The sequence below is a fragment of the Mustela putorius genome, unplaced genomic scaffold (genome assembly GCF_011764305.1).
Source record: "Mustela putorius furo isolate JIRA1106 unplaced genomic scaffold, ASM1176430v1.1 tig00003962_pilon_pilon_pilon, whole genome shotgun sequence".
Taxonomy (NCBI): domain Eukaryota; kingdom Metazoa; phylum Chordata; class Mammalia; order Carnivora; family Mustelidae; genus Mustela; species Mustela putorius.
In genome coordinates, this window is record NW_025422106.1 from 3,267,220 (window position 1) to 3,321,667 (window position 54,448).

General features: G+C 50.2%; 1 protein-coding gene and 1 pseudogene across 2 annotated transcripts; one reads left to right on the forward strand and one right to left on the reverse strand.

The window, feature by feature from the left end:
• Positions 1-228: 228 nt before the first annotated feature.
• Positions 229-49,283, forward strand: IGF2BP1 (insulin like growth factor 2 mRNA binding protein 1). 2 transcript variants are annotated; one of them, XM_045070166.1, is made up of 15 exons: positions 229-755; positions 1,967-2,027; positions 25,428-25,476; positions 26,013-26,064; positions 29,569-29,632; positions 31,707-31,988; positions 33,038-33,172; positions 34,634-34,756; positions 35,513-35,648; positions 37,180-37,302; positions 37,629-37,745; positions 38,578-38,652; positions 40,629-40,760; positions 41,015-41,128; positions 42,603-49,283. In XM_045070166.1, the coding sequence occupies exons 1-15, from the start codon at positions 581-583 to the stop codon at positions 42,693-42,695; spliced, it is 1,731 nt and encodes a 576-aa protein (XP_044926101.1). In that variant the 5' UTR covers positions 229-580; the 3' UTR covers positions 42,696-49,283. The 2 variants fall into 2 exon arrangements, with proteins under 2 accessions (XP_044926101.1, XP_044926100.1); XM_045070165.1 differs by having other exon boundaries at positions 230-755; positions 37,626-37,745.
• On the reverse strand, positions 33,579-34,083 carry LOC123389165 (annotated as a pseudogene).
• Positions 49,284-54,448: the final 5,165 nt, after the last annotated feature.

Below are 54,448 nucleotides of genomic sequence, written 5' to 3' on the forward strand. Positions count from 1 at the left end.
GGGGGCAAGGAGAGCTTCGGGAACGCATCCCCCCCACCGCGCTGTCCACCCCCCCGCCCCCGGGGGTGAGTTGAATGTCTTTCCCCCCAACACCCCCAGGCTGGAGACTGGTGGGCTTGGCCGGGCCGGAGGGCCGATGGGCCCAGAGGCGTCGGGGGTCTTCCCGAGCAGGGTGGGTGGGGGCTTTCACCACGTGGCTTCGCCTTTTTTTTTTTTTTTTCCGCTCCATTTTTTTTCAAGTCGATTTTATTTAGAGGCGGCGCCAGGGCGGCCGCGGAGAAACGTGACACACCAGCCCGCTCGGAGGGGTTTCGGACAGAAGGGAAGGAGCCGCGCCGCGTCGTCCGCCTCCCAGCGCGCCGCGGGCACTTCTCCCGGGCCTCCCCGAACTCTCCCGCGACCTCTGCGCGCCCTCAGGCCGCCCTCCCCGCCGCGGGCTCCGGACAACTTCAGGGGTGGGGTGCGAAGAAAGTTTGCGGCTGCTGCCTCCGGCCTCCCGCCTCTCGGCCTAGGAGGCTCGCCGCCCGCGCCCGCCTGCTCGGCCTTGCCAGGGACCGCGTCCCGCCCCGAGACCGCCACCATGAACAAGCTGTACATCGGCAACCTCAACGAGAGCGTGACCCCCGCGGACTTGGAGAAAGTGTTTGCGGAGCACAAGATCTCCTACAGCGGCCAGTTCTTGGTCAAATCCGGCTATGCCTTCGTGGACTGCCCCGACGAGCACTGGGCGATGAAGGCCATCGAAACTTTCTCCGGTAAGAGTGCACCCACCCCCCGGAAAAGCCACAACGAAATCCCCGAACAACGGAGACCCGCTCCTCTTCTCTCCTTGCCCGCCAACTCGTCGCGCTCCGGCCTGCGGGGCTTTTGGCCTCGGCATCGACCCTCCGCCCACCTCCTTCGACGCCCCCTCCGTTCCCCCCCACTCGTCCCTCGCGCGGAAATATCCCGGATCCCCTCACCCCTTCCTCCCAGCCCCAGAGCAGAAGCTGGAGGCTTTAGTAAGGTCGCCCCTACCCCCCACCGACGGGGCGGGGGCCCCATTGGCAGTGTGTGTGTGGGTCCCCACTCAGGCGGCGCCCCGTCTGGGGCCTTATTTCCACGCCCGCCCCTCCCTATCCGAGGCTGGACCCCCTCTTCCTGGGACCCCTTGCCCCCCAGCGCCAGCACCCCCGGCTCCCCTTCCTCCGCCCTAGGCCTTTCCTGGCGGGGAAGAGGTCCCCCCGCTCCGTCCCCGATGTCCCGGGTGCCCAGGGGGAACTGCAGCCTTCGGGCAGGGCTGGAGAGGAAGGGGGTCCCGCCTCCCGCCCAGGGCCTGGGCTTGAGCCATTTTGATTTGAAAGTGGGGCGTGAGCGGGGTGGCGCGGCGGCGGCGGCGGCGCCGGGTCGCCATGCTGCTTCCCGAGACGCCCAGGCTGGGCCGAGAGGCGCGCGCCGCGGCCGCCGGGGACCCTCCCCGCGGGGCCCGGCTCCGCTCCCCCAGGGCCTCTGCTCGCCACCGGCCCCGACAGGTGAGCGCCCCGCCGCCCCGAGCCCTGCTCTGCGGCTCGGCAGAAAACTAAAGTTTCATCTTGCACCCCTCCCCCGCAACACACTTTGGGAGCAACGGGGAGCCCTTTCTCTCCCGGCCCCAGCTCCCCACCTCTGGGAGCCGAGTAGGCAGCCCATACACCAGAAGCTCTGGTCGCCCCATTCCCAGATCGGGCTCCCGGAGCGATCCACTACACCACTACCCTCAGTGAGAGAACGGAACAAAACGAAAATTAACAAAACACAATAACGAATTTATAGATTCCACCATTCCCAGAGCGACCGTTTCGCGTCTGGCCACGGAACCCACTGCCTGGATTCCTAGGCAGATCTCCGATCCCAGTAACTCCTGAATTGCCCTCTTCGCCCTTTTCCTACCCCACACTCGTTCCAGTTCTTACATTGCCTCTTTCTTTTCTTTTTTTTTAATCTTTAGGGAAAGTCGAATTGCAAGGAAAACGCCTAGAGATTGAACACTCGGTCCCCAAAAAACAAAGGTAGGAAAGGGCTCTTTGAGAAGGGAGGCAACCTGGGGGCGCTTAGAGGCTGTGTGAAGGGGTCCATAGTGTCTCCAGTGGAAGAAACCCATTACTGGCCTTCCCACCCCCAACTCCGGATGTTGGGGGCAGGGAGGGAAGATTGGCTAAGATCTTGTAATGGGTGGTTTACAGCTTGTAAAAAATAAGCCGGGGCTGGGGTGGGCTGAGAGATGGTATTTGGAGAAGGAAAAGGGAAAAATCAATAGAAGAGAAACCTTGTGGAGTTTGTTCAAGGTGTGTGTGGGGCCGTTTTTGTGGGGAAGCTAAAATCTTTGAAGAGTTCCAACTCCTGGACATTTCTACAACTTCTAGCAGGGCTCCTTTTCTCCCCCCACCCATTCTTTAGCATAATTCTTAAGTGGATTGGGGGGGGGTGTCCCCTTCGACTTCCTTGGGGAAGTGGAATGAGTTCCTGCCTCCAAAAGAATTCCCTTAGGGTTGTGCTTTATGGATATTTCTGCAACAGGCAAGGGCATTTTTCCCCCCAGATCCCTACCTCTAGTCCCGTACATTACAGTTTTCCCTTCCCAACTGGATTTTGCAAAGAATATGTTTTGGCTGTGCTATCCTTTCCAGCACCCCCCCCCCCCACCCTCACTCCTTCGGTCCATTGTTACAAGGGGACCATCTGGGGTGAGAGCTTTGTGTTCAGGCTGTGAGCTGGGGCTCTTTGGAGGGTCTAGAACTCCCTGGATGAATAGTGAGAGAGAGAGAGAGAAAGTGTGTGTGTGTGTGTGTGTGTGTCCCCCAATACCTTTCTATTCTTAATTAAGCAAAGTGGGGTACCTCTATCATGTTATCCCCAAATCTGATTTATGGTGGATTTCAGATCTTTCATTGATCTCTGGCTGGGAAGTATAGGGGCAGAGCCTTTTTGCTTTCTCAAATCTGACTTGAACCATATTGACAGTGTAGAATTTTCCCTCCTGTTGCAGCCCCCAGGAACTCTTTGATCTTCTTGTTCCTCCCTCCCCTCCCTAGGTGTGTTCTCCCCCTCATCTCAACTGGAAACTTGCTGCATTTAGAATAATCCTGGCCTTTTCTGGGTAGGAAGGTGGAGGTGGGTGGCTCTGTATGGTTATTTTATTTTATTTTGTTGAGCCTGTGAAGTTTTAACTATAAAGTTTAAATGAGATAAAAATCTGTTCAGTGGGTTCAGCTTAAGATATTTTAAGTAACTGAGAACTGTTGTATCTATAGATGATCAATATGGCTTGTAACTATGTTTATAGAGGCTGTGATTTAACGTCAAGTACTTCAAATACTCTTATTGGAAAGTCAATTAGAGTTAGGAGTAAAGAGGCAATAAAATCGGAGGGAAGAAAAAAAGTCTTATTTATTATTTGGAAACATTTCCTGGAGATGGGACTCGTGAAACATACTGAAACCAGTAGATTTATTGAGGAGATTGTGGATATTTGAACTGAAAGCTGAGTGTTTGAAACATGTTGCTGAGAAATGTCCAGAATAACTGGAATTCTGACATCTGTGGCGTTTTTTTTTTCCCCTTTTGCTCTTATGGATGGTTTAAATTTTAAAGGGAATGAAGTGAAAGCAAGAGAAATAGCAAAATGTGATGAAATGGGACCCAAAACATTTATATTTTAATTTCCATGGTGTTCTGTATTTATGGATCTTTCCCCCTAAGCCATCTGCTTGCTTTCAAGTCATTTTCAGGCTCCTTCTTGTTCCCTCCAAAATGCATTACTTAGGGCGCTTTTGAGTTGGGGAGGGGGTGGGATATGTGAGAAGAGGGGGGTACAAAATCTTCCTTTCCACATCCATATTAAATTCCACCTTTTATGTGCGCTCCCCCTCCCTAAAATTTTTTTGCGTACACTGAGTCAGTTGTGTGTGTGTGTGGGGTGGTTAAGAAGGCACTTCATTTTTCTAGACTGAATCAATTTTTGAAGTTTTAGGATTTAAAAAAAGAGTTTGTTTTCATGAAGTAAGTTTGCTCTATCATTTTGTGCTCTTTGAAGGAAGCATTTTTGTGGTATGTGTTTTTAGTCTGTCTGAAAACTATTTTTTCACTTGGTCTGTTACTGGCTTTTTCAATCTCATGGATGTATAGAACAGGAACTAGTTAATTAACTATGACTGATATATTTTGAGCAAAATGAACGACTGTGCATATGTATTTTGTATATATATACCCTTGTTTTCACTGTTTAAAAAAATAGAAAAGAAGTAACTTATTGATACACTCAGTTCCACATGAGTTATGACTTTAAACATTTCTAAGAGATTCATAAAAATCTAACAACCTAAGTGTTCCTGTTTTTTGTTTGGTTGTATTTTAGAGGGGGGAGGCAAACAAAAGGTAATATTAACAGTGGTTACCTTGGCATCCTCTGATTTTGAAGTATTCATTTATTTTGTTCTAACTTTGTATCTCTTTGATATAATTTGTACCTTTTTAAGAATCCAAGAGACTGAGCATTATGCATTTAAGCTGAAAACATTAATTTGAAATTTTAAAAGGTATGATACTAAATTTCTCCCACCTTCCCAAACCCTCTCTTAGACAGTGTTGGAATTTGGGCCAGCATTTTGGCTTTTTATTGAGAACTTAACATATATTCACTGTCAATATTAGGACAATGGAGAAAAGCCAAAAGCCTTCTTTAAAACAGTTGTGGAAGGGGTTTGTACTTGTGTTTTATTTTGAGAGGCATAAGAGTAGTTAAGGTAAGGGGGGGTCCCATTTTAGACTTGTTTATTTTAAGAATTGACTTGCTTTTTAAAGGAATTAAACTTTTGTTTCATTTGCCACTGTGTGCACCTTTTTCTAGAGGAATGTGACCTAAAGATAGCATACCTACTGTCAACTGCTGTCATCAAAGTAAAAGGTGTTGCTGTTAAGAAAAAAATGCAAGAGATGTACTGCATTTCTGTGCATGAAATGTGTTTGACTTAAAAGACTGATTTTCTTAGGCAGGTTAATGGTGGTTCTTTTCTCTAAGCTAACTTAAAACGAGGTGGACTAAACACTTTACCTTAAGTTTTCCAAGTATTTAAAAAAAAAAATTGGTGTCAGAGCCATAGAAGAGTGAGAACTCTCCAAGTGTTTAAGTTTATTCTGATTATACAGTTTTAATTTCCTAAAGTTAACAACTTTGAAAATCTGTGTGAAGGGATGTATTGTAAGTGGCAAAAATATTATTTTTAATTTTAAGTGATTTGCTCTGAAGTAATTGGATCACTAAATGTTTTCAAAACAAGCAAAAAGATTCTGCCTTCAGAAATGGACTTGTCTTTAATGAAAACTGTTCCTAGGGGCTGAAAATGAATTATAAGAAGGGGGGTTAAGAAGCAAGGGAATGTCTTAAAAATAAAACAACAAAGGAGTAAAAAATACTAGAGTGGGAGAATTTTTAGGCACTTTTTCTTTAGTGATTGTAGTTGAAAGATACATCTGACCTGTAAAGTCAGTAAGAGTAAAGTAGAAACAGTTTAATGACACTTTGAGTAAAAGTTTTTGTATTAGGTTAGTTTTTTTTGCCTTTCAATAAAAAAAATAGTTGATTCTTATATTTTTCTGCACTGTTTGGAAGGAAGGTGGAAATCAGTTCACTCATCTTCATTTCCACCTAGAAAGTAGATCCTACAAATTCATAAATTTATGTTTTCTTCACTGCTAGCAAATCCCTTAACTTGTTTTCATTAAGTGCACAGTATTTCAAGATGCTTTCCTAAAGGACAGTGGTATTTTGACATCCATTGGAAGAGTGGTAGGTTTCTAGAACCCTTTATTTTCTGACCCAAAGTAGAAAGAGGAAAATTTTACCCTAATGCTTTCTCAGATGGAAAACTTTGGGGGAGAGAAGGGGAAGAAATCTATCCATCACTAATTCATTCAAAGTATAATTAACTGTTCCAAATGTAAAGTTTTAATGGTACAGCTTTTGGTGGAAAAGGAGCAAAACATCATTATGTTTTAGAAATAAAATCCATGACATTAGTCTTTGAAAGAATGTTGATTCAAGGGTTCTGAAGCTTCTAATCTTTTAAAATTACCTTAATGTATGTCATTTGAATCTATTTTATGGGTTTGGCTACTTTTAAGGCTTATTTTTTTTAAGGGTTTTGTCTAAACTTCAGTGTGTAATAGCGAGTTGAGACCACTGAGATAGGCGAGTAAATATACGACTTTAAAATATTTTTTAAGATTTCAGATCTGGTTTAGTTGAGTGAAAGGGGGAAGACCAGCAAGTGCTGTGTGAGACTTGGGGATGTTTTTGCTGAAGATAGACATTGGTTATCTCTCTGTTGGTGGTGACGGCAGTGGTGGTGGTGTTGTCATTAGAGTAAATGTATGAACCAAAGGCGTTTGAAGAACAGACATTTTGCCAGCTGTTAGGGTTTGAATTCCGTCTTGTTCGCTCTCCATCCTCTTGAAAGATTCTTAAAATGTAGCTTTTAATGCCTTCCAGAAAGTGCAGCTTAGAATTTGGGATGGGAGTGTTAGGGAGAGAAAAGAGGAGGAAAAAAGCAGCAGGGGAGACGGGAGAGATCAGACGAGTTAGTCCTGGGTTGGAAATTCCAGACGGGGGAGAAAAGAGAGAGATGGGGGTTGGGGTGGAATTCCCGCTTCCCTTTTAAAGAGAAGCGGCTGGAGGCGCACTGCGACCCGCGCGGGAGAGGGGGTCGCAGACAGCAGCTTTGGAAGACGGGTGGGAGACTGGGCGTAGGGCAAGGCTCCTGCTGCTGTCGGAGTTGCCCCTTTTCAAAAAGCAGAGAAAGTTCGCGGCGACCCTGGAGGCGCTTCCTGCAGTGCCCTCGCCCGCCCGGCCGCCCTGCCCCTTCCCGGCCCGCTGTGGCCCCCCGCGGCCCCGCAGTCTCGGCCGGCTCCGCGCGCGCCCCCGCGCCCCTCGGCGCCCCCCCCCGCCCGCAGGGCTGCCTTTCTCCGGGTCCCCGAGACCCCCGGCCGCGGCGCGCGGGCAGACAGCCTCGCCCCCGTCCCGGTCCCGAGAGCCCCAGATTCCCGACTTCGCCCAGGGACCCCCAGATTCCAGACCTCGCCCACGTGGAGCGTTCCCCGGCTGCGAGCGCAGCCCCCTTGCAGCGCCCCGGCTGCCTAAAGACCTTTGCATTCGAAGGCTAAAGCTAAAGGAAAATGGAGGTGGCATAGTGGTCGCCCTCTCTCTCCCAGGATCCGAGGCCCCTTGGCAACGGGGCACAGAGCTGCAAGAGTTAACAGGGTCCAGTAATCTTTAGAGAATGGCCTCTCACCACGTCCCGAAGGCGGACTGAAACAATAACAGGGGGAATCATAGCCAGAGGTTCTGGGGTGGGTTTCATTCGTGTTTTAAAAGAGGCACAACAGGTCCTCCGGTGGGCCACTGACTGGGCTTGGAAGACTTTTCTCCGGGTCCCAGCCAGTGTTTGACTCCTAGTGAACATCAGATTTGCACACTAGTTACACCTGTCCCGAGCACATTTCCTCTCCTCGCCCACACCTTTTAAGATGCCTGTCAAAAGCAAAGAAAAGGTCTCAAAAAACGGGCACTGGAGAGAGTGCATGCTCTTTTAGTTACTGATAAAAGTTTGATAAGGTTAGCAAAAGATGGGGGGGGCATCTGTGATAAGCTGCCATTGCAGGGAACGCTCTGCAGGCAGGAAGCCGCTCAGCCCCCAGTGTGCTAACTCCATTCCCATAGAAGAGTGCAGATGTCCTCTCAAATTTTGTTCAGAGGGGACTGTGGGATTTCTTTCTTTCTTTTTTTTTTTTTTTAAGTGAGTGGGAGGGGTCATCCTGGTACTGAACAGGCTGAGCCAGCTTTGTAAGGCCTGTTTGCAGCTAGTAGGTTTGCAATAAATAGTGGAAGAATGAAGGTAGAACAGGCTGGAACAAGCTTTTACCCTAATCACAGACCACTGAATACAATGTATGTGGATTACAGGAGAAAAGTGGGTCTGCACCTCATTTTAATACAGTTGGAGAAAACCTGATTGGAAAACACTGAAATGTGACAGTATACAGAACATTCCCCGCGGCTCCCCCCCCCCCCCCCCCCCCCCCCCCCCCCCCCCCCCCCCCCCGCCGCCCAGGAATGCAGTCCTATCACAGAAGTCCAGTCTTCAGGATTTGATGTTCCGGTTGTACGGCAGGGAGCACAGGGCATGGTGTGAAGCACTGGTAAACTGCTTTTAAATGAAATACAGAGCAAACACCTGGCTGATGAGATGAATTTTTGACTGGTATGTCAAGGTGTTCGGAGGACCTTTCTAGACAAATGTGATGATCAGACAAGCGGCATTTTGGTGGCTAAAGGCACATGAGAGACCTGTCGGGATGGATGGATGTGGATTTTGCTCATAGTTTAGGGGAGGGGTGTGGAACCTCTGTTTTGAGATGAGACAGGAGAAGTGGAGGATCTCGTTCCCACGCCTTGTCTGTTCCGTGGATTCTCATCAGCCCTCTCGATAGTTCTGTAGGAAAAGAGGGTGAGGGAAACCTTCAGTTTTCATTCATTTTGAGTTAGTTTCAGTTGAAAAATTAGTCCTTCATCCAGATGTTTTGACCACTTGCGGTGGAAAATGTTAAGTCTGAGGGAAATTTGATTGGGTAGTTGAGTTGATTGGATGTAGTTAGAATCTCCAAGAGGAGAAATCAGGATTCAGGGAAAAACTGTTCCGTGTAAAGGTCGTTTGTGGGGTCTGAGTTCTTTGGCAGCAGGAACTGGGTGGACAGGAATCATTCTGAACTCCTGATGCTCAAGGAGAGAGGAAACCCCATGCGGTCAGGGTCTTCTGACCTACCCTCGATGCCTCCTCCTACCCTCTTCAGGACTATGCAGGAAGGGGCTCTCAGGATAGCTCAGTATTTAAAAATAAGAACTTTGGAGCCAGGCAGTGACTGAACCTGTAGAAGTTAATCTTCTTGAGCCTCGATTTCTGTAACTGAACTGGTGTTATTACACATTAACTATTATTATTGCTATTATTTGTTGTAGATAGAGACCTCGCTGCCTCCTGTCTTGGGACTGCGGCAGCTTGGGGCATGTATCTAAGGCAGTCGGCAGGCCGTTGATCTGTCTGTGCTTCTGGCATGTGTATGACATGGAACGGTGATGGACAGGCATACGGAAAGGGACTTATGTGTAGGGTCCTCGGGTAACCTGCATGCTGAAAGGAAGAGCCACCTTTTGGGAGAGGGAGATGAAGCTTACCAGGGCAGTGCCCCCAGATCCCTTGCGCTATGGACCCCATCCCGTCAGACAAGAGACTGCAAGCGTGCTGGAAAATGCTACTCCTTTTCCTCAGGGAGGAAGGGGCCATATACTCCACTGTCGCTGCCATGAACCCAGGCTAGAGGAGATTTCGTAATTGGGGGCTACTGTCAAAGGTGCATGTAGGGTAGGGACATTGGTGAGAGAGGAACCATCTTAATTCTGCAGATGAGGTTAAGTATGGTAAGGAATCGGGATGAAGGGGACTGTGAGTCCTTGCGGGTCAGAGGAAGGAAGAAATGAGAGCAGCTTCCCCCACCTGGTGGGAGATGGGCATGTTTGCCTTGATGTTCAGCTCTTGGTAAGCTCACAAAGAAGCCTTTCAGGAGTTGGGGCTCCCTGGATGCCCAGGAAGCGACTGCATACATTGTTCCTTTTCCTGTGCCCTTGTGGAGGGCACAGCCCCAGTGGCGTCACTTTCCCTGGCCCCCTGGACTGGAAAGAGAGCCCATCTGGCTGTCCACTTCTTCTCTTTGGGCCTCTCTGCTGAAAGGGTGTGCACACCCCCACTGGCACAGACCGATTGCCCCCTTCGAAATCTCAGTCTAGGGACTGCGGACTGAACCTTCTTCCATGGGGTGGGGAGAGGAAAGGCTTCCAATCCGGATGTGGCTTTTGGCCATTTAACAGGCTTGTGACTTTAATCAGTTACTATAAAGGGTTTTACAATTAGTTTATGGGGAATGATGTGTGTTGCCTCTCTTCTGGAGTGGCATCTGGGATTGCTTGGGGCTCCTCAGCTTCCCATGAGGTATTCTGGAGATGAAGAGGACAAAATGAGGGGCGACAGGAACTAACGTGGGGGTTGGCGGGTGGAGTAAACTTGGTGAGGATGTCTGTTCCAGGCTAGAAATATTTATTCTCTACTTCCTCCTCCAGGTCTCTAAGTTTCTTGGGAGGAGAAGTCTGACTGTAATAGAGCAGTTGGCTTGGGCAGGATTTGGAGACGACCCTAAATTAAAGAGTAGAGATGCTCCTTCGTAGACCCGGCTGTTTGGTGGCTGCAGGCAGTGTGCTCTGAGCAGGGACTAGACAGGATGTTGGCTTGGAGGGGGGACAGCAGTGTTCAGAAGATCCTCCCTTGACTCCTTATGTCGAGTATCCACAGCAGCAACTTTCTGTTGATGTAAAAGAAGGGAAAATGTGGCTCACTGGGGTTATTTTATCTAGAGGGTTTTCCTGCCTGTGGTCATTACCATTTGATTGAAAGCTGCTGCTGCTGGCTTTTTAGAATCCGGTAGAGGGATACCTGTCCAGAATAAGCCAGGGGCAGGCAGGTGGGATACGATGGCCTTCACAAACCTCCTAGGTCTCTGTGAGATAATCTTCCTTTTGCTTTCCTCCGCTTGTTCCTTGCTGACTATCTTGAATGAGTAGTTTGCTAAATTTAAACTTCTAACTAGAGGAAGAATGGAGCCTGAGCCGAGACAGGCTCTCTTCAAAACATCCCATGGTCAGCAACTTTAGCGTGTGTGTGAGGGGGGGTGTGTGGGGGGGTTGACAGTCAGACATTAGCCATTTTTGCAGAGGGGGAGAGATTTTAAAAATAACATATTTATAACCAGTTTCCACGTAAGAAAATATTTAACAAGATGGGACAGATTGCTACAATTGCTAGCATTTTGCTGTGAAGTTTGGTTATCTCTCCGAGTGTGTCCGCTCACTTAACGCATGTGGGCATTCATTCACCCGGTTGAACATGTCCCAGAGTCTACGGCCTCTGCCGGGGTCAGAAATACAATGAGAGACAAGGGAAAGGCTCGTCTTAGAGTGGAGATGGGAGGAAATACAACTTCTCGGTTCATTTTCCTCTAGGAGCTTTTAGATTTTTCACTTGCTCCTTAGTATTTTAAGAGAATTTTAAATTAAAAAAAGCCATTTGTTTATCTGTCTGCTTACTTATTCATAAGATTTTAAAATTTTTATATATATATATATATTTTGTTTTTTGTTTTTAAAGATTTTATTTGTTTATTTGACAGAGAGAGACACTCAAGTAGGGAGAGAGATCACAAGCAGGCAGAGAGGCAGGCAGAGAGAGAGGGAGAAGCAGGCTCCCCGCCAAGGAGAGAGCCCGATGTGGGGCTCGATCCCAGGACCCTGGGATCATGACTTGGGCTGAAGGCAGAGGCTTAGCCCACTGAGCCACCCAGGCGCCCCTCAATTTTTATATTTTAAAAAAGATTTTTATTTATTTATTTATTTATTTGACAGACATAGATCACAAGTAGGCAGAGAGGCAGGCAGAGAGAGAGAGAAAGAGGGAGGGAAGCAGGCTCCCCGCTGAGCAGGGAGCCTGATGTGGGGCTCGATCCCAGGACCCCAGGACCCCAGGATCATGACCTGAGCTGAAGGCAGAGGCTTAACCCACTGAGCCACCCAGGCACCCCTATAAGTTCTTTTTTTTTTTTTTTTTTAAAGATTTTATTTATTTGACACAGAGATCACAAGTAGGCATAGAGAGAGGGGGAAGCAGGCTCCCTGCTGAGCAGAGAGCCCGCCATGGGGCTCAATCCCAGGACCCTAAGATCATGATCCAAGCTGAAGGCAGAGGCTTTAACCCACTGAGCCACCCAGGTGCCCCCCCCCCCATAAGATTTTATTTTTAAGTAATCGCTATGCCCAACCTGGGGCTTGAATGGAACCCCAAGGTAGAGCTGAGTGCTCTTCGCAGTGAGCCAGCCAGGCACCCCTAAGTTAAAAATTTTAAGGATTTTAAAATTTCAGTTAATCAATGAACTCTTAAATATCTAAATTTTACGTGGTGAGGCATACATACCGTGACATTGACCGCCATAAGCGTGAAGAGCTCTGCTCCATTATGGAGAACATTCATGCTGTCACCCAGCCAGCACCTGCCTTGTCTCTAGAACTCTCTCCATCCTGCGGGACTGGAACTGTACCCAGTAAACTCCCCATCTCAAACCATTGCCAGTTTAGCTTTTTCCTCCATGGTGGTCACCTCTTCATCCTTCCATAAATATGGGAGTTTTTGCCTGACCCCTCTCTTGCCATTAACACTAATTATTTGCACCGCTGGGTCTTTTTCAGAGTGGGGGAGAGAGACAAGGGTTGAGAGAGGGAGCTGCACTAGAGAGGTGTGAGATAAAAATCTGTGCCCTTGGGCATTTTCACTTTAGATCCAGGAAGAGCTCTGTGGGACTGCAGAGGCCAAGAGACCATGTATTAAAATGGGAGGTACACAACCTCAGGGACTAAAATAGAGGAGGGAAGCTTTGAGGGAGTTAGCTAAGCTGTGTTTTGGAGGATAGGCAGACAAAATAGGGGTGGATTAAGGAGAGCGTGATGGATTGACAGGGAGAGATGTTCATCTAGAAGAGCGGGGTGGCATTGTAGTGAGACAGTCGGGCAGGTGGGGAGGATACCCCTGTTTATTTCCCTTATAGAGCATCGTCTTGGCTCCAGAGCTCTGTTGGAGGTGACTCAGGTCTAAAGATGGGCACTTACCGAGTATCTCATCTCATCTAAGCACTGTTGCCTCAGTCCTCATAGAGAGTCTTGTGCAAGGGACTTCCTTCTGCAGAAGAAGCTGAAGCTGAGAGGGTCGAGAGACTTAGCCAGGGTCCGCACGTGACTTGGTGGTGGCGCTGGGATTCAAACCCACGCCTTTCCACTTCTAAGGCTGAGCTCTCTTCGGAGGTGGGAACAGGTGATTCTCTAACGTTCAAAGGAATTGAATCTTATCTTGAGCTTTTCTGGGGGGAGAGCGTAAGTAAGGTTAGCAAATAAAAACACGCCCAACACGAATTTCAACCTGTCCTGAGCCTCCTCCTTTCCCAGGTGTTTCATACCTGCTTTAGCATTTTATTTTCCTCACACTGTTGGGATTTTCAGGCAATTTTCAGTAGTTAAAAAAAAAAAACCCAGAAAATTCTCCTCTTTTCTGGGCAGCTAAGGTGGGAAATGGGGACGCTGCTTTTAGAACGAAAAAGACCTTGCGGAGAGCTGAGTGAAATGGAGGACTTGAGTGGGGTTAAAGTTCGGGTATCAGTCTCAGCTTGCTGTTTCCCCGGATGGGTAAACTGTGGGATCCAGGGTCCCTATCTTTTCCTGGGCCTCATTTGCTCATCTGCAACATCCCCTTCTCCAGAAACCCCATGAAATGAGCTAAGTATTTTGAGCATTCTGGTAGGCACCAGGGCTACAGCCTTTGGCTGGTATCCCCCCACTCTGTTTGCGTCAACCCCATGAAACATGGGAGGCTTGAGGGGAGGGGTGAGATGCTTCCCCCCCCCCCACCTCCCAGCAGGAAGGGACAGAGAATTCACCTATGTTGCAAGCCTACAGAATCATAAGTCATAGCTTAGGTATGTTTTTGAGGATCAAGAACCCAGGTACCTTCTTCCCCCCACCCCCCAAGCAGGAGGAGCAGGCAGGCTTCATGGTAGAGCCACGTTTGCTGGCCAGTGTCACCTTGGGTTAGTCACTTAACTTCTCTGAGCCAGTTTTTGTTTGTTTGTTTGTTTGTTTTGTTTGTTTTTTTGAACTGCAGAATGGAAATAAATATTCTCATTCTTTGGGGATTCAGAGGCTCAAATCAACCTCTTGTCGCTGTTTTAGGTTCATGGAAGTTGGAGGTGTAAAGAACGACTTTGTAAAGCCCGTGCAAAATAAGATTATCATTAACTGATGACACCCCGAGAGGGCAGACAAAGAAGGTCCTTCTCACCCCCAGACTAATGCCCTACTGCGCATGGGGAGTGGAGAGGAGTCTTCGATTGTAACTTTTCTGAGGAGGCTCCCAGAACGCCCCGGGAAGAGGGTCTTTTTTTCTTCAGGCCCGGAAGGCCTTCGCGATCCGTGCCCCCAGCCCACTCCCGGGCCTCAGTTCCTGCCTTCTCAGTGGGAGGCCTCCCTGGCCGGGTCCTGCCTCCTCCCCGCAGCCCGGCCGAGGTCTCTAAGGAATGCCGCCTCCCGGGCCATTTTCTCCCCTCCTGCTTCTGCGGCCCCACTTCCAGCCCTCTCCTGGCCCCCTACCCCCAACCGGTTCCCACTTAAATGCTTGCAGGCCTGTTTGCAGGCGGGAAGCCCCCTCCCCCACAGGACCACCTCAGTCACAGCCCTGACCACAGGGAGGTCGGGTCTGGATTTACTAAAGGACCCCGGAGGGGGAGCCTGCCCCTCGCTGGCTGCCTGGCTCGCTCATGGGGTCGGGTTTCGGCCGGTGGCTCTGGAGAGAGAGACAAAGGGCAAAGTCCTGTCCCCACCCCCACCCGGCAGCCCGGGGGCGCTTCTCCCCTCCCCCTCTGGGCCCCGCGGGGGAGCCGAGGGCCCCCTGGGCCGGGCGGGACCGGCTCTCACCGAGCCGGGTACCGAGGGGGTTCTGGCGGCAGAACATTCTAGACTGCGGCGGGCGGTGGGGGTGTGTGTGGGGGGCATCGGATGCCGACGCGGCCCACCCAGCGGCTGGGGTGGGAGGCCGCGTGCTCAGCTTTCCCTGGGCGAGGTGAGGGGCTGGGGGAAGGGGCCGCCCGCGTGGGGCGCAGGCCCGGCGACGCCAGCGCGGCCGCTCAGCTGCTCAGGCCTTCTCAATTGCCTGTTCATGAGGGCTCCCCTCCTCCCCCCAGCTGCTGCCAGCCCTCCCCCACCCTCAGCTGCTGCCGCCCTTCCCAGGCACCTCTTTCTCCTCCGTTGCCCTGCCTGCCCCTGCTTTGGCGGCCCTCCGGGCCAGGGCCTGCCACCCTGGGGCTCCTGGCCGGTCTGAGACCTTGCTGGCTGCACCATCTTGGAAGGTGCATGTGCAACTCCTGGCCGCCATCCCTGGGCTGGGGAAGAGAGACCTCCCATAAGGACATCTGTGCCTGCCTCAAGGCTGGGCACAACTCGGGATGGGTGTTCACGTTGGAGGAGAGTTGTTCTGATAACTGCCCACCCCAGTGGGAAGAGATAAACAGCAACCTCCCCCAGCAGGTCTTGAGGAGGTTTAGCCTCATGCGGGAGGGACACAGCCAGCACTCCTTCCTACTGGTAGGATGATCAGTTATTGTTTTTAATGTACACTGGGATACATTGGCGGCCCTTCACAGGGCCCTGCCCATTCCAACAATTATGCTAAGTCCCATAGGTGCATTTTCTCTGTGGGGAATGGAGTTGCTGAAGCCTGATTTCTCTTGAGGCTGGTCTAGTTTCCTTATCCTTGCTTCTGAGAGCTCCACAGTAAAATCCTGTCTTGAACTGGGCTCTCCAAGCTTGCCATTCCCTCTTGAGGGAGAGACTCAGCCTTTCTGTTTTTGAGGTGTGCCCACGATGTTTTCCACTGAGCACCAGTTCTGCCTTTCAGCCAGGTCTGTGGGTCCCAGAGGGCCAGACCTTTTGGTTCTCAACCTTTCTGGAGAAACGCTAACATCTCTATTGTTGGGGGGTGGGGGGGATGGTGGTGAGAGTTCAGCCAACATCTCTGAAGAGCTTTGGACAGGAATACTCTTTCTAGCCCCCTTCTGCCTTTTCCTCTCAGAGTATTACCCCCCTCCTCCACAAGTGAAGATGCTGGAAAGGCTTCTCACTGCCAGTCCGAGAAGGATGGCGAATAATGTCTGCAACGGTTCATTTCTGATCCCACACTGTTGCCGCCTCCACCGGGAAGGCTTGGCTGCTCATGCTGGGTCACCTTTTTATCACTTACTTGTCTCCACAAATTAGGTTTATTCTGAAGGCTTTTCCACACGTCCCCATACTCCAATTCTCCTTCCTCCCACTTCACCCTGCAGAGCTCCCATGGCCAGGTCCCACTCTGAGGAGCCACTCCGGTGAAAGCACAGGTCGAGGGAGAGAGCAAGGTGGCGTGAGGGAGAGACCGTCGGCCAACTTGAGATTTTTCTGTAAAGAGCTGCACTGTCTCAGAGCTTCTGTTTTGGCTTCCTCTCTGGCGCTGCCCAGATGGGCAAGGAAAAAAAAAAAAAGCGTGAGCTGTCTTGTCAATCCGTTCATTTCTGAGATGAGTGAACAGAACGAAGTCTACATCGTCGAGGTTTGCTTGCACACACCGGTGAGAGCCGTCCTGCTCCATGTCCGACGTTCCCCCTCCTTGCCTCTCCCCAAACTTACAGGAAATCTTGCAAGAGTTGTTGGTGACTATCCTTTTAGGCTGCTAACAGTTCTGACAATCATCCAGCCGTATTATAGTCTAGTTAGCTCTTGTGTGAGTTCAACCCTGTGCCCAAATTAGAGCCGCATGCAGTAAAAGCCAGTTGGCGCGCACTTAGCCGTACAGAATATGGGCATTTTTCCTGCTGCTGACATCGGGGCTCTACAAGCTTCTGCTGTGTTAACGCTTCTTGTCAGAGGGAAAGCAGGGTTTGGTGGAGAGATGAGCATACACCGGCTTGGGAGGAAAACTGGGTTCTGGTTGTACGTTAGCGTTGTCAAGGCTCTTTACCTCTTCTCGGAGCCCTGTGTTTCTCCAGCCCTCGGACGAAGGTGACTGTTGGGAGACCTCTCAGGCTCGAGGGGCTTACCCCTTGCCAGCCTCAGTGTAGGAATCTGATTTCCTGCAACTGGAACTTGCTTGTGCTGGGTTCATGTGTGTGGGCATGCACATGTGCGCACGTAGCCTTAGTCATGTAAGAAGCCGAGCGACCCACCCCCCCACCTGCTTCCCTGCTTCTAGGTAGGCTGGGAGCGTATTAAATATGATACAAAGCCTTCCAAAGGTGTGTGTGTCAGGGGGGCGGTATATACTTCATTCCGGAGTCTTTCCTGGAGATTTGATTTTCCTTTCTGCTTGTCCCCAGCATTATTAGCACAGGAGTCTGAGCACACATGGGACAGTGCACGGGTGCTACATGCCTTTAAAAGACCATGTTCACGGGACCACAGATGTTTCGCAGCGGTGTCGCTGCCTTCCAGTTGCCCCTCCTAACACCCTAGCGTTCACCTGGGCGCTTGAGTCTGCGCTGCCTACTCCCGTACCTTTCTGTAGGTTCATGTTTTCCTTTCCAGCCCCTACCCTGCCCATCAGCCCACCCGACAGCCCGCCTGTCTGGCTGCCCTGCCTCTGGATCAGCCTGGCACAGAGCCCTGGGCATTGGGCCAGCTCCTCCTCCCCTCTCCGGCCCCGCCCCCTTTCTCAGCTCCTGCCATGCCCGGAGCGTGCCAGGTCCGCCCCCTTCGGAGGCTTCCCTGGACAGTTATTTTTTCATCCTTTCCACTCTAAGGGATAAGGAGGCAGGGTGGTGGGGGGAGGGAGGGCAGGATCAGTGGTACTCTTAGGGAAAAGGCTGATGTTGATACTTCAGGGCATGTTAGATGCGTGACTTCCAGCTGGAAAAAACTGGGAGGAAGGCCAGGCTCGGGAGGGTGCTTCTCCTCCATCAGCTGCGGGGAACTCTCTTGTTGAAGAGTCAACAGGATCACCCACTTGTAAAGGGATGCAGTGGACAGCCCCCCTCTACCCCCCAGTTAACCTTGTCTAGTCCCTTCTCTCATCTCCAACCAAATGGGGTCCCCTACTGGACTGTCAGCTCCTTGAGAGCAGGAGGCACGCTTGTCTCCATCACTTTATGCTCTGCATTTTAGCACAGTGGGCAGTCCTGTCCAGTACGAGGACATTGACAGCTGCATATGTAAGTTTCTTTTTTTTTCTTAGATTCTTTTTTTAAATTTTTGAAATTTCCTAATAGCCATGTCAGAAAAGAGGGAAAACAATGTAAAAGATTAATTCTAAAATTAACTGGGAAATTCAGAGCATTATTATTTTTTAAAAATTTTTTTGAAGATTTTATTTATTTATTTATTTATTTGACAGAGAGAGAGAGAGAGACATAGATCACATGTAGGCAGAGAGGCAGGCAGAGAGAGAGAGAGAGAAAGAAGCAGGCTCCCTGCTGAGCAGAGAGCCTGATGTGGGACTCTATCCCAGGACCCTGAGATCATGACCTGAGCTGAAGGCAGAGGCTTTAACCCACTGAGCCACCCAGGAGCCCCCCCCCCCGTTTTTTAAAAGATTTTTATTTTATTTGACAGACGGAAATGGCAAGTAGGCAGAAAGGCAGGCAGAGAGAGCGGAAGGGAAGCAGGCTCCCCGCCGAGGAGAGAGCCTGATGCCAGGGTTGATCCCAGGACCCTGGGATCATGACCTGAGCTGAAAGCAGAGGCTTTAATCCACCGAGCCACTCAGGTGCCCCAATTCAGAGTATTATTAATTCAGCATGTAATCAGTGTAATGATGAGGTTTGATTTTGGTGGGGAGGGGGTACAAAGTCGTAAGGAATCCGGTGTGCAGTATTTTATACTTAGAGCCTATTCCAGTTCAGATGCTAAGTTTTCATGGGAAACATTCAACCAGCATTTTATAATTTATTTATTTATAAAGATTTTGTTTATTTGGGAGAGACAGAGTGTGCAAGTGCGTGCGCTGGAGCTGGGGAGAGGGTTGCAGAGGGAGAGGGAGAGAGAATCCCAAGTGGACTGTGTTGAGCATGGAGCCCAATCCCAAGACTCCGAGACTGGGACGTGAGCCGAGATGTAGAGTGAGACGCTCCGCTGACCGAGCCAGCAGGGGCCCACGAACAGCATTTAGATTTCACAAATTTTACAGAAACTTTGATGCAAGTCATGGTCGTGAGTTTGTGGATGAGAAGGAAAAGCAACCTTTGTGGCTCGCTCTTGCCAGACAGCCAGTAACTACAATCTCCGGCCACCTCCCCAGCCAGGCTTGTGTTCTCATCGTCTTGGCTTAGTTTCTTCCCAGCTTTTTGAGGAGCTGTCTGCAGGCTTGAGCCAGGACTGGGGCATCCTTGGGATGAAGTTCCATGTGAAGATGTGTGGGAGGATGTCTTCACTGTGGACTTATGGAAGGATTCTGAAGTCTCCATGAACTCCTGAGATCTTGACACTGTTTGCGGAATGTTGGCACTTCTCTGGTGTAGAGTGTTTTTAGCTTTTATCACATTCCTGGGGGGATGGAGTATCGACAAAGGTGTATGTGTGTGAGAGGGTGTTAATTACCTCTTATTTAAGGGGCACCTGGGTGGCTCCATTGGTTAAGCGTCTGCCTTTGGCTCAGATCATGGTCCTAGGGTTCTAGGATCGAGCCCCGTGTGGTGCGGTGCTCCCTGTTCAGCGGAGAGCCTGCTTCTCTCTCTCCCTCTGTCTGCTGCTCCCCCTGCTTGTGTACTCTTTCTGTCCAATAAATAAATAAAACCTTTAAAAGAAAAAAAAAAGAACCACTTATTTAAGACCATTAAGGCCATAGAAAATTCCTCAGATTAAGAAAGCCTTTTCCTATAGGTAGACAGGGTTGATCCCTGCTGGGAACACAAGCCCTTGTAAAACAGACCAGTCCTGGTCCTTATTTCCTACATGTGAGAAACTGAGGTCCAGAGGGTTGAAGGTTGGACTTGTCCAAGGCCACACAGCCTGCTAGGCAGAAAATCACAGCCTGGGGGAGGGCTGGAGGTGAAGGATCTCATCTGGAAATCCCGGTTTAATCCTGGTTCTCAGCCGAGATGAAAGTCCAGGTTTGACTCTGGATCAGGGGCCAGGTTTGACAAGATTTCCAAAACTTGTTGCTACTTCCCTCCTACTCCTCCCACCTTCTGCTGGTTTAGGCCACCTGGGTTTAAAGGAACTTCTCCTTTCAGGGGAGGGTGAGATCCCTACCTCTTGCCCCGTGGGGATGGAAAAAGGAATAGAACACTCCCTGGGGCAGGTTTCAGCCATTGTTCAGGAGACCTGGAGTCCTTGTACTTCCTGTGCCTCCTGCCCTGTGGGGAGGCCCCCATTCTGAAGGCTGTCCTTAGTGTATCTGCTCCTCTCTGCCCTGGACCCCGGGCCTCTGCCCCTTCCAGTCCCCCGCAGGCTCATCATGGAGGCTTGCATTCTTGGTCATACAACCCCAACCAGAAAACCTCGTTAGATCCATTAATTTGGAATCTGCTATGACTTTAAAACTGGCTAACCCGGAGCAATTTGAAAAAAGTTTTAGGGGCCCCTGGGTGGCTCAGTTACTTAAGCATCTGACTCTTGGTCTCAGCCCACAGTCCTGGGTTTGAGCCCCACTTAGAACAATTTTAATGATGAAAAAAAAGTATACAAGCGAAGAAGTATGAAGTATAATGTAATAAGTCTCCGATGTACCCATCACCTAGCTTTAGAAATACCAACTCATATCGAGCCGATGTTTATTTTTTCTTCACCCTCTGATTATTTTGCTGCAAATCCTGGGCACCTTATTATTTTTTAAAGATTTAATTAATTAATTTATTTGACAGAGACAAGGAGGCAGAGAGAGGCAGGCAGAAAGAGAGGAGGAAGCAGGCTCCCCGCTGAGCAGAGCTCCCTGGGCATCTTATTTTATCTGTAGTTGTTTGTCTCTCTTTTTAAGTTTTTGTTTATTTGTCAGGGAGAGAGAGAGAGAGAGAGAGAGAGATAGAACGTGCGGGTGCTCAAGCAGGTGGAGCGAGGGAGCCTGATGCGGGATTGGATCCCAGGATCCTGGGATCATGGCCTGAGCTGAAGGCGGACACTTAACTGACTGAGCCACCCAGGGTCCCTATCTCTCTCTCTCTTTTTTTTTTTTTTGGAAATAAAAGAAGTTCAGGAGTGCCTGGGTGGCTCAATCAGTTAGGTTATCTGACTCTTGATCTCAGCTGAGTTCCTGACCTCAGGGTCGAGGGTTCAAGACCTGTGTTGGGCTCCACACTGGGCATGGAGCCTACTTAAAAAAATAAGAACTTACAAAGTCATGGATTTTAATTAACAGTGTTATCCAGTATCTAATCGGTGTTCAATATGCGGTATAGAATCACTTCACCCACTTAAGGGAGAAGTTAAAATGAGCTTATGGAATTACAGGTGGGACATTTTGATTTATTGGAGAATAGTACCCGCTTAGCCAGGCCCGCTGTTCACTATGTTGTATGAAATTTTTTTTTTAAAGATCTTATTTATTTATTGACAGGGAGCGGGGAGGGAGAAGCAGGCTTCCTGGTGATCAGAGGTCATGACCTGAGCCAAAGGCAAGTGCTCAATGACTGAGCCACCCAGGCACCCCTGTTGTATGAATTCTGAATATTTTTTTCTTTAAAGATTTTTAAAAATTATTTTATTAGGGAGAGTTTATAACTGAGAGCACAAGCAGGGGGAGCAGCAGAGAGAAAAGGGAGAAGCAGACTCCCCACTGAGCAGAGCCCAACTTGGGGTTCAGTTCCAGGATCCTGAGATCATGACCTGAGCCGAAGGCAACCGCTTGACCGGCTGAGCCACCCAGGCGCCCCAGATTCTGAATATTTTTGGTTGTCCTTTGGCCAGACTTGGCTAAGTTTTGGCAGAGGCTTTTTGTCTCCTTTTTTCCATCAAAATAGCAGCATGGGACAGCACACAGAGTCTGGAATCAGACAAGATTTGAGTTCCAAGCCTGACTAGGCTTTTAGTAGTAGCTGTGTGCTTGGCAGAAATACTCACTCTCCATTCTCAGGGTCCTGGTCTGTAAAATGGAGCCATGGACCCCACCCTCACGGGTAATGAGGGTCTTCTAGCAAGCGATGAATTTCAGCTTGGCGTCTTTTAAGCATTCCTCAAATGCTGGCCCTTCCCTAATTGACTTGTTTTCCTTCCCAGTCTAAGTCAGTGACACTTCTCTGAAAAGGTGAAAAGGATGAGAACTTCCTTCCCAGGGAGAACTCCCAACCACATCCTTTTCCGGGTGTCCGGTTCCTGTGCTTTCGGAAATTCTTGGTTTTGCTCCTTAACTCCTTACGCAGTTGCATGGGTGCTCTCTCCCTCTGTTCTCTGCTGAAATCTTCCCCAGGGCTTGAGAAAAATGGTCACTTGGTCTCTGTGGCTTTCATGGCCCCCCACCCCACCCCCACTCCCTCCTCCCCCAGCATTGGAGAGGTGGGTCCCCTGTGGTTCCTCTGTCCTGGGAGCCGCCCCAGGGCTTGGTAACTTGCCCTTCAGGTCAAGGCAAGCAAAGAGGTCAGAAGCCACAGGGCGTTGGCACCCAGGGAAGGAATTAGGTTGGTGAAACCATTGCCTTCGTTGCCAGGGGCTATCACGCAACAGATTTATCAGCTCCTGGGTGCTGGGGTGTGCTTCGTGAACCTCTAGGTATTCTCTTGCTTTTTCTGAATGAGGGGTGTTGGGGTTTGGGCCCTCCAGGCTCCGCTCAGAGTAGAGGGCCCTATTACCTGGAGGGCAGAGGTACTGCTCAGCTCTAGTGGAGGCTGGTGCACTGGAGTGTGGAGTGGGGCCCTGGGCCGTGCCAGGACCCTTTAGTCGTTGGGGGAGGCAGGGGACTGGGACTGGAGGCGCTGGTATTTCCCACTGTTGCCCCAGCAGTGACGTCTAAATATTGTAACGACTGCGTTAATCGCCGCCCAGTGAGAGTGCTCCTGGCCAGCCCTTCCTCCCTGTCTCCCTCCATGCTTGTCTGGATGCCTGTGGGCTCCTGAGGACCGGGCCAGGGATTGAGCGTCCACTCCCACAAAAGGAACCCCCATTCGCACAGCTTATCTCTGGAAGTCCTCACAAAAGCCCTGTCCGATTCCACAGGAGGAAACGATGGTACGAGCCGTCAAATGCCATGGCTTCTCTCTGGACCCCCAAACCCTCCGTATACCACTCTGGCCCAGCTTGCTTCTGGCCTTCCATAGTTTGTGGGGCAGAGGAGTTCACCGGGGGTCCTGGGAGGGCAGGACTGGGTACAGTTCCCAACATCGCCCCACGTGCTTTGGGCCTGAAAGAAATTAGGTAGCACCATCGGTAATAGAAACCAGGCCAAGCGCTTAAAAGACAAAGGGTCTTCCGTGGCTTCTGTAGTGTGTGTGTGTGTGTGTCTCGGTTGGGGGCTTGCGGGGAGGTTTGGGGGCCTGAAAGATTGGGTGTGTGTGTCCTAGAGGGGTGGGTGCGTCTCTGCCTCTTGGGGGTGGGAGGGGGCTGCCCGGAGGTCTTTTCTTTCATTGGTTGTGTGGCCCTGCCCTCCTCCCCCTCCTTCTCCTGGAACATTCCAGACATTCCAGACTGCCATTGCTTTCAGGATATGGATTAAAACCCCAAACCAAGATTTGATTTCCTCACCCCATCCCCTCCCCAACTCTTCCCTACCTTGGAAAGAAAAGTCCCTAAACCTAGGAGTTTGAAGGAGGAGGAGGGTATTTCTGACCTTCAACCAGAGATTACACTAAGGGACCATCTTGAAAGAGCCATCTTCACACTGAGCTCCCGCACAGTGGTGACTGTAGGCCCTTACTGGTCTGAGCTCCCAGGCAGGTAGCCCCTGCCTTTTCATCTGCAAAAGTTTGCTAGAGGGAAGGACTCCTGTCGTGGGGCATCAAGCGAGACCCGAGACCTGTGTCTTCAGTCTTCCAGTGTGTAACCATCTCTTCCGTAATTCTCCCTGCAGTTGAACTTCTGCTTTGAGGGTTTCTGCATTTTCTCTGCCTGTTTGGGCACAAAATGAGTGTTCTATGGGACATCATCCCTCACAAGGCCCCCTCTTTTGCCTTTGAATGGAATCAAAGAAGGTGGCCTGGTGTAGGATCTGAGGACCCGGAACTGGACACGGTTCTTACCCTTGCTGTCTTGTTCAGCAATGTAGTCTGATGACTTTAGATCGGGTTCATGAACCACCCAAGGTGAAGAGCCTTAAACCTGTAGATTCCCTTTAACACGGATCCTCCTTTTCCCTGCAGTCATTTTGTCCCAGGAAGAGATTTCCTTTGTGTATTTCATCAATAAAGACTTTTCCATGCTCAGAGCTACACAGCCTAGAAGGGATCTTGGAGACCCTTCAGTTTCCATTTGACCCTTTAAGGTCCCAGGGATGGAGTGAATGAATGGACCTAGGACAGAGCCCAGAGGGAAGCTTTTATGGTGAGAGCTTAGCATCCCTTCGTCCTGTGTTTTCAACACCCGTCTCCTCTAGCTTGGCAGGAGCTGACAAGGAAGGGCCCGGTAGGAACACTGAGGCCTGAAGCTTACTTGGCTTAGTCAGATGAAGACCCAGTCCGGTAGCTTAAGAGCTAGAACCGGATTTTCTGCTTCCCAGGTTCGTTTTCCCTCTTGCCGTTAGAATTTCATTGGACCATGTCCCTGAACTTAAGTTTGTGATCAAGGATATGCCGAGACATAAATGACAATTGACCAGTGAAGATCAAGTCAATTGAAATGTTAGTAAGCCCAGGGATTAGGGCATCGATTTGGGTAGTGAGCAGTTAATTGCCCTGGGAATCAACCTTGAACCTGAAAGCCTTCCTGGGGAAGATTACACTTTTAAGAGGTATTTGAAACATGGGAAGGAGATAAGAGAAGGCATCTGGAAGGAGGGAAGGTGGCAGTCCTGATGCCGTGTCCGTGTGTTTCCGCCTTAGCATTTTAGGAGCGGCTGTTACTACTCTTTAAGTACTTGAAGCCCTTTGCTAAGCTCTGATATTATCTAACATCACCTGAAACCACCCTGTGAATAGGTATTATCCCTGTTTTACAAAGAAAGGAAAGCGAGCCTCATAGAAGTGAAATAATTTTAAGATCAGTGCTCTTAAGTGGAACAGAGATTTAAATCCATACCTGCATCAGAAACACTGAGCTCTGCCGTACTACCAGTCTGCTGTCAGTTGTTTGCATGTATGTCTCTCCCAATAAATTGTGAGCACCTTGAGGCCAAGTACCTTGTCTCTTTTGTTTGTCACCGTGTTGCCAGTATCTAGAACAAAGTACAGCTTGAACTAGGCACAGTTAAATGGGTATCAGATTAATGAATGATGTCTCTGTAGCAGCTTCTGGATTCCTAGTCCCTGAAACGTTGACACCTCCGTGGGAGGTAAGAGGTGAAAATAGGTGGTTAGTGAAGGTAAGAGAGGGAGAGACCTGGGTGGAGGAACAAACAAAGCAGGTTTGGTTTGGGGTGGATTATGGTACCCTGATACCTCGGGCCTCTGATCTTAGTCTTCCTGTCAGTGGCTGCACTGATCATTTACCCTGGGAACGAGGCACCCTTCTCCCAGACCTTCTTTCCCAGAGGTTATCATTGTTGGATTCTCAGACTTCGGTGTTGAACAGGAGGTAGGGAGATAAAGACGCACACAGGGGTTAAACACTGCCAGGTCGTAGGTCCCTAAAGCATCCAGAGCTTCATGACCATTAATCCTGTTCCCTTTGATTTCAGGAGTCGGAAAATTCAGATTCGAAATATCCCACCCCAGCTCCGTTGGGAAGTAAGTGATTGGGGGCAACGCAAGACATGGGGAAGTGGAGACTGGAAAGGAAGTCCAGGCCAGTCTGAGTTGGCAGAGATGACTGGGGAATCCCCCACCCCTGCCCCGCCCCAGTGGTGTGGGGGTCTGCCAGGGATGCTAGTGCTGAAGGAGGTTGGTTGGGTCTCCTCCACAGCCTGGGACTCCCCAGGTTAGCCCTTTGGGCTTGTCCCTATGAGGAGAAGCATTGGGGAGGTGGGTAGGGTATTCTCTGAGCCCCAGACTTAGGCCCCAGAGGCCCAAATCTCCTTCCAGAAAGGCCCTTGGATGCCTTTTTGTTGTGCTCAAGTGCATTTCTGCGAAGATACCTCGACAAGTTACCAGCAGTATCAGTACCCTACAAAGAGTACGTCCAGCAGGTCATACTACGCAGTCCCCTCCTGAGGCTCTGCCTGTGCCCCTGTGCTCTGGGGTGATGGTGGCCGGTGGCCGGCTTCGTGAACAGTTCCTGGGATGCTCAGAGTAGCCTTCCTCTCCTCTTTCCTCCATGCCCCTAGGTGCTGGACAGCCTGCTTGCTCAGTACGGTACAGTGGAGAACTGCGAGCAAGGTAAGGGTACAGAGGCCATGGGCAGTGGGGAGGTGGGGGGGGCATGCTGGAGCCGTTTGGGGGATCTGCTCTGCTTCGTTTTCCATGACCACAACCACCTGGCATACCAAAAGCAGACAGACAGACAGAACATGGCATGAAGGGAGATACACACATGGGGGAGGTAGGCACGTCGGCCTGGCTTTGGCTGTGCTGCTTCTCTCTGGAGCGGGTTTCCCTGTTTAATGAGCAAAAATCACCCATTTCCTGCCTGGGGTCCCAGGCTCTTAGGGGTCAGTCACGGTAGAAAGAGAGGTCTGAAGAGTTGAGCAGTAGTATGGGCATGGAAATTGGCACTCAGCCCAAGTAAGTCTGCAGCTCCTGCATTTTTTTTTTTTTTAAAGATTTTATTTATTTATTTATTTGACAGAGAGAGAGAGAGAGAGCGCGCGCGCATAGGCAGAGAGAGTGGCAGGCAGAGGCAGAGGGAGAAGCAGGCTCCCTCCTGAGCAAGGAGCCGGATGTGGGACTTGATCCCAGGAGGCTGGGATCATGACCTGAGCCAAAGGCAGCCACTTAACCAACTGAGCCACCCAGGTGTCCCAGCTCCTGCATTTTAAAAGCTTCATGATTCTTGGGGCGCCTGGGTGGCTCAGTGGTTAAGCCGCTGCCTTCGGCTCAGGTCATGATCTCAGGGTCCTGGGATCGAGTCCCGCATCGGGCTCTCTGCTCAGCAGGGAGCCTGCTTCCTCCTCTCTCTCTCTGCCTGCCTCTCTGCCTACTTGTGTTCTCTCTGTGTCAAATAAATAAATAAAATCTTTAAAAAAAAAAAAAAAAAAAAAAAAAATAAAAGCTTCATGATTCTTAATATTTGGCTGGAATAGTAATTGGTTATCTCTTTGCAGAAGCTCTGATGGTCTGCTACATGTCTGGTCAATTAAAAAAAAAGATTTTATTACTGGGTGCATGGCGATGGGCAGGGCGCAGTGTTTCAAGAGTGAGTTTAGTATTTCAGAAGAAATACTAAGAAGTCTGGGTCATACACTATTTGCTGAGATTTCTGAGGTTTCTCCATTGCTTCAAGTTATAAATAATTTTAAGAGGAAACGAGCAAAAATAAGGATGATTTTGGCTGGATGGATACAAGGTAGAGGTTGGCCATTCCGAGAAGATACAGTTGGAGTTTGTATTTCTCTGAGAAACGTAAAGAAATCACCCTGTTGAGATTTAAGCGCTTATCTCCATTTTCTATGGAAAGGCGCAATCTAGAAATCTCTATAGATTAAAATACCAGCCTGCGCAGAGGTAAAGTGCTGAGTCCATCAAGTGTGTTCTCCTGCTCTGATCCTGTAGGTTGCCTTTTTATCGTAAATGCTGGGACCCAGCTGGACACACGGATAACCATTGCCCCGTATGGCTTGCGCGTTAGACTAATGACTGAGTTACTCCTGGACAAACAGCCAGAATGACCGCTGGCTGGGAACCTCAGCGTGAGCTGCTCTGGGAGGGAGGTCCCGAGGCCCAGCTAGTTTACATCTGTCCACAGCTCACTGGGGAGCTCTAACACATCATATCAGGAGGGGAGACCAGCTCCCTGGAGAGAACAGAATAGGAAGTGTTTAATTTTGCTGGACAACAGAGAAAGTCTTTTCGTGTCACTTTCTAAGTGAGGTCCTTTCTGTCTACTCTGTTTGTTTATTCTTTAAAAGATTTTATTTATTTATTTGACGGACAGAGATCACAAGTAGGCAGAGAGGCAGGCAGAGAGAGAGAGAGGGGAAACAGGCGCCCTGCTGAGCAGAGAGCGGGGCTCGATCCCAGGCCCATGAGACCATGACCTGACCTGAAGGCAGAGGGTTAACCCACTGAGCCACCCAGGCACCCCCTGTCCACTCTATTTAAAATGCATCTCTGGGGCGCCTGGGTGGCTCAGTGGGTTAAGCCGCTGCCTTTGGCTCAGGTCATGATCTCAGGGTCCTGGGATCGAGTCCCGCATCGGGCTCTCTGCTCAGCGAGGAGCCTGCTTCCCTCTCTCTCTCTCTTTCTGCCTGCCTCTCCATCTAATTGTGATTTCTCTCTGTCAAATAAATAAATAAAATCTTTAAAAAAAAATAATAAAATGCATCTCTTCCCACCACCTCCTTTAACCTTGACTGACATTTCTCCATGGCGTTCATCAACTTCTGATAGGCTAGAGAATTTGCTTATTGTGCTTTGTGTTGTCTTCTCCCGCTAGAATGTAAGCTCCAAGAAGGCAGGGCCTTTGTCGGTTTCATTCATTATGGTATTTCAGTTTAATGGGCAAGATTGTTCTTGTGGACTCTCCCTCATTCACCCCTGAGCTCGGGGAGCTCTGTGGATGAAGGCCAGAGGGGCTTAGAGTGGTCTCTGCTGAGCATTTGTTATCCTCGGGTGAGTGGGACAGAGGCTTGGTTTTTGTCACTGTCCTCCACCCCAGGGCTAAGCTGGCCCAGGGAACCCCGAATCAAAAGACAGACACAAGACAGGTTAATTTTACTAATTTAAAATAAGAAACATGCCCTCAGATCGCCTGGAATTCTGTTGTCCAGCCCAGTCTCTCCCTGTAGGAAAGAGTATATGGCAGAATCAAATGAATGAAGACCAAGAGGTTTCATGGTAAGAACAGAGGATTGGATGGGATTCATGGCAGGCACCATGAATTTATTTATGATGGATAGAATGTGCATTTTCACTGCCAAGAGGTGTGGAAGACGGTTTCACTGCCAAGAGGTGTGGAGGACGGAGTCAGGAAATTGCCACCCCTCAGTTCCCTAGTAGCTACTCCTCTTAGCCCGTTTAGCTTAGTTTATGATAGCTTACTTGTGGTCTGTCTGTCCTTGAGGATGGTCTGCAGCGGAAGTGGGTCTTTTTGCCATATGCTTACAGACCATGTTTGCCATGTTTGCTTCCGTAAATTGCTGATCTTACTGTGTGTGGATTTTTTTATTTTTTAAAGATTTTATTCATTTATTTGACAGAGGTCACAAGTAGGCAGAGTGGCAGGCAGAGAGGGGGAAGCAGGCTTCCCGCTGAGCAGAGAGCCCGATGTGGGGCTCAATCCCAGGACGCTGGGATCATGACCTGAGCCAAAAGCAGAGGCTTTAACCCATTGAGCCATCCAGGCGCCCATGTGTGTGGATTTTTGACAAAGTTTAACTTCCCAAGAATAAACGGGAAATCCCAGACCCGGTGTGTGTGCTCTCCCTGCTGCCTAACTGCTGTGCTGACCGCACCATTTGGTTGCCCAGTGTGGGGTCGGGGGCTGGGAGGTGCTGGCCAGGGGGAAATTTAGAGGAAGACAGGGATGGGAAAATGCAAAAAGGTTAATTTGAATTTTCTAGTTCTGGAGAGACTGGCCTCTCCAGAGGGTGGGTAGCTTGCCTTGTCTTTCAACACATTCAATGTCTTCTAACCTGGAAGGATGAGCTTTTGACACTTTGAAGTTCATTGGTGGCATCTCCGGATTGCGTTGCTCTAACCTTGGACTCTGTTTTGCTCCCCCAGTGAACACCGAGAGTGAGACGGCGGTGGTGAATGTCACCTATTCCAACCGGGAACAGACCAGGCAGTGAGTGGGCTGGAAAGTGGGGTGGGGAGGGTCTTCATGGGGCACCTGGAGGCAGGCAAGAGTGCCTGCTTGGGTTCTGTTATGGTGACAGCCAGTCACAGACTTTTTTTGGTTCACGGGTCTCAAGGGTTCAGAAACTCATCAGGGTTGATAGCAAATCATGGACGGGAAAGGACCCAGAGAGACCTTCGCAGGAAAGGTGGGAAATCCTCTTGGAGAAAAGGTGGGCTTTCTCTGGGATGTCTAGTTGCCCTGGCAGGGTCCTTTGCCGTGTTGACGGCGCCATCTAGTGTTAATGAGGAGGAACTGCGGGATTCACAGAAGGGATTTGTTCGTGTTCTGATGTGGCGGGGATGGGGGGGGTGGCGGGGATGGGGGGATGGGGGGTGGGCGGGGCGGGGGGTGGCCAGACATTTTCTTGCGGGTGATGCCGCGAGCCCAGTTTCTGCTCTTGAAGGGTCCTGTTCGTCAGGTCACACGCATGCTTTCTAGCTCCTTAAGACCTTTGGTTGAGCAGTTACACTTCTCACCTGCTGGTACTGACGGACTTGTACAGTCTGTGCATTTACTTGTTCATATCTGACCTGTTAATGGGCTTTTTGCAACATTGGGCTTTTGACAGCTTTCCTGTTCCTTCAGCATGCTGCCTCTAGCCTGCTGGTGGTACATGGATTCCACCGCTTCCTCAAATCCTATTTTCTTTTGTTTTTCTTTATTTTGTTTTAAAGTTTATTTTATTTATTTTATTTTTTATTTTTTATTTATTTGACACAGAGAGATCACAAGTAGGCAGAGAGGCAAGCGGCGGGGGTGGGAAGCAGGCTCCCTGCTAAACAGAGAGCCCGATTCGGGGCTCAATCCCAAGACTCGGAGATCATGACCCGAGCCGAAGGTAGAGGCTTAACCCACTGAGCCACCCAGGCACCCCTTAAAGTTTATTTTTAAGTTATTTCTACACCCAACGTGGTACTTGAATGCAGGATCCCGAGATCAAGAGTTAGCACACTCTACTGACTGAACCTGCCAGGAGCTCTGCCCGCTTTTTTTTTTTTTTTAATTTAACAGAGACCACAAATAGGCAGAGAGAGGGAGGGAAGCAGGCTCCCCGCTGAGCCGAGAGCCCGACATGGAGCTCTATCCCAGGACCTTGGGATCATGACCCGAGCCAAAGGCAGAGGCTTAACCCCCTGAGCCACCCAGGTGCCCCATGCCTGCATTTTTTTTTAAGTGGCTCTTGAGCTCAGAATTTTCTGGACGTCCCTGTTGCCTCTTCCTTAGCCTGGCTCTAAAGGTCATGTCAACCCCGGCTGACTCCCCACGGCCTGTTGCTGCCTGGTTAACATTTCTGACCTGCATCGGCTGCTGTGGGATGGGAGGAAGCTTGATTTTTCAGACATTCCAGATAGCTTTAACTCCAACTTCCAGACTGTAAGCAGGATGTTCGGTCTCCAGCTCCCCCACCCCTCAAGCAACAGTTTCCTCTGATATGGAAGGTGCCAGGCTCAGACTCAACAGGTGTAAAAACAAGTCTCTTCTTTCTTTTTTTTTTTTTCCTTAAAGATTTTATTTATTTATTTGACAGAGAGAGAGAGATCACAAATAGGCAGAGAGACAGACAGAGAGATGAGGAGAAGCAGGCTCCCTGCTGAGCAGAGAGCCCTATGCGGGACTCGATCCCAGGCCCCTGGGATCATGACCTGAGCCGAAGGCAGAGGCTTAACCCACTGAGCCACCCAGGCGCCCCAAAGTCTCTTCTTTCATCATGTGTTTATTATATTTATTTACTTACCGCGAATCGCATGTGGTTCTTAGAGTAACCTGTGATACGTCGTTCTGGCTGGAACTAATCCAATTCGAAATTCATTGAGAATAAATTATTTAGGTTTCCCTTTGATGCTTTCAGCCATTTAGACTGGACAATTCATTGAGGTGGAGGTGGGAGTGGTGGGTAGGTGGTCATCTCCCTTGCTTTCAGTGTGTTCCAAGTTGTACCCCAGAGTGCTTCACACACGGAGGGCCTTTGATGTGATTGGCATGGACTGGAAAGACCAGTAGATTCTCCCTCTGTCCTCAGAGCTATCATGAAGCTGAATGGCCACCAGCTGGAGAACCACGCCTTGAAGGTCTCCTACATTCCTGACGAGCAGATAGCACAGGGTCCTGAGAATGGGCGTCGAGGCGGCTTTGGCTCTCGGGGTCAGCCCCGCCAGGGCTCCCCTGTGGCAGCGGGGGCCCCAGCCAAGCAGCAGCAAGTGGATATCCCCCTGCGGCTCCTGGTGCCCACCCAGTATGTGGGTGCCATCATCGGCAAGGAGGGGGCCACCATACGAAACATCACGAAACAGACCCAGTCCAAGTGAGTTTTGGCTGCGGGGCTGTGGGAGCTGGGGTGCCTCCTGGTTGTACACTGGGCATGTCTCAGTATACACCTTTCAGGAAATGTTTCCTGGAATGTGTTCCCTTTTCATTGGGGAAGGGGGATGGTCACTGCTCCAATTTCAGCCTCCTGGAAAGGTGGGGCTGTTGGGGAGGTTGAATGGACCTGGGGTATGCCATTTGCTGGCAGTGGCTGGGCCACACCATTATTAGTAGGAGGCATTCTAGAATTTCTTGTAGGAAGTGTCCTCAGGCAGACCGAATCTGGGTGAGTCAGCCACAGAGTCTGCTGGTGGCCCCTGGGATGGGCAGCCTGGCCAAAGCCAGCCCTCAGTGATAGGTCACCATCCTGCCCCATCTCCTGTTCCACCACTGCTACCCCTCTAATCTCTTTTTTAAAACTGGACTTTTTTTCTTTTTTAAAGATTGTATTAATTTATTTGTCAGCACGAATAGGCAGAGAAGCAGGCAGAGGCAGAGAGAGAAGCAGGGAGCAAGGAGCCTGATGTAGGACTAGATCCCAGGACCCTGGGCTCATGACCCGAGCCGAAGGCAGCCGCTCAACTGACTGAGCCACCAAGGCATCCCAGACTTTCTTTTTTTTTTTTTTAATTTGCATATACTTGACCCCTCTTTTCTAATCTTTATAGCTGATCAGGGTACTCTGGAAAAGAACAGGTCACATCATGTCCTTATTCCAAACGCATCCTTAATTATTTACTTTTAATTTGGAACAGTGTGCCTTCCCTTTATAGTTGTTTCACGGGGGGCAGGAAATGCAGCTTCAGACCTGTGGGCTGCTCATTGCCAGCCCTGTGTTCCCATGCCAGACGCCACTGCCGTTCATCACTCATTTAGTGGGCTGGCCCAGGTTCCCCTGAACCTTTCTCTGCCCTTCCCACTTCTGCCCTTGAACTTGTTCTAAGAGCTGTTTCTGGACTTTGGGTTGAGGAGAGTTGGCCAGGAGGGTGAAGAAGACTCCGGGTTTCACCGGGGACCCCTAACCATCCTTGACCTTGTGGTCCTCAGGATAGACGTGCACAGGAAAGAGAACGCAGGTGCTGCGGAGAAGGCCATCAGCGTCCACTCGACCCCGGAGGGCTGCTCGTCTGCCTGTAAGATGATCTTGGAGATCATGCACAAGGAAGCCAAGGACACCAAAACGTAAGGCTTTCACTCAGCTTTTCTCAGGAGGAGGGGATGGCCGCCCTCCTCTGCTCTGACACACTTTATTCGCAAGAATATGGAGATAGAGAGGAGACAAGACATAAACTGAAACATGAGGTCCTTTTTCCTACAAGTTACACCCGTGTACCCTTTTAGCGATTCTGTGCATTTACAGGCGTGTGTGCGCGCGTTGGTCCACGGACGTACGTATGCACAGGTGTGTGTGGGCCCTTGTACGTGTTCCAGCACAAATAGGACCATAGTGAACATGTTCTGTCGTTCGCTTTTTTCCCATTTATGGATCAGCAGTTAATCACCCGCCTCATTCTTTCTAACGCAGCATGGAATTCTGTGGTGTGGCTTTTTTTTTTTTCTTTTTTTGAGGTCTTTTATTTTCTTTTTATTTATCATGCCATAAATTCATAGGGAATGGGTTCCAGCAGTTCGGGCTCTTTTCCATTGGTTCTCACGAAATGTGCTTCTCTGGCGCGTCAGCTGAACTCAAGTACCTTTCTCTTTGGCTTCCTTCTTTTTCTGATCATTTTCCTTGACACGCTTCAGGAAGCTACCTCGGCTCTTTGAATGTTTAATATGCTCAATGCGGACATTAATTCTCTTGGCAAGAATCTTGCCCTTAACTTGTTTGTTTACAACAATACCAACAGCATGCTGAGTAACATTGTAGACTCTTCCAGTTTTGCCATGGTAACATTTGTGGGGCATTCTCTTTGGAACAGTGCCCATTCCCTTGATGTCCACAACATCACCTTTCTTGTAGATTTGCATGTATGTGGCCAAAGGCACAACCCCATGTTTTCTAAAAGGCCTAGAGAACATGTACCGGGTACCTCTCCTCTTTCCCTTTGTGTTAGTCATTTTGGCAAATTACTGGAAGATGGCGGTTCCGGCCGAAAGGGCTGTGGGGTGGCTATTTTATAGTAAACAGTTGAATGAGTATTAATATGCACGTGCCCCTGAAATGATCACCCCAATTAGGATAATGAGCACGGCCGTTGCTCTGGTAGTCCCTGTGCCCCTTGGTGGCTCGTCCGCGCTTCCCCATTTCTCTAGCACTAACTAAGCAACCACCAAGTTGTTGATTTTCATAATCATTTCAAAAGTAGGTTTTTTTTTTTTTTTTAAGATTTTACTTATTTATTTGACAGAGATCACAAGTAGGCAAAGAGGCAGGCAGAGAGAGGAAGGGAAGCAGGCTCCCTACTGAGCAGAGAGCCCGATGTGGGGCTCAATCTCAGGACCCTGAGATCAGGACCTAAGCTGAAGGCAGAGGCTTAACCCACTGAACCACCCAGGTGCCCCTCAAAAGTAGTTTTGTGCCGTGGTTGGTTGGTCCTGGAAACCGTATGTCTGTAGTGGCGGGCTGACCGAGTCTGCGTGCCCCCCCCCCCCCCCCCCCCCCCCCCGTTTAACAGCTCTTGTCTCTCCCTCCTTCCAAAGGGCTGACGAGGTTCCCCTGAAGATCCTGGCCCATAATAACTTTGTGGGGCGTCTCATTGGCAAGGAAGGGCGCAATCTGAAGAAAGTAGAGCAGGACACCGAGACGAAGATCACCATCTCCTCGTAAGGCTCCCAGTTAACTCTCTGTGAGGGGGCTGCTGGGGGGCGGCGGTGTGTCAGTAGTGAGCCTTAATACTGGGGCCGTAAGTTGGATGCAGTTTCTGCACTAGGGAAGCATGATCAGTGAAGTGGCAAAGACTGGTTATCTCTATGAGGGCTGGGGTTGCTGGAGCACATCCTTCCGTCCTCTGGGCTGCCCATCACGCCTGATGCCTGCATCTCGGAGAGCCTGCAGCAGGGTTGGGGGTGGGGCCGGGAGGGGGATGGCAGTCTCAGGCATGTTTGCCAGGCTGCAAGAAGCAGACCGACCCAGGCCCCACTCCTGAGGATTAAGTGTGTGCTCCCCTGTGTCCTGGCCCGCCCCTCCCGGGAGAACCGGAGCCAGGCAGACCAGTTACCTCTTAGGTGAGCACTGTGCTTCGGCATTTCATCCCAGACTCGCTCCGTTCTGAAAGCCTAGGAGATGGGTCTCCTAGAACCACTGGAGAAACCTCCAGTCCTGAGCGTCCTCTTTGCTTTACCGATGCTGAAAAGCGGTCTGTGATCGGGCTCCTCGCAAATCGGGGGGTTTCAGTCGGGTGTTCTCCTCTCCCTGTACCTGGCTTGCCCCCGCCCTGCCCCAGTGACAGACTGAAGGCCAGAGACACGGGGAGCTGTTTGCCGACAGGGACGCAACCTACAGGAGCTGTGTCTGGGGCTGGTGCCCAGCCGGGGGCCTCTCGCTGGTGGGAGGGTGACGCAGCCCTGCTGTCCCGCCAGGTTGCAGGACCTCACCCTCTATAATCCTGAGAGGACCATCACCGTGAAGGGTGCCATCGAGAACTGCTGCAGGGCCGAGCAGGAGATCATGAAGAAGGTTCGGGAGGCCTATGAGAACGACGTGGCCGCCATGAGTGTGAGTGCCCGGTGCCGCTGCTTCCCCTGACACTCTGGGCCTGCGGCACGGAAGAAGGGGTCCTGCACGTGGGATGGGCAGGCCACACACCTTTGGATTTCCAGTCCTCCAGATCTTTGAGGTTTAATGAATAGAGATTCTTGATCTGATTCCTGAGGTGTGGGTTGGGTTTCATCAGGGGCTTTGAGGTTTGTGGTCTTCCTATAAAATTGGTGTTGTGGGTCCTTCAGTGAGGAGAGTGACCATAATTTTTATCTCCTTTGTTTTTTAAGATTTTACTTATTTATTCCAGAGATAAAAGAGGGCAGGAGAGCCAGGGCAAGCAGGGGAAGAAGCAGCGAGAGGGGGGCAGGGACTAAGAAGATTCTGCATTGGGTGTGGATTCCAGTGTGGGGCTTGATCCCACAACCCTGAGATCATGACCTGAGCCAAAGTCCAGAGTTGTACGCTTAACATCTGAGCCAGCCAGGCACTCCTCATCTGATTTTTTAACTTTTTTTTTTTTTAAAGGATTTTATTTATTTTTTCGACAGAGACACAGTGAGAGAGAGGGAACATAAGCAAGGGAGGTAGGAGAGGGAGAATAGGCCTCCTGCAGAGCAGAGAGCCCGATGTGGGGCTCCATCCCAGGGCCCTGGGATCATGACCCAAGCCGAAGGCATCCCTGATTTTTAAATTTTTTTTATTTTTATTATTTTTTAAGATTTTACCTATTTATTTGACAGACAGATCACAAGTAGGCAGAGAAGCAGGCAGAGAGAGAGAGGAGGAATCAGGCTCCCTGCCTAGCAGAGAGCCTGATGCGGGGCTTGATCCCAGAACCCTGGGATCATGACCTGAGCTGAAGGCAGAGGCTTTAACCCACTGAGCCACCCAGGCGCCCCGGCATCCCTGATTTTTTAAAATTAAGTTTTCATTCATTTGTTCATTTTTAAAGACTTTATTTTTGAGAATGAGGATGAGTGGCGGAGGGAGAGGGAGAAGCATGCTCCCTGCTTAGCAGAGAGCCTGATGTGGGACTTGATCCCAGGATCCCAGGATCATGACCTGAGCCAAAGGCAGACAGTCAACCGACTGAGCCACCCAGGTGTCCCTCAGCCGATTTTTTTAAAAGGAGAGTGAGCATGTGGGGTACAGGAAAACAGGTGAGCCCTGGAGGTCTAACGGAGATCTGTCCTTGCTGTGCCTTCTCATGGGAATTTTCCGGTGCAGGCAGGGTTAGTGGAATAAGGCACCAGGGAGGTGGGACATCGGAGGGTCTGGTTGACCCTTCTGGTTGGTGTTGCTGGTTCTTGATCCAGCGGTCATGTCCCATTGCTCACAGCCCCACGCCGTGTGTGTGTGTGTGTGTGTGTGTGTGTGTGTGCGCGCGCGCGCGCGCGCGCTCGAGAGCCAGAAGGGCAGGAATGCTTTGTGCAGAAGCACCCAGTTCTGCTGTGTTTGCACCCCCTCAACCCCAGCACTGCTCTGTGGGTTCAGCTGGGCCCTGCAGCACGAGCTGACCTCTTCCCTCCTCACCTTCCTTCCCCAGCTGCAGTCACATCTCATACCCGGCCTGAACCTGGCGGCCGTAGGTCTTTTTCCAGCTTCGTCCAGCGCGGTCCCGCCACCTCCCAGCAGCGTCACTGGGGCTGCTCCCTACAGCTCCTTTATGGTAGGTACAAGATTTCCTGACAGGGGGCCCTGTGGGGCCCTTCCACGGCCTCCCTTAGGTTCAAGTCCCCTGCAGGAGCCTGCAGAGAGGGAGGAGGGAAGGGAGGTCTGGCATGCCCCTCTTGTGCAGTGTTTCCAGCCATGTGCACTGGCCGCTGGCAGCACTGTCCCTTGTCCCTTTTGGCCCCGGGGAGAGCCCCGGCGCGGGTCGCCCATGTTGGCCGCCCAGTGTCTGGCTCCTTCTCTTTGAGGACGTTTGCCTGGGGGGTGGAAGGGCGCTAGGCCGTGCCCTGCCCCCGGTGATAACACGCCCTGCCCCGGCAGCAGGCCCCGGAGCAGGAGACGGTGCAGGTGTTCATCCCAGCGCAGGCGGTGGGGGCCATCATCGGGAAGAAGGGACAGCACATCAAACAGCTCTCGCGCTTCGCCAGCGCCTCCATTAAGGTGACCTGCTCTGCCTCCTTCCAGGTCCTGGGAAGAGGGGAGCGCTCTGCTTCCACCCTGTCAGCCTTTCTTCCTGGATGCCCCATGGGGCCGCTCTTCGGTGGCTTCTTTCTCTGCTTGTCCCCGTCCCCTTGTCCCCTTTGCATTCGACCTTGCCCTGGGCCTTTGGGGCTCCCGGGCTCCCGGGGGAGGGAGCAAGCAGAGTTGCAGCTTGGGAGGAGAGCTTAGGTTCTGGCATGGACTGACGTGGGTTCAGCCCCCAGCCCTGGAGCCTCAGCCCCCGATCCCTTGTGACTGCAGTCCCAGTCCGAGCGCCACAAAGTGAGGCAGTCGGGGGTCCCCCGCTTGGCCAGTGCCTGGCGCTCAGTGGTTGCGGCAGGTGCCAACTGTCTTTACGCCTTCCTTGGCCGGGGTCTGGTGCAGAGAGGAGACACAAGCTAAACAGCTAAGCTTCACAAGCCTAAATCCAGTAGTGTCGGTGGTCCTAAAGGACTTGGTCAGACACAGGGATTCTTTTCTGCCGGTGTGGTCCCTGCCCTCCTTGCCGTGGGCATTTTGTCTGTGCCCCCACTCTGAGCGGGACCCCACGGAAGCCTCCCCAGGGAGCTGATAGGGTGGGCGGTGGGGAGGCCCTGCTTAGGGACTGTCCCTGGCGCACACACAACACGCACACGTCCTTATCACATTTTTGGTGCAGGGGCAGTGCCCTTGGGCCTCAGGGTCTTTGTTTTTGCTTCTCCTGGCCCTCAGAAGTAGGTGGTGGAATTGAGGTGGCGGTGGGGAGCTCGGTGGAGGTAGGGGGCACCTCTTTGACCAGTTCTTTCCTTTCTAGATTGCTCCTCCTGAAACTCCTGATTCCAAAGTTCGTATGGTCATCATCACTGGACCCCCAGAAGCCCAATTTAAGGTTCTCATCTTTGTTTTTCTAAGGGAAGGAATCGAGGTTGGGTGGGAATGGAAATCTGCAGAACACCTTCATCTTTTCATTTCATTTTTATTTTAATTCATTTAGTTTTTATCTTTTTTTTTTTTTTAAGATTTTATTTATTTATCAGAGGGGGGCAGAGAGAGTGAGCACAGGCAGACAGAATGGCAGGCAGAGGCAGAGGGAGAAGCAGGCTCCCCGCTGAGCAAGGAGCCCGATGTGGGACTCGATCCCAGGACGCCAGGATCATGACCTGAGCCGAAGGCAGCTGCTTAACCAACTGAGCCACCCAGGCGTCCCAGTTTTTATCTTTTTATTTTTATTTATTTATTTATTTATTTTTAAAGATTTTATTTATTTATTTGACAGACAGAGATCATAAGTAGGCAGAGAGGCAGGCAGAGAGAGAGAGAGAGGAGGAAGCAGGCTTCCCGCCGAGCAGAGAGCCCGATGTGGGGCTCCATCCCAGGACCCTGGGATCATGACCTGAGCTGAAGGCAGAGGCTTTAACCCACTGAGCCACCCAGGTGCCCCTATTCATTTAGTTTTTAAAGATTTTATTTATTTGACGGGTAGAGATCACAAGTAGCAGGCAGAGCGGGGGGCGGGTGGGTGGGCGGAAAGCAGGCTCCATGCTGAGCAGAGAGCCCGATACAAAGCTCTATCCCAGGACCTGGGATTATGACCTGAGCCAGAGGCAGAGGTTTAATCCACTGAGCCACCCAGGAGCACCCCCTGCTTTTTTAAAAAAGATTTTATTTATTTGACAGACAGAGATCACAAGCAGGCAGAGAGAGAGGAGGAAGTAGGCTTTCTGCTGAGCAGAGAGCCTGACGCGGGGCTCGATCTTAGGACGTTGAGATCATGACCTGAGCTGAAGGCAGAGGCTTAACCCACTGAGCCACCTAGGCGCCCCTACATAACACTTTATTTTAGTTTTTATTTATTTAAGTAACCCCTACACCTAACGTGGGGCTTGCAGCCACAACCCTGAGAGGAAGAGTCTCCTGTCCGGCTGACTGAGCTAGCTGGGGGGACCCGAGGGCAGCACTGCGGTGCTGGCTGTCAGTTTGGCATCAGACTCCATTTCTGTTGACTTCTTTGCTCTTTACTTCTGAAGGTGAACAGAAGTCTGGGACAGAAGGAATGCTGAGGGCTTCTTTCTTGTGTCCGATTTCCCTTAGGAAGATCTTTGATGCCCAATTCCCTCCTCTCCTTTCTTTCTTTATGTCCTGCTGCTTTGCCGGGTCCCTGAACTGGTGGTCACAGAGTCAGAGAGCAACCCGTTGGCTCCTCCTGACCTAGGCAGGGCTAGAGAACCGGGGACACTCTAGAGGCTGTGGGGGCTGCCTGCTACTTGTGATCTCTACCCGTCAAATAAATAAAATCTTTAAAAACTAAATGAATAGGGGCACCTGGGTGGCTCAGTGGGTTAAAGCCTCTGCCTTCAGCTCAGGTCATGATCCCAGGGTCCTGGGATGGAGCCCCACATCGGGCTCTCTGCTCGGCGGGAAGCCTGCTTCCTCCTCTCTCTCTCTCTCTCTGCCTGCCTCTCTGCCTACTTATGATCTCTGTCTGTCAAATAAATAAATAAAATCTTTAAAAATAAATAAATAAGTAAAAATAAAAAGATAAAAACCAGCAGCCTGTCCTCTGGCTGACTCGATCAGCTGCCTTGTTCATGATCCTCCCAGAGCCTGCAGGGGTTTGTAGCTTCTGAATTGTCCCTGGAAGTATGTGTTCAGCTACTGTACCCGGGCTCTCCAGCATTACAAGGAAGCAGAAGGAACAGGTTGCTGCTCATGGGCCATTTTCGCATCCCCTGGTGTAAATGGTTGAGCCGGGCCTGTGGGACGAAAGGGGATCCGGGTGCACCTTGGGGGCTCCGGTCGGGCGGTCCTTTGCTTTCCCTTCTGTCGTGTGGGGCCCGCTGGTTCATAAGGACCTCCTCCTCTCAGGCTCAGGGAAGAATCTATGGAAAACTCAAGGAGGAGAACTTCTTTGGTCCCAAGGAGGAAGTGAAGCTAGAGACCCACATCCGGGTGCCGGCGTCTGCTGCTGGCAGAGTCATTGGCAAAGGTGGCAAAACGGTGAGCCTGGAGGGCCAGGGATGGACGTGCTGCGTCGCAGTGCCCACACCGCACAGCTCTGCCCTGGCCTCCTCCTCCCCTACCCCGTAGGACCTGAGGACCCCCACTTGCTCCTTTACCTAATTCTCCTCCCTAGCCCGGCTCCCGGTCCTCCAGTTACCTGCTCGGGACTTGGCTTCTGCCCCTCCCTCCAGCCCCCTTCTGTGCTTTCCGGAAAGCACCCTAAGCTGCTCCCTGCCCCCCACCCCGCCCAGGTAAATGAGTTGCAGAATTTGACAGCGGCCGAGGTGGTGGTGCCAAGAGACCAGACTCCGGATGAGAATGACCAGGTCATCGTCAAGATCATTGGGCATTTTTATGCCAGCCAGGTACACAGGGCACTCCCCCGTCTTGTGCCAGTGCAGTCCCTTTGGCTTTCTTACAGTGACTACCTCCATCCCTGCGTCCGGTTCTGCTGTCCCATTCCAGAACTCCCCATCCCCACACCACTTCCGTGGGCCAGTCAGCACAGCCCCGCATTGGGACTGGAGTCTGGAAAGAGGGTGGATATTAGGTTCAAATGCTCTGAATCTCAAAAAGGCAGAAAAAGGTTGATTGGAAGGTAGTGGGGTTGCCCTGAAATCCTCTGGCGGTGGAACTGGAAGGGATATGGGGACTCCTGGACATGAGCCCTTCTGTTGAGAGAATAGGCAGCTTCCTAAGCTTGATGCTGCCTACACGGTCAAGGGCAGGACAGGAACCCAGAACCAGAACCCCAGTTCCCGGCTCTCGGTTCCCAGTGTGGTGTGGCCATGCAGCACCAGGAGAGGGGATTTGGAGGCAGAGGGCTTGGAGCTCAGACCCCATGTGGCCTTTCTGCTGTGTGGCCTGGGCTGAGAAACTTCCCATGGCAGTCCTCGGAGAACAAGAGCCATGATAGTATCCTAGATTCCTGCGTGCCTCTGATACATGGAGCACCGTTCCGTGTGGCTCACATATATGAGCTCACTTAATCCCCTGACAGCCTCATTGTACAGTGTGGTAGCGTGAAGGATAGATCCAAGGATGCACTGGGCCAGGATGTTCCCAGTGCCGACGGGGGCATCGGGGGTGCAGGGATGCATGCGTTTTTTGTGTGTTAGAATGAGAATCAGGGAAACCTTCTGTAAATCATCTGCGTGCGGCCGACTGCATGGGAAGTACGAGGATCCCAAGTCCACAGCCTTTCCCCCACCTCCACCACCTTTCTCTTGCACCAGGAAACTGAGCACTCTGTTTATGGAAGGAAGCAATTCTGGTCAGTGGTTAGGGGCACCTCCTGTTCCATTTGGCTTCCCTGGCAGAGCTCTGTTCTTAGCGAAGCACCTTTGAGAGGGAAAGACTCTAAGAGACAGATCCTTGGGTCTTTTGTTCATTGCTTAGGTTTCACTGTTTGATTTGTAAATCCGTGTCTGGACAGGACTTCATCCCTTTGGCTGGAGATGTTCGCACACATAGCGGGGAGTCTGATTTGCGAGGAGGTCTCCCGAATGATGACCCTCCGACCAGACACCCTCCTGGAAACCCCGGGAGTTCTGTTTGGGGTTCAGTAGCGTGTGTGGCAACTATTGTCAGTTTTTCAATTCTGGTGAATTGAGTTTGTATTCTGGCTCCCCCCACCCCACCTTCAGGCGTCCCCCTCTGCCCCCCCCCCCCACCAGGGGTGTTCAGGGCCCATGGGGAGGCAGAGAAACTTCGGGTCCCGCTCACCCTCGCTCTTCCTGTTGCGCTTGTTGCCGGTGTCTAAGTCCTTACCTTTGGGGGCTCCTTTGGGGGATCCTTAAGGGGTTCTTCACTCTGGCCTCTTCTCTGGTTTTCCTGCAGATGGCACAGCGGAAGATACGAGACATCCTGGCCCAAGTTAAACAGCTGCACCAAAAGGGACAGAGTAACCAGGCCCAGGCACGGAGGAAGTGACCAGCCCCTCCCTGTCACATCGACTCAAGGACAACGGGCTGAAGTCGAGAGCGCGTTCTCCCCAGCAGGCCTGAGAATGAGTGGGAATCAGGGACACTTGGGCCGGGATGTAGATCAGGTTTGCCCACTTGCTTGAGAAAAGACGTTCCAGTGAGGAACCCTGATCCCTCGGCCCCACACGCCCAACCAATTGGCCCGACACTGCCCGCCCCTCAGGGTGTCACCATGGCGATTCTAGCTCAGGGTGCTTTTAAACGTGGATTGTTGAAGTAAGTTCTCCAGGTCCCACCGAGAGGGTGGGTCAGACCCCAGTGGGAAGAGAAATAAAATTTCCTTCAGGTTTTTTCAATCACTTAAGAGGGGTGTTTCAATCAGCCTCAAAGGATGGTTTGCTTCTCGACCCTAAAATCCTTCCAGCCTTCTCCTACTTGGTCCATTGATTAAAATACCTCTATTCTCATGCCCTGACATAGCCTGTTCCTGTACAGCCTTTTTCTATAGTCACATGGATTGTTTTATCTGTACTGCTACCAGAAAAAGTGGGAACCAGTGCACTGCTTTGCTTACGTTACTGATTCAAAGGAGAAGACACACCAGCATCTGTAGTCTAATTCCGCTCCTTCCCTAACCAACCGATAGGAACAGCAAGGAATAAAGAATGGGGGGGAAATACGATTAAAATATATAGTAATCCACGTTTAAAAGGAGTGCCCTACGGCTGGTCTAGTTCAGATCACCGGGGTGAAAAATTGGCGTGATTAAAATTTTCTCCACTTGGTCGGGATGTCCCCACCAAGATTCCCTGCCCCATTCGTGTCCTTCTCCCCATCTAGGTGCACATGGGTGGTACTGAATGCTCAGCGGGATAGGGGCTGACCATTGTACTATCCCTGATTCCCATCATTCTCAGGCAGATTTTATATTTTTTTAAAGTCTATTTTAATGATTGGATATGAGCACTGGGAAGGGGACATGACACCCCTTGATAAAGTCTCAGTTCCATGGAGGACTTGAGTGGCCCCAAAGGCTGCCACTGTGCCCTCACTCCAGCCCATGTGCTCCTATAAGGGCTGGTTCCCAGAGGTAGGGGTTGTGGGGCACTCCCCCTCCACGGCACTGTTCCCTTGGTGGTGGTGGGATGTGGAACCCAACCCTGAGCTTCCAGTAAAGCTAAAGCCCATCATCTGGCATGTAGTACGAATATTCAGTACATTGGAGAGTATTTGCTTCTGTTTTTATCCTAGAGGCCTATTTAACCGATGGCTTCTGCCTCTGTGAATCATTGGCACGACAAGAGTTGTGCCTGAGACCAGAATTCAAAATACCAGCAGCGTTATGCACAAAGGGGTAAATAAGCTTAATTTATTGATTTACCAGGCTCAATAAGATCCTGTTGGAAGTTCAGCGCTTGTAGAAGACGGCAGCCATCAGTTAAATGAGGTTAGGCCTCCCCTCCGAATATACTGATTGTCAATGCATATTAGCCAGGTGGTGCACTTTAGCTACCTTGGACAATGCTATCAAGTGTGCTGGGAAGGGAGGAAGGCCTCTCTGCATGTGGAAGAGCCCATGCGTGGCCTCCCGTCCTTCCAACACTGCAACCACGACAGTAGTAATCACGAGACAACCATGACACGTGGGCGGAGTCAGTCAGGTAATGCTGTGCGCGAAGTAAACTACCTCAAGGTATGAAGTTACCTCAGCAATTACTTTCCTTTTTGTTCCCCCACCTTTTTTTTTTAACCTTTTTTTTTCTTTGCGGCTTGCTGATATTTTATATAAAAAAAGAAGAGCAAAGCAAAAGAGAAGCTGATAGTCTTGAATATTTTATTTTTTTAATGAAAAGAGAAAAACGAGAAAGTTATGTTTCTTAATTTCTTACAACATGAGCCAGTGTAAGCCTTTAGGATCTCTCTATGGAGAACAGGCCGTGTGGGAAAGGCCGCGGGGGCTGGCTCTTGGGGAGGAGGCTGGGGCTGAGCGAGCCCGGGAGGAGGCCCTGATCTAGGACTCCCAGATTGCTAAAAACCACTGTCCTCTCTTCTGGAAACTCCTTGCTTGCCAGGATCCAGAGACCTGGCGGGGCTGTGGGCCTCCGGGGGGGGGTCAGACAACAAACCCCAGCAGCGGGCCCCTGGTGTCCAGCCCCCCTCTTTCCCTTTTTGGTTAAAGGGCATCCCCGCCAATTTTCCCCACCAGTGGTGCTGTTGAGATACTTTAAAATACTGCCTCCGTTTTATCGAGGAGTGAAATAATAACTAAAAAAATATACCCGTTTAAAAAAAAAAATTCTGTTTCTCTGTCTAGAAATATGGGAGCCAAGATTCCGTTGGTAGAAGAGCCATAGCTGCTCTCACACCCTCAAGAGAGGTCCACCTGGTCTGTCATTGCCATCTTTTTCTTTTTTCTTCTTTCTTTTTCTATCTCCCCCCGCCCAATTATTTTCTTCTCAGTCCCATCTTGCTGTTCTTTTTGGTCTATGTCAACAGACCAAGGAGCAGACCGACTCTTGGATGACTGCCCCCCCCCCCCCCGTCTTCTCTGTCTTCTTTAGATTGATCTGATTGATTTTAATAGTGGACCCAAACTAAAGGAATTCTTAATTTAGGGTGGTGGGTTGCCAGGAGGGGTAGGAGGTATGGAAATGTAATTGGGGACAGGTTCTTGCCTCGCTCATGTCTTATCCCTTTGTCCCCGTGACATTCTTTTATAAGCTCCAGAATGGTCTGTTCCAAAGAGAGGAGGATGCAGGAGAGCATTTCGGGGTAATATCAGGCCAGTGTAATCCGAGCTTCCCACCTGTCCTAACCACAAAAAAAAAAAAAAAAAGGGTCTCCCAGCTTCCATCTCTGGCTCTCTGTGCTTTATCCCAAAATGAAGCAGATAACATTCAGACATCGGCCGTTTGGTGATTTAAGGCAAATTTCCAGCAGCAAGCATGCTTTAATATCTGGTTCAAACTACCAGCAGGAAAAACAAAAACAAAAACCACCCACAGTACCTGAAATGTGATTGTTGCAGTGTTCAGTTTCCTTGGGATCCTGCTCCCTTCACACCGTAAGCCCACGTCCTTTTCCTTTGGCTGATTCAGCTCCAGAAGAGGTCAGGAAGTGTGGCGAGGGACTGTCCAACAGGAGTTGAATTAGGCACAGCTCCACTCATCGCTGACGTTTGCCCAGCAGGAAGGTTGTGAAAGTTAACCCTACCAGAAGCAGAAGGAATATGGTTTGGTGGTTAAAAGTTTTTAGGGGAGATAAAGGACCTGCCTTGGTGGGCCTGCCTTTGACCCCTAGGCTAGGTCTTGGGACGGTTCCTTGTCCTCCCCCGCATCACCTCCATTTCCCCATCCTTGGCGAGATAAGTCAACGTGAAAAGCACTTGGGAGATTTGGATGATCTGAGAAAAGCGACTTTTAAAAAAACCACTTCTTATACTCGAAGATTATATATATATGTATGTGTGTGTGTGTGTGCGCTACATATATATTTTTAAGAAAGGACCATCTCTTGAGGATATATTTTTTAATTCTATGGAACACACAAAAAAAACCAAAATGGTTTGATTCACTAATTTTGAACCTGCATCTGACAGTTACACCCCATGGCTTTAATCCCCTCTAGGGTCTGGTTGCCTTTTGTAGTTTGGGTTTTGGACTTGGCTCCTCGGAGGGGCCTGGGTAGGAGAGAGCTGAGCGGAGGGACAGGGAATTTTCTCCCCTGCTGCCCTCTCCTGCCCACCCCCCCAAGTCCTTGTCAGTCTTTATTCCTTTTCCCGTGAGCTCTCCACTTCGGGGGGGCGGTTGGGAGCTATTCTTAGGTATGCCTCACTCTTGGCAGCAAAGACCCCGTGTAAAACCCAGAGAACACTGGGGGGAACACTCCAGGTGGCTCTGTGTCCGTTTTCCTCTGTGCCAAAGACAGACAGACAGAGGCTGAGAGGCCGCTTTTGAATCAAAGCAGTAGCCATCTTTCAACATAGATTTGGGCTGTCTGGGAGGGGCTCCCGGAGACAGTGTGAGCTAAAGACGCGCCCCTTCCCTTCCGAGCCTCCTGGGGGACTTGGGGCCAGGACTTGCCAAGGGGTAGGGAGCTGAGAAAGGGGTCCATGGGCTCCTGGTTGCACTTTGGGGTAGGAGGGGAAGTTCGGGGCTCCTCCGCGTGGGACTGCTCTCCGTCCCCTGCCCCCGCTGCAGAGATGGCACGGCGAGTTCCCTTCAGGCCTGGCAGACTGGCAGCGAGGAGGGGCCTCAGTTAGCTCTCAAGGGTGCCTTCCCCTCCTCCCACCCCAGACATACCCTCTGCCAAACTGGGAACCAGCAGTGCGCTGTTAACTACCTCACCGAGCCCTGGAGGGACCGTCCAAGCTTCCGGTTCGCGGAGAACCTGGCACCTCTCGTCCCCCTTTTCGTCCCACCTCTCAGCCAGGGGTGGGGGGCTTTGACATTCAAACCATGCAGCTGTTTTGCCTGTTGAAAACTGGTAGAAGGAAGACAGCACAGCCTAAGAAAAAGTAATCGCAGGAAGATGGATGACAAATCCTCAGTGCCAGGGGACATAAAGCCATTTCCCTTCTGAAAGCTCAATGACTTAGATGCAGAACATTTCTCTTGTATTCAGACTTAGAGTAACACCAGCTGTTTCTTTCCTTTGGATACATAAGGCTTCTCTATCGGGGTCCAGGGCAGGGAGGAGGCCTCGTGACTGAAGGCGGAGTTAGAGGATGAGGGCCAGATCCCAACCTTGACCCTTGGGCCCAGTGCACCTCCTTGGAGCACAGCCTGATGATGGCACCATTAGTAGGGTGCCTTAGTATGGTTGAATCCGGACTGACAAGACATGAGAGAATTGTGGTTTGGTTTTGTTTTGTTGTTGTTTTTTTTTCTGAAATGAACTAGCAGGAAGCTCCTCCGGAGCACGAGTTTTGAGTAACCACAGGTGATGGACGCTACGAGTAGAAACGGATTAACTACCTCAATCCTTAACAGTAAGATTGGAACCAAGGGCGGGGACTCGTGCATGGGGGTATGAATCCCAGCCAGGAGAACTGAGTTGAGAGGCTTGTGCCACGAAAGGTTTGTTCTGGAGGGACAGGCCTGTCAGGATTCCCCCCATTCCTGTCGACGGGGCTGGGAGGCCTGGCAATGAGGTGCCCCCCTTTCTGCCTTACTTGCTCTGTCTTGTTGGACCAGAGGGGCTGGCTGGACGTGATGTGGGGGCTTAGGCCTGGAGCCCATCACCCAGCCCTCAAGTCAGGAGGCCTGGGAAAGCAAAGCCTCTTCAGGTTTTTTCTGAGAGGTTCTGCCTCCACTGTACCCCCTTCTCCGTTGTCACGGGGACGGTTGGCTCTGGAATAGGCAGTGCAGGATCCTTTGTCCTGAGAGAGTCCAAGGCACGCCCGTCCTCTGGTCGCTCAGGCGTCTTTGTAGTTGGGGAGCCCACTGGGCGGTCCCAGCCCCTCCCCATCCTCTAATGGACCTCCTCATAGAAGCCCCATTTCACTTTTGTTTTATCTACCTCTTAGCAAGACAATAGAAATTAGGTAGTGGCAACTTTTCCACTTGCTTAGGTTAGGGGGGGAAAAAGATTTCTTTTTCCAAAGGAAAAAAAATATTACCTTAAAAATACTTTCCAAAAAATTATAAAAAACCAAAAAAAAAAATTTAAAATTTAAAAAAAAAAAAAAAAGAGGGAGACATTTTCCAGTGACCACTGGATTGTTTTAATCCCCCAAACTTTTCTTTTTTTCCCCCGTAAATAAGTTTCACTCTGGTGAGTTTCTCCACTTGCTTAAGATAACGTGCTAATCTAACAGGTACAGCTTTCACAGAGCCCCCCTGGCTTGCGGTCTCCCCCATTACACCCCCACTTCCCTTGGTGAGTCTACCTGTGCTCACCCCAAGACCCTCCCAGCCAGGTGACTTCAGTCCCCCCTCCCCAGCCAAGAATACAGACTTTGTGTGTGTTGGGGTGCTTCTCGACTCACCGTTTCCCCCCTGTGGGAGTTGGGGGGGCGCTTGTAACACTTGTAACGCTTCTGTGTAAATTTTATGTAACCCACTGCCGTGTAAAGCTGTTCAAAATGAATTTCAGCAGATGACGAGTTAGCGCAATGAACATCCTCTCCCACCACTTGGAGTCTCCCCTTTCTCCAGCATCTTCGTCCAGGTCCCGGAAACCAGACTTAAGTCAGAGGAGCTCCCGAGGCAAAGTGCGTGGGTATCCCGTCCTGAGACGTCACTCACTCGGGAGAGTGGAAGATGTGTTTTTATGGCCGTGAATCCCGGTCGGGGCCGGAGGGGGCTCCCGCATGTGACTGCTCGCCTGGTCTGTAATTGCGGCCACTTCGAATATTGTACTTCCTGGGCACCTGCCAGCCATCATCACCGCCGGATTTTGGTTGTACCCTTCCCCGCCCCACCCCCTCCGCGTTCTTTGCTCTGCCCCGGGGTGGTGGGCCGCTGGCTCAGACTTGGCGAATTTGTGCTTTTGCTGGGTGAGCGCTCCAGCTTTCCCCGCGAAGTGTGTTTCAGCTACATACCACTTCATTCTGCTGTTTCAATTCCAAAATAAAAGGAAACTTTTATTGAAAGCTGCGCGCGCATGCGTGCGTGTGTCTGTGTGTCTCCGGGGGGACTTTCGGGGGTCAGGTGACTGCGGTGTTGAGACCTTCGGCGGCAGACTTCAGTGTGAGGCCTGGTTCGCAGGCACCAGAGTCGCTCAAATACAAACTAGGTGTTTTTCTTCAATTAGCCAACAGCCAGCAGGAGTGGCTTTGAGATGGTCCCTTGCTGTTCAGTTCTTTTGCACGCCGGAATAAGGCCTCCACTGTGAAAAAATGCTGCGAAATCCTAGTGCAGAGCAGCCACGGCTGGGGACGTGGGGGAGAGGGGCTGTCCTTCCTGACACCTGCCCTGAAAAAAATGAAGCAAGTGGCTTCTTCCTACCACTGTGATCCTTCCCTTGCCTGTTCCATTTTGAATGGCAGGTCGGGGAGCAGAAAACCGGGGACGCAGCCTACTCTCCCAGCTTGAGTCTCCTGATTTCTTGGTCCAGCCTTTTCCCCTCTGACATGTCTTTCAAAGACCACATGGTGGTCTTGGGCAACACCATGCTTGAAGAGACATTCTAGGTTATCTGTTGAGTAAATAGATGGGCCTAGCACCCCTTACCCTCTTGGGAAGTCTCCTGTAGACACGGGACACGGGAAGAATGACCCGTGCCTCCCGCACAGGTAGTCTGTCTGCCCTGGGTCTTGAGCAGATCAGTGAAGCCTTCCTTCGCTTCCACTGGACACAGTGGGGAGTATGTGCTAAGAATAGTTAACGCCAGTCTTGATCTTTCCTCCTTCCACTCTTTAACCTGCCAGCTTGGGAGCTTTTGTCTTCTTCCCTACTTAACCCAATTTTTTAAAAGAGATTTTATTTCTTTACTCGATGGAGAGAGAGAGAGCACAAGTAGGCAGAGGGAGAGGAAGAGGCAGGCTCTCTGCTGAGCGAGGAGCCCGACACGGGGCTCCATCCCAGGACTCCGGGATCATGACCTGAGCTGGAGGCAGCCACTTAACCGACTGAGCCATGCAGGCGCCGCTACTTAGCGCAATCTCATTTGAGATAGCTTTAACCTGGGTCTCAGGGTAAAGCCATTAGGCTACCTTCAGTGCTGCTGTTACTGTGTCTTCCCAAATAATGGGATACATGCTGGGACAGGATTTCCCCGTCTTGGTGGAAGCTTTATAGAGGAGATGAATATTTATTTGTTCCCTGCCTTGTTTCAAAAGTCGTGAAGGTGGTTTACACGTGGGAATGAAACCCTGTGTGAATACTTCGCTTATATGGTCAGTGTCGAGATAAATTTTGTGCTTCTTACCCACACCGAAGGCATAAAAGACCTTACGTGATGGAATGTTTAACCCTCACAACAACCCTAAAATGAATGTGACTCCCATTTTATAGATGAAGATGATCTCCGAAGATCAGAGAGGTTATGTTACTAAAGCCACAAAGTGTGTGATCCTAGTACCTGTGCTTTTAGCAATACAGCTAACCAGTTACCATCTCTGCAAGAGAAATCTTCACTGCTACCTATGAAACAAGATGCAAGCTGTATCCACAGACAGTTGGCCAGAACACCCTTGTTCTACTTTTCATCATCCATGTAAGTAATTGACGGTAAATTCACAAGCAGCTCTTGGTATCTTTGCTGATCAGATCAGAACTGGCTTTGGCCTTGGCTTGTCGTGTGTGGGTGAGCTTAACAAACTTTGGTGCCCTGTGTGGGGACCGTAAAGGTACAGTGCCCTTATGATATACGTGCCCCAGGATCTGGTAGTGCAGGCCTCACCTGAATAGTGGGCCAGAGGCAGGCATCCTACCTATTTGGGAACTGTGAGGGTCATGGTTCAGGTTAGCATATAGAATTTTCTGGAACCTCATAGTTGCTGCCACCTGTTGATAAACATTTGGCGGTCAAGTGGCTAGAGGTAAGATTGGTGACTTCAGGTGTTAAAAGTGAGTTTGAGGGCCACCTGGGTAGCCCAGTCAGCTTAGCATCTGACTCTTGATTTTGCCTCAGGTTGTGATCTCAGGGCTATGGGATCAAATCCTGAGTTGAGATCCATGCTCAGTGTAGAGTCTGATTGAGATTCTCTCTCCCTCTACCCTTCCTCCTGCTCTTTCTCTCCCTTTCTTTAAATAAATAAATAAAATCTTTAAAAAAAAAAAAGTGAGTTTGAGGCTGCATTTATGGCCATTTAAAACCAAAATGCAGTTTAAAGCTGTACTTACTGGTCTAAGTTGCTCCCCTTCCGTCCAGCTACTACACAGATCTCCTGTAGTGCCTTTGCTAAAACTCCTTGGTTTGTGTTTCTGTATTTAAAAAGAAAAAGAAAAAGAAAAAGAAAAGCACCTAATAGAGCTTGGGCAAAAACCTTGCAAGGAAGCCGTGGGCAGGACGGAGGTAGGGGACCTGCTGGTGCAGAAGATAAAGATGAAGTAACTTGGCAAATGAAGGGTCCAGCCCATTTCTTGTATGAACTGTTGTAATTGGCATAGAAATATTTTACGTGCTTGAATTGTGAGTGTGTACAAAGTGCTAGAAAATTCCTCTAGGGTCCACAGCTTTCGGTCTGTGAGGATACCTTTTTTTTTTTTAATTTTATTTATTTATTTGACAGAAATCACAAGTAGATGGAGAGGCAGGCAGAGAGAGAGAGGGAAGCAGGCTCCCCGCTGAGCAGAGAGCCCGATGCGGGACTCGATCCCAGCACCCTGAGATCATGACCTGAGCCGAAGGCAGCGGCTTAACCCACTGAGCCACCCAGGCGCCCCGAGGATACCTTTTTTTAAATCTCTGCATTGGAAGGTTTTTAATTTTTTTCATTTTACGTTATATATGTTTATCTATAAAAAGCACACATAATTACGCAATCTTTATTTTTCATCGAGCATTGTGTTAATTTCAGGTGTCTCATACATACAGCGGATTGATACTTGTGCACACACGACAAAGCAGTCTCCATGATACGTCTAGTTACCCTTCCTCACCACACAATTGACCGGAGACCCCTTTCCACCTGCCCCAACATCCCTCCTCTCTGATAAATGCCAGTCTGTTCTGTGTCTGTACGTTTTGTCTGTTTGCTTCGCTTTTTGGATTCCACATACAAGTGAAATCATACAGTATGTGTCTTTCTCTGTCTGACTTATTTCCCTTAGCATAATATCCTTACGCTCTATGTTGTCACACAAGGCAAGATCTCATTCTTTTTTTTTTATGGCGGCATAATATTCCATTATATCTAGAGACCACATCTTTATCCATTCCTCTATCAATGAACATGTCAGTTGCTTCCATCTCTTGCCTAGTGTAAATAAGGTTGCAATGAACATATGGGTGCATGGGTCTTTTTGAGTTAGCATTTTTTTTTTCCAGAAGTGGGGTTGGAATTGCTGGGTCATATGATAGATCTATTTTTAATTTTTGGAGGAAACTCCGCATTGTTTTCCACAGTGACAGCCCCAGTGTACGTTTCCACCAGCAGCGTGTGAGGGTTCCTCTTTTTCCACATCCTCCCCATCACTTGTTATTTCTTGTCTTTATAATGATGTCTTGTTGTTTGGCAAGTTAAAGATCTCATTCTTAGTGGCCTTGGCTGCCTGCCAGCGGGAGAAACCACAACCAATAAGCCCCGACAAGACCCAGGGCAGGCTTGCCAAGTAGAGTGTCTTGAAACAATGAATTTCTCTGACAGCCAAGGAAAACTGCTGTGTTTTAACAAAGTAAAAAATTCTATTTCCTAATTCAGAATTTGTAACTCTTTTTTTTAAAAGATTTTATTTATTTATTTGCTTATTTATTTATTTAACAGCAGGGGCGTGGGGAAGAGAGCATGAGCAGCGGGAGCGGCAGAGGTAGAGGGAACAGAGAGCAGAGAGCCTGATGTAGGACTCAATCCCACAACCCGGGGATCACAACCTGAGCCGAAGGCAGATGCTTAACCGACTGAACCACCCAGGTGCCCCAAAACTTGTAACTCTTGACAAGAGTTCATCAGAGCTGGCCCTATTCATCTTGCTTTAAAAGAGGCTACATGAGTTTCTTCTGGCTGCTAAAACAATTGTCCCAAAGATGGTGGCTTAAAGCAACAGTACCGAGGGCCAGAAGTCTGAAATCAAGGTGTCAGCAGTTCAGTTCCTTCTAAAGGTCCCCAGACCTACGCCTTTCTTCTAGCTTCTGGTGGCCAACAGCGGTCCTTGGCCTTCCTTAGCTTGCAGACAAGTCAACGGCAATCTCTGCCTCCGTGTTCACGTGCTCTTCTCTGTGTCTCTTTCTCCGTTTCGCCGTCTCCAGTGAAGACCATTGTTACTGGACCTTCCTCATCCAGGATGATCTCGTCTTGAGATCCTCTCGGACAACTGCAAAGACTGTTGATTTCAATAAGGTCACATTCTAAGGTCCAGGGTGGGTGTCTCTTTTGGGTGATGCCATTCAACCCATACAGAGGCCATACTATGTGGGGCTTGGCCCACCAGCCCCTGACAAGTTGGTCATAATGGATTTTAACACCGCTTCTTCTGGAGGTTGATGAGAACATGGTACCCTTTTGGAAGAAGATCAGTGTGACTCTGTGGCTGCGGATTAGGATGCTGGGATGGTAGTGACCCTGGTTGCGAAAGCATCTGGTGACAAGGGGGACAAGTGGTACTCGGCTGTTGCCCTAAGACCCCAGTATTTTGGGTTGGTGGCTAGAGTTACGGAGGAAGGAAAGGATTCTGAAAGCTAAGAAAAACAGCATGGTGGTTATTCACCCTTTTGTACTACTGGGAGAGCAAAACTTCCCTTCCACTTGTGGCTGTGACCACAGGAGAAACTCCCTAGGGGTCAAGGACAGTCATTTGCACAGAGATGTACTAAGGTCTGCTCTTACAGTGAGCTGGGGAGGAGGAACACTGGGGAGGGTTTTGGCTAAAACTGAATGTCTTTGTCTACCTGGACTGCTGTAACAGAATTTATCATAGACTGTGAGGCTCATAAACCACATAGATTTATTATTCACAGTCCTGGAGGCTGGGAAGTCCCAGATCAAGTCACCCGCAGGTTTGGAGTCTGGTGACACCTGTCTTCCAGATGTCCTCACGTGGCAGGAGGGTGAGGGAGCTTTCTTGGATCTTAGAAGGGCACTGATCTCCAGTGAGTCTTTACCTCAACAGTGAAATAATGGCCTGCCCAAGAGGAGCTCTCTGCTAAGTATCCATG

Excerpts from the sequence above, each read along its gene's own strand:
- IGF2BP1 (XM_045070165.1), top strand. The coding sequence starts at position 581 with ATGAACAAGCTGTACATCGGCAACCTCAACGAGAGCGTGACCCCCGCG. Across the intron at positions 26,065-29,568 it reads AGTGGAGAACTGCGAGCAAG|TGAACACCGAGAGTGAGACG; the intron begins GTAAGGGTACAG and ends TTGCTCCCCCAG. Across the intron at positions 33,173-34,633 it reads GAAGCCAAGGACACCAAAAC|GGCTGACGAGGTTCCCCTGA; the intron begins GTAAGGCTTTCA and ends CTCCTTCCAAAG.